The sequence below is a fragment of the Equus quagga genome, chromosome 19 (genome assembly GCF_021613505.1).
Source record: "Equus quagga isolate Etosha38 chromosome 19, UCLA_HA_Equagga_1.0, whole genome shotgun sequence".
Lineage (NCBI taxonomy): Eukaryota > Metazoa > Chordata > Mammalia > Perissodactyla > Equidae > Equus > Equus quagga.
The window spans coordinates 16,748,166-16,819,524 of record NC_060285.1 but is presented as its reverse complement, the minus strand read 5'-3'; the positions used below and the strand labels follow the sequence as shown (position 1 = coordinate 16,819,524).

Here is a 71,359-nt window from a genome sequence, read left to right as displayed (position 1 = left end):
CGCAGATGTTTCTTCCTTTCCCCCAGCTTGTGCAAAGCGCTCCTGAGCGCTCTTGGACTACATGGATCATGAATTCTAAAGTAGAGCTTTGTAAACCTGCAGCCCTCTTGGTTTTCTGCATTTCAGTTAGAATGCCTAAATAGAAAGGCCCTGTTACTGTTGATGGCCTCGTCTCTGGTCCAGGTTGACAAGACCCCCAGAGGCCAAGGCATGAGCCTGAATGCCCTGCGAACAGGCTGTGTTAGAGATGGGGGCCTCCTTTAGTTGGCTCTGGAGAGCTAGGACCGCCCCTCCCAGCCTCAGGGGTTCACATTTCCAGGAGCTCCCCAGTATCAGATGCTATAGCTCCATGCAGTAAGGGCATTATTTCTTGGAGTTTGCAGCACCAAAGTGACTTATCGACCACAAGCTTTACTTCACTGAGTCCCAGTTTTTGAGGAAAATAATTAGAGTATCTACACTATAGAGGCAATGTGAACATGAAATTGATTTTCTCCTCCACCTGTCCTGCACGCATAGTCTCCCTCATTCCAGCACATATCCGTCCAGTCGCTCAGGGATCATCCTTCACTCCTCTCTTTCTTTCACTCGTCACCCCCACCCAATGCAATATATTAGCAAATTTAGTTGGCTTCACCTTCAAAGTACATCCAGCATCTCCCTCTTCTCGTGACCTGCACCACTACCCATGATTCAAGTCACCACCAACTCACACTTGGGTTGTTGAAATAACCCCATACTGGCTTCCCTGCTTAAGCGCTTCCTGCCCTGTGGTCTGTTTTAAACACAGAAGCTAGAGTGATCCCTGAAAATATGTCAGATCATGTAACACCTCTTTCCAAAACCCTCCGATAACTTTCCAAGTCAATCGGACTAAAAGGCAAAGTTTTTACAGTGTCCCCAATGCCCCCGTGTTCCAGCCCTCCGCTGCCTCTCTGATCCCGTTCCCTCTTACTCGACCCCTGATCACTACTGTCCAGGCACACAGCCCCCTTATTGCTCCTCCGTATGCCAGGTGTGTGCCTAGCTTGGAGCCTTTGTGATTTTGTCCCTTGTGCCAGGTGAACTTTACCCCCAGGTATCCACATGGCAGTGTCTTTCACATCCTCAATTCAAATGTCACCTCTAGGTGAGTTCTTTCTTGACCGTCTTATATAAAATAAGCGCCCAACCCGAGACACTGTATCATTCTTTCCCTTCTTTACATTTATCTATAGTATTCATTTTCTCTGACATACTGTATTTCTGCTTGTTTGATTATTAGTGCCTGTCTCTTCTCATTAGACTTTAAGTTCCATGAGTAGGAACTTTATTTAGCTCACTCTGGTATCCCTCATACCTAGAACAGTGCTGGCACATAGTAGGAGCTCAATAAATGCTATGAACTTCACATTATTAAAATTCCTCTACATAGGGCCTTCTCTTTCATAAGACAACCACAAGGAAGGACAATGGAGGAGAGGAACCCAGTGAGGAATGTTCTCTTAGAACTTCAATATCGTGGTGATGGGAATGATGGCGATGATAGTGATGATGATGATGATGATGATGGGAATGATGGCGATGATAGTAATGATGATGGTGATGATGGGAATGATGGCGATAATAGTAATGATGATGATGATGAAGGCAATGATGATGGGGATGGTGATGACAAAGAGAGGGTGATTGCTAACACTGTTAGGCTGCAAGGGAGCTACAATATCACAGTAAATTGACATTTATTGATCACTTACTGTGTGCCAGGCACTATGCCAGGAGCTTAACATGTGTTACCTCCTTCCATCCTCAGTGAGCCTTTGATGTAAGCACAGAGTGGTAATGATCCGTGTAGGTGGACAACTCATACAAGGTGACACAGCTTGAGAATGGTAGGAGTCTGGCTAGAATCTAGGCAGTTGATCCTAGAGCTCCCACTCTCCACTAGCACGTGAATGTACAGACAGATAAGAAGACAATGCCTAGTGTGATGAAATCGCCTATCCAAGGCCAGTCAGCCTTCTGATAAAATCCAGACTCTTAATAAGCATCGTGAATCTCAAACTGGGAAGGACTGGGCAGGGTTGTATCTCTGACACTGATAATTCACCTCCACAACTGCTTCCTCTCACCATGCTGCTGGTGGATGTATGTTTTACCCTTTAGGTGTGTTGTAGGCAAAAAATATATATGTTTTGAGAACTCCTGCCTTAGCATGATATTGAAAAGTCCTTCATAATCTGGCCCCTGCTTCTCTCTCTAGCCTCATTTCTCCCTCGAATCTCTTCCTACCCTGTGTTTAGCCAGACTGGACATTCCTACAATTTCCCTAATTTGCCGTGTTGTCTCAGGAGCTCGGCTTCCTTGACTGTTTTCTTGGCTCCACCCCTACCTGGATAAGGTGTCCTTTCCTGGTGCTCCCCCAGCTCCCAGATGGGTCATTAGCACTCACCATGATGACTTACTGTCATCCACCCTCGAGCTTTCAGGGCAGAGACTGTGATCTGTTCCTTTTCTTATCCCTAGGGTCGGGTAGTTTGCCTGGATTGTAGGAGGCGCTCAATATATGATGGATGGATGATTGGATGGATATGACAGTACCTAACTTACAAGGCGAGGCTTCTCATTCTCTGCAGCCTGCACTGTTAGGGTACCCACTCTTTAGTGGGCGAGGGTTTGGGGAAAGTCTCAAAGTTTTGAAAGTTAGTAGAAGTGGGTATTATGTGGAAATGCAGCGTTTTAAGATAGGTTCAGAGAGGATGTTATAAATGTATGTTGCTAATTTAACCAAAAAAAATAGACAAAGTGTGTGGATATGATGGATTCCTAAGTGAATGGGATGGAGAAGTTGCTGTAAAAACTCTACTCCGCGGAGACCATTTTCATCCTGTCCCAGCCTTGCTCAAAAACCTCCCATATCTCCTTATTAGAATCAAGCCACAATGACCAAGAGTATGTGTGTGGGACGGGGGTGTGGAAACGATGCCTCCCCTCCCACCTAGGATTCTACTCAACCTACCTCTCCCTGCCCTGCAGCCACCTGCAAGCCTCTGTTCTTTGTTCAAGCTCTTCTCCCCAGCCCTCCAACCTGGAAGTCCCAGCTGCCTCCTTCCCTAGGATAAGCTAGTCCCTGGACCACTTCTCCCCCCTCCACTAGTCTCTCCCTCGTTCGTGTTCCTCGGAATGAGGAGGTGTGGTAAGGATAGGAATTGGGTTTGATCCTATGTGGAAGAGTTACTGGGTTGTGTGGCTCTGGAAAGTTATCTAACTTCTCTAGTCCTCACTTTCCTCGTTTATAGAGTAGGATGAATACTTTGCAGGACCATCGGAAGTCATGAATACAAAAAAGACCACTGTAACTGTCAGTTACACACACGTAACTGTCACTAACATCTGCCAACTAAATCAATCCAGCCCCTCTACAATTCAGAGCATATTTGTGGATTTTCAGCTATAGAAAAAACTAAAATAGTGTCTGTAAACTGTGGCTTATAGTACCAATGGCCTAGGGTTGTTGTGGTGGTGTTTTAGTGAAGTAATATCAGTAAAGCACCCAGCATGCTCTATTTTGGCAAAATGGAGATTATTATGTAGTTAGCATAAAATCTTATCCCCACCAGGCTGTGGACCTCTGGAGAGCAAAAACTTTGTCTGCCTCATTCACTGCACCATCCTTAGTGCTTATTATTGGGTGGATGATTGACACTGAGAAAGTATTTCTTTCATCTGATTCATGCATTGAACAAATTTGAGCACATGATCTAGACAAGGGGGCGACAGCAGTGAACAAAGGAGTCCAAAGGCCTGGCCCTTATGGAGCTTTTGCACCAACAGGGAGACCAGGCAATAGCACATTAGTAAAACAGTGTACTCTAGATGGTGCTAAGGGAGGGATGTAACGTGGGGAAAGGGGAACAGGGAGGCTGTGGGATTGGAGGGGGGTGCCATGTTAGATTAGGAGATCAGGGAGATTTCTCTGAGAAGGTGACATTTGAGTAAAGACCTGAAGGAAGTGAGGGAGCCAGCCCATGCAAATATCTGGAAGATTCTTCTTCCAGGTAGAGAAGGAGCGAATGCAAAGGCCCCTGAGGTGCATCTGAGGAGCAGAGAGGAGGCCAGTATAGCTGGGACGATGAGCAATTCATCCAACGATATTTATGGAGCCCTTACTATTTATTGAATAAACAAATGAATGAGCACAATGCCTGGCCCATAGTCAGCTCTCGGCACATGTTGCTGTTATTGTTGTCATTGTCATCGTCACTATTATCTCTGGGTCTCTGCCACCCCCACCACCCAGTATCCAGCCCAAGACCTGGCACCTCGTAAGAGCTCAGTGACTGCTTGGTGAACTGACTCGCACTGTCCTGTGCAGGCTGATGTTCCCTCACCATTAACACCTGGCAATCCCTTCAAATTTTGCTGCACTGGAGACTTACTGTTTCCTTACATTGGCCTTTTGCTCTGAAAATCCTTACGTCTTAAAGTGATAGGAGAACTGTATGTAAATGCAACGAAAATCACTTTGGTTGAATTCCTCAACCTTCAAAAAGATAGACAGGGGAGTCCAGCAGTTTGGATTCTGTGAATTCTGATCAGTCCTGGGCCCCCCTTAGGGGAAGGGCAAGCGCCTGGGCTCTGGGCCCAGCATCCTCATCGGCTTTGGTGTCACCTGGGATCCAGCGGCCAGAACTAGGAGCCTGCTGTTTGTAACTCAGATTAGTCTCTGAAGAGGCTTCTGCCTAGAAAAGGGTAGATGAGAGTGAGGGAGCTCAGAGTTCACCAGGAAACTTTCAAACACAACGATCATCACAGTAATTCAGGAGACGTGTCCAGGATCTGGAAGAGATTGAGTGTCACTCACGAACTAATGAACTCCTCTCTGAGCCTCGCCAACCAGGAGATTTCAAATCTCTTAGAAAGGAGACTCCTTGGTGAGGTAGAATAATCTTATCCTTTTCTCACGGTGAGGAAGTCAGTATTACTGTCTAACTTAAGTCCCTCTTGCTTCAATAATCCTAAGTCTCCTTGTTGTTTCTTCAAGTGAAAAAAATACTGTCTCTCTCTCTCTCTTGTTCTCTCTCTCTCTTTTTTTTTTTTTGGTGAGGAAGATTGTCCCTGAGCTAACAACATCTGTGCCAATCTTCCTCTACTTTATATATGGGATGCCGCCACAGTATGGCTTGATGAGCGGCATGTAGGTCCACACCTGGGATCTGAACCCATAAACCCTGGGCCGCCAAAGTGGATCGTGCGAACTTAACGACTGTATCACCAGGCAGCCCCAACCATCTCTCTCTTGATCCATTTCTCTGGTGTCCAGTGAAGGTGAAGCAGACAAGAACTCTACTCATAGAAAACTTTCAATTCAGTTGCAATGTGACTCCTGAGGCACCCAGCCCCTGCAGCTCAAGCCCTTCCATCATCTAGAAACTTCCAAGACACCTGTCCTAAAGCCTGGGCTTTTGCCATGTGACCCATGTACAAAGCAGAAGGGCCCTTCTTTTACTGTCCCAATGTTCTCTCTCATTGTTCCCAAACACACCCTCCCCCGTGGGCAGGCTGGCCTCTTTCTCTCTCCTCTCTGGTACCAGGCAAGTTCCCGTCTTCTAGAATGAATAACCTCTTTCCTCTTCTCCACCCAACCAAATGCCACCCTTCCAGGAAGAGAACACTGGCTTTAGAGTAAAAAAGACATTCTTGTTTTAGAGAAAAATAAGGCTGGGGCCCAGAGTGTTTTAGCAATTGGCCTAAAATCACACAGCTCATCCCAGATTATCAAGAGTCAGGGTTTGAAACACGTGTGTCTGATTCCAAACCCCTCTCCCTTTCCACCAGTCCTTACTGCCTCTTGGATGGATGACCTCCAAGGGATACTGATTAGCACTCAATCCTAAAATAAATATTTGATGTCGATTTGTAATACAGGGTAGCATGGAAAATCAGTTTTAAATGAGTACTATGCAGAGGCTGGTTCCAAAGTAGTTGTCAAACAGAACTGATATCAATAAATATTTGTCAGCTCACTAAATGAATATGAATGCTATGAATTTAAGGCAAGTGGATCTTCTGAGAAGTAACAGCATTTTCCATCCCGCAGAAAGGAGATTCTTTGCTCTGTAAACAGATTTGCATGAGAATTGTTTTTTAATAAAAATGACTATGACTGTGTTATTTTCACAACAGCTGTCCTTGGTTTACAGGCTTGAGCTGCCCAGGAGCTGGGATTATCTTCGCTACTGAGCCGAAGGGTCCTCTAGTGGAGCCCGATTTTGCCTTTGCCAAGCTTATGAAGGCAAGGCTTTTGTGAAGTTCAAAGCTGCTCTCCATTTCTCCAAGGAAGAAGGGTTCCTCCCCAAAAAGGGACAGGCTCTTTGAAGGTTTCTGAAACCTCTGGCATTAAAGGACAACATGCACCTCTTTCCATCTCTCATCCTGATGAGTATTTGCATGTTCTCTCTGGCAATGTCAGTTCCATCAGTTCATCCTGAAGGCGGCTACGAAGCAGGCCTGGCCTGAGCCGGAGGCTCCCTCAAGAGGAGGAAGGGAGAGTTAATTAACGTCAGGTGCTGAGCCAGGCATCTTATACTTGATTTCCCGTTGAATCATCACAACCCCATTAGGTAAATATTATTAAGTCTATTTAGGGCAGAAAAATATGACTCAGAGAGGGCCAGTGATCTGACCCGATAACACAGCCTGCAAGTGGCAAAAATGGATTGAAGCCTATATCTGCCTGAGTCCAAAGTCCACGCTCTTTCTACTCTCCCCTCACAGGCTTCCTGGACCTATAGCTAAATTCACCTCTCTCAATCTGCTCCCTACTTATCTGACTAGCTTTATCCCAGGGAGCAGTGCCCAGGGAGCTTGTAAAAAATAGATGAACCCCGGCCTCATATCAGACCTACCAATGGTAGGGCCCAGGCGTGGGAACTTCTTTAAAGCGCCCCAGTCGACAGGTGTGTCCATCCCGTATTAAGAATCACTACAATATATGGGCCCTTTATTCCAGACAAACTCCACCCCCCGTTAATGGCTTGCAGCTCCCCCTTCCTCCATTTCCCAGACCAGTTCCCTAAACGAGCAACTCCAATTGCCCTTCATCAATTCCCTACCTCATCTCTCCATTGATCAAAGTTCTGTCTGTCATCTTTACAAATCAATCGAGCAAGGAAGACTTCGATAAGTTAAATGTTTGGAAAAAATGACCAATTTAGATGCTCAGCTCAACCCCCCCACTCTATGACAAATTACAAATGAATTAAATCCTTGAATACAAAAGTTTCAAGCCTACAAACATAATTAAATAAATGAATCATATCTTGAAATTTTGGTGGAGAAATGGAATTCTAAGCATAGAAGAAAAAGTGTTTATTAAAAGGAGAAAATAGATCAGATTTAACTACATGAAAATGTACGACTGCTGTACTGAAGAATAAGGACAGCATAGAGCATATTTGCTGTAAATACGACAAGCAAAAGTTAATATATTATCATCTAAAAAGACCATATGAATAGGGTAAGTGCTCTGAAGATAGGAACCCTGTCTATCTTGTTTGCTCTTGTGTTTCCTGTGTCTATAGATGCTTGGCCTGCAATAACAGATCAGTAAATATTTGTGAATGAAGAGATTTTTTTTAAAACCTTAAAACTCCAGGAGATAAGTGAACATAAGAGATGAAAATAATTCACAAAAGAGGAAATACGGTTATTCAACATATAGGAACACATTGCTAACCTCGCTTGTAATATAAGAAATAGAAGTATTTAAAATACCAATGGGTTATTATTTTTGCCTATGAAATTAACTGAGCTTTTAAAAAACTGTACAACATAATGCCAAGGCAGGTAGGGTGAGACAGCTCTGTCATGCTGTCATGGATCCGGCCACTTTGGAGACTAGTAGAAATGAGAACCAAGTGCTGATGGTATTGAGATGGTCACCGTAATGGAAGTTATTGGTTTTGTCTGATAGGCAAGTCCCCGTCTTCTTCTGAGAGACCCCAGGATCCTCAGGCAGCACACCTACCCTCTCATCCAAGGGGAAAGCAACAGGTAAAGACTAGTCAACCCTTCATTAGGATTTTTCAAACTAGCACTGGCTGGAGGAGAAGCCCTCCTTTTTGTCTCGTGAATCAGTGAGGATGTGACTCTGGAAGCTGCCAGCAGTCATGTCTCTTGAAATATGGAGAGCGTATATCTGCAGATGGAAAAAAATAGGTTGGTTTGCAGAGAGAATCCTGTTGGCGTTAGATTCCCTGGTTCCTGTCATTCCTGAGGTCATTTTCTGTGTCCCTGCTCTTCCCACGTGTTGATGACATGAGTCAATCATCCCCCTCCCTTAAGTGTACACCAGAGTGGGCTCCTTCTGTCTGGCAAGAGCCTATTGTTAAATTTTCAGGAATTTTGTGAACTGGTTATTAAATGGGTTGGAGCTCAAAATGGGCCCTGGTAGAAGTATTTACAGTCATGGGGGAGTTTCTAGCCCGTGGAAATTTGCAAACACTCCAACTCAGGGTTTTGTTTTTTTTTTTCCCCTGGAGAGCCACTTATTAAACATTCACCAGCACACCACTTTCCTTAAGGTGCTTGAGCTGGATTTCTGTCACTAGCAATCCAGAGAACTTTGGGCAATGCAGCCAGAGACGCTAAGAGCACCCAAGCCCACCTGAAACTTCCATTATCCCTACTTTACAAATGGAGAGACATCCCTGGTGGTCCCCCAGGGAGGCAAAACCCCAAGGGGGAGCTTTATTTTTAGCTGGGCTTTAGGCTCTGCACCTCAAAGCAGAACTCTGATGCATGAAACTGTTCTGCAAGGTCACGGCTAGACAATGAAGAGGGCAGCCTTCTCCCCGACCATGAATATGGGGTCAGCCATTGGCAAGGAAAGGTGATCCAGTGCATATCCATAAGTGCCGGATGAGATGGAGCCACAGAGAGATGAATCTCAAGAGAAAGTGCATCTGCCTCTGAGCCTGGCAAGGAGCCCTGGCAGAGGCCAGGAGGGGTCCCAGGCCTGCTTGCCACATGGGAGTTCTGAGAACAAAGAGAATGTCCAGGTGTCCTCCAGAAGTTCATGCTCTGCGGCAGCGTTTCTCTCAGACTGCATTCAACACACCGGCGAGGAAAGCTATACCCGCCTCCAGACCTCTTTCTGCCTGGCGACCCTGCCCGCTGGCAAAGGTGACTCAGTGAGCCCCCGGCACTAGTTAGTCACATTCCTCCTCTTCCTCCTCCTCTTGGAAAAGAGGCAAAAAGAGGCTGTAAGGGACGAGTCTGGAGATAGAAGCCCCTCCTCCGGATGCCTTCTGAATTCTTTTGACAACAAGGAAGAGCATTAAAACTGTTCATACCTTCTACATCAGTGAGTTCATTTCTGGGAATCTTTTCTAAAGAAACAATCCAAGTAAAGGAAAAGGTTTATGCATGAACTTGTTCATCACCAAGTTATTTGGAATAGGAAAAAAACCCTGGAATCCACACAAATATCTAACAATAGGAGAATGATTAAGTAAATTACAATACATCAGTTCCACTTAATGTATCACAGTCATTGAAAATGTTTTGAAGAGATTATAATAAGATGGAAAAAATTCTTATGTTAACTAAATAAAAGTTAGGATTTAAATTTTATCTTCAGAATGACTGGCAATACAAAAAGAAAAAAGGCAAACTAAACTAGGCATTGACTGAAAACTAGAAAGATAGACCCCAAAGGTTAAATTTTCTTCTTTGGGTGGTGGGACTGTTGGTGGTTTTAGTTCTGCTTTTCTCCATATTTTCCAAATTGTGTTCAATAAATTTACATAAAAATGGATACCGTTTATTGAATATTATTCAGTATTTATCTCATGCGAAACACTTTTCACAAATTATTTTATTTAAATTTCACAGCAACCCTATGAGGTGGATACTCTTATTATCTCCAGTTTACAAATGAAGAAACTCAGGCTCAGAGAGCTTAAGTAACTTGCCCAAAGTCACACAGCTGATAGCCAAGATTGAGAGCCTGGGCTGTTTGATTTCAGAGCCAAAGTACACTATCCACTCCACCCTCCTGACTAAGAGAAGAAAATAGATAAATAATTTACATATAATTATATACATAACTGTATATGTATAAATATACAAAATAAACTTCTTTTAAGCAGTAGATCTATCCTTCAAGGCTAGTTCGAGGCTTACCTCTTTCAGGAGAACTTCCGCATCCTGTCCCTAAGCTCTGGCACTGATGTTTGCTCCCTTCATTGGCTCTTACACTGTCCTACGTTGTCGCCTATCTTTCCGAAGGTCAGCTGTAATCTCTCTGCCCCATAAGATAACATGAGTTAGAAACTCTCAAATTCGTATCCTAAGGGAGGTTGAAAAGCCTCACCCCAGATTGTCACCTGTTTACTTTCTTTTGGCTTCTTCTGACTCCACTGAACTAGTTCACTCAGGAAATGGTCTCACCTCTGTGTCCCTGACCCAGATGGAACCTCAGCCCCTTCCTGGGTTCTACAGAAAACCCACACTACAGGTGCTCTGAACGTGAACATGTTGTCCAAGATATGGGAGGGCGAGGAGAGGTTTACGCTATGGAAACTCAAACAACTTCAACGTGAATGTTAAACAGCCTTCTGAAAACTAAACAAAACAAAGTCCTTGGGCCACCAGGTCCTGGAGATGTATTATTTATTGGCTGCTGTGCTCTGTGAATATCTCCCTGGATCCTCTCTCTCCCTCCCTCCCTACCCGTTGCCTTCCTACCCCACCCTCACTCCACACTCAGCTCCAGGCTCTCCTCTCTGTGATGCACAGCTATTCAGCCACTCAAGCCCCAACCTCCAGACTCAGCTCCTGGCCCTTCCAGGTGCCCAGTGAACAAAAGGATCTTTCATTGAAACCAAATCTACTCTTCTTAAAAGGCAGTTATGTTGGTGGAGAGCAAACATTTTATCCTCCTCTATTACGTTTAAATATTTAAATTTAATTGAGAACCTGGTTTGGGCCAGATGCTGAAGCTATACAAAATTGGAAAAATACACAAGCAACAATCCCTAAGAACGTAAACATTAAGTTTCTTAAGAACTCACAGCTTATGGAACAAGTAACCCCCATACGAGCTCACTGGGGCTATAACAGAGGTGGGGGGAAAGGGTGATGGCACTCAGGGGGATGGAGCAGCCTGTGGGCTTGGGCCCCTTAAAGATTCCAGGGCCAGACACCCAGGAGTCTCGAGTTCTGTGTTCCTTTCTCTGGCATGGGTTCAGCTGGTATTTCTCGTATTTCCCTTCCTAAAGCTTCTCTTTGGCTGTGGCTGCCAAGATTCTCTCCAGTGCATAACAAAATATACAGCATTAATGATTGGTGCTAACCCCAATAACCCTAACTTGACAATAACCCCAATTTGAAATGTGCAGGACATTAGCTCTGCACCACCCTGCAGGGTACCGTGAGCATCTGCAAGACCGCTTGGTGGGTTGGGCAACAGAGGATATTGAGGGTTCTCCGAAGGAAGTCAACATGTGCTAAGATGCTCAGTACAGTCCATTTTCAACCTAAGTTTCCTGTGTCCTGGGGTTTTTTCCCCCTCTTTCAAAATCAAAAGCAAACCACCACTCTTCTTTCAGATTCTTTAAGAACAAACAGGGGTTGGGGGGAGCTGGTGATTATCACAGAGGATGTTCCTGTCTTGACATTGGTTTCAACAGTTCCTTTACAAAATACGGTGACTGTGCTTTATTTTTAGCGTTAGCTTGAATTTTGAGCATGGGACAATTGGTTGTCAAGACACCTGAACTGCTTGTCATAGAAGTACTGATATTTGTGGAACACGTGTTCCATGCTCGTCATGCTAAATATAATATAGTATCAAACTTAATCCTCCAAATGAACCTGTGAGGGAAACGATACGTCAGATTTTTCTAAAGAAAGAAAATCGAAGCTCTGAGAATTTGCCCATGATCACATGGCTGATCAGTGGAAGAACTGCAGTTTGAAGCCAGGTTCACTTGAGTCTAAACTCATGGTATCTCTCAAAAGCCATAATCTATGGAAATAAAAATCATATTGGTTTTGAGGTCTCTTCCTAGTAATTTGAGACTGGGCACCAAATATATTATCTTTTAAGGATATAATGGGGATTTGCCTTCACCCCAGCATACTATGCTGTTACTGCACAAAATTGGGATTGTCTTGCCTGACGCACATAAAAAAAGCCAATTTTGGGGGCCAGCCCCATGGCGTAGTGGTTAAGTATGGCACATTCCACTTTGGTGACCCAGGTTCTCAGGTTTGGATCCCAGGTGCTGACCTACACCACTTGTCAGCCACACTGTAGTGGTGACCCACATATAAAGTAGAGGAAGATTGGCACAGATGTTAGCTCAGGGCTAATTTTCCTCAGCAAAAAAAACAAAAACAAAAACAAAAAGCCGATCATTACAGCATCAGCTTTTGGGAAAAGAAATGTAGCTTTATTTTGTGAGATCAATCTGCAAGGAGACAGAGGGCATGTGCCCTCAGATCTGTCTTCCCAATCCAGGGGTTGGGGTACAATTTATGGGATGCAAGGTGGGGTGGTCTGAAGTGTGGAGGTAGATGGTTGGAGGTAGGAAAAGTGAGGTCATTAATGATCTGCGCAAGCATAGTCAAGCTTCATGCCTCTTCATAGGATGCATGTTCACAAAATGGTGGCGTTACCATGATCTGAAGGTGGGGCTTTTAGCTCTTTGACATCGAAAAGGTCACTTATGGAGCATTTGCACGGGTCCAATTGATGGATTGATGATTCAACGAGCCTGAACTGGACAAGGGGTCTCAGTTCCTGAAAGACAGCTCTTCATTACCCTGCTGATAAGATAGAGTCGGTTGAACCGGTCCTGGAGGACCCTTAGTTACAATATTACCATTAAGGTTAAAGTACAAACTGTAATTATTGTTGTATTCTGGGTTGAGATACTTTAGATTAGCTTTTTAATTATAAAAGAGATATATGGTCAGTGTAAATTTAAAGCGCTATGAAATACAAAGTGAAATATAAGTGTCAATAGACCACAAAAATTTGAATAGACACCTGACCAAAGGAGATCTACAGGGGGGCAAATAAGTATATTAAAAATGTACATCATTAGTCATTAAAGAAATGATCATTTAAATCAACCATAAGAAGAGCTAAAATTAAAACGTCTGATCGTGCCAGATACTGGCAAGGATGTAGAGAAACTGGCACGTTCACACAGTGCTGGTGGGACGTAAAATGGTACAGCCACTTTGGAAACCAATTTTGCAGTTTCTTAAAAAGTTAAACATGCAACTACCATGTGAGCTGGCCATTCCACTCCTTGGTATTTACACAAGAGAAACGAAAGCGCATGCAAACACAAAGACTGGTCCACGAGTGCTCCTAGCAGCTTTATTTGTAACAGCCAGAAACTGTTAACAATCCAAACGTCCATCAGCAGAGAACGATAAGCAAATTGTGATACACCCACCCAACGGAATGCTATTCAGCAATTAAAAGGAATTAATTATTGATACACAACAACGTGGATGAATCTCAAATTAATTTTGCTAAATGGAAGAATCAAGACCAAAAATAAGACATATTGTATGATTCTGTCTATGTAAATTTCTGAAAGATACAAACCTTTCGTGACAGAAAGCAGATCAGTGGTTGCCTGGGGACAGGGGACAGGAAAGGATGCTAGGGAGGGGTTAAAAAGGGATGTGAGGAAACTTTTGAGGGTGATGGAAATATTCACTATTGCGATCGTGGTGATGGTTTCATAGGTGTGTGCGTATGTCAAAACTTACGAAACTGTACATTTTAAATATGTGTGTTTATTGTATGCCAACTTATCTCAATAAAACTGTTAGACACACACACACACACAAACAAAGTCAATGGCCCCAAAATCCCCTGTTGAAACTCTCACTGATATAATTTTATGATCATCTTTCTAGACATTTGCACAACAGAGGTCATATTATACACTCTTCTACAACTTACGCTTTCCATTCGGACATTTTTTCATGCAGGAACACACAAAGCTACCTCATTCCTTTAAATGGCTTCCTTGTCATCCAGTAGGTGAATGTTTTGTGATATTTAATGTGTCCTCTTTTTGTGGACATTTAGGTGACTTCCACTTTTTGCTGGAAAATTTTTTTAATCAATACAGTTATTTCCAGAGTTATGAGCACCTGACTTAGGAGGTTCCTGCTCACGCAAACAGCCCGTTGCTGGTACTTTCTCTGGTTCTATCCTCTCTCCTTACCCCCCAGCCAGCAACCAGGCTGTTCTGGCCTACTTGCTCCACCTGGTGGGCAGTGTAGGAAACTGCCAACCTTGATTATGTTTTCCACACAAGTGAGTCTCCCTGACTTCTGTTAGCCCTTCTCAACCATCTGGCCCCTGGATGCCAGAGAGAACTTTCTAAACACAAATCTGATCTTCTCACTCTCCTCATGAAAACTCACCATCTAAAATAAACCTCAAGCCCCTTATCAGAGCATACAAAGTATTAATACTCTGGCCCTTCCCCAGCTCTCCAGTCTCAATTTTGGTAACTTCCCTCCTTTGTAGTTCAGTCCATAACCAATTGTGGTTCTCTAAACACATAGCACTGCTTCATACATCCATATCTTTGTACCTGCCAGTTGTTCTCCCTGGGGTGTCAGTCTGCCCTCTCCTATTCCATGTTGGCCTGGTAAACTCCTACTCGGCCTTCAAAACCCTACTTAAGAGTCCCCACTTCTCTGCAGTCTTATCTGTTCCCTCCCACATGGAGTTAATCACTTCTTTCTACCCATGCCTGGCATATACATCCAATACCACACCTATAACATTTGATTATAATTACCTGTCTATATGTTTGTCTCCTGCACTGAATTAGCTCCCTCACTAAACTTGGTCATTGTTGTCTCCCAGAATATTCCACGGTACCCAAAAAATAGGAAAGTGAGGCCTAATAAGCAGACACTGAAATAAAATGAACTGCAGTCCCAAGGGAATGGTGCTGACTGCTTCTTCTTTTTCTCATGCGTGTAGGGCCTGCCAAAGTTAGGGTGCTGTTGGTCAAGACACAAAGTCGAGATGCTGAGATCTCTCAAAGGGACTATCCGCTTTTTAATCTTTCTCAAATACATTGTCCAGTGATATCCACCGCTTGGTGAAGGCTGAAGACTATTTGAACTATCTTCAACCTGGCATTCCTCATTCACTGGTTGGAGAACAAACAACAGTCTGTTTGCTGAATGAATTTTCGGGTTTGGTTTGTAGCTTACACCTTGTCCCTTTGGAGACCACAAGGAAACTGTTCCTGCAAATGGAGTTTCCTGACTTTTTCTTACTTCTCCAGGAGAGAAACTGTGGGACCATCATGACCTTCCTTTGTTTCATTTGGGATCTGAAGGAAAATATCTCATCCTTTTGCTCATTCGTTCAACAAATATTTATTAAGTGCCTACACTGTTCCAGGCACTGCTGTAGACACTTAGGATACATAAGTGAACAAAACAATGGTGCCTGCCCTCATGGAGCTTCATTCTCATGGAAGGAGAAAGACAATAGTAATAAGCATGATAAGTCAGTACATTTCCTTGCATGCTAGAGGGGAGAAAAGAGAGAGCGGAGCAGGTCAGGGGGTTCTGTGTATAAAGATATGTGTATCAGAATGCGGGAGCAAACTAAATACCCCTGGACCTGTTGTGGGAGATGATTTGCTCACTGGTTAAGCCAGTTAGAATTGGATTTTGTTCCTCAAAGCTGAAAGCATCCAAACTAAACCGAGGCAGTCGTCCTGGCGTGCCTTCCTTAAGAGCAATGGTTGTCATTCACTAGTCCCATTTGTTCCCTTGGCAAGGAAACATTAACTGCAAGGAGACACCAGAGCCTCAGGTTGCCTTTGGGGATGTTCCTGACGGCCTTTGATGGCACTGTGTTCTTCCTCATTTAGCATTCAAGTGTATCCATACCAGGTGATCTCCTTCTCACTGTCAGACACGGGAGACAGAAAGCTGTACCTCCCGGTATGTCCCCAGGACAGGATTCAAGAGGGGCACACCCCACTGCTATTCACAGGCATGCTCTTTCCACAGGGATGAGGCCACCCGCACAACCTCAGGACAACCAGCACCATCTCCAGCCTGAATTGCTGCCACAGCCTCCCAAGGGGTCTCCCTGCTTCCTTCTTGCCCTACGATACCTGTTTTCTTCTGTTATCTTCACAGCAGCCAGGGGGATTCTTTCAAAACATCTTCCTGTCACTTCTCTCCAATCACTTCTCATCATTTTCTGGCCTGTGTGATCTGGCCCAGGTGACCTCCAATCTCATGTTCCACCCCCTCCCTCTTCCCCACCACACTCCAGCCACACTTGCTCCCTGGCTGTTCCTTAAGTGTGCCAGCGTGCTTCCACCTGAGGCCCTTTGCACTTGCTATTCCTGCTCCCTAGAACATTCTTTACCCAGACACCTGCAGGCTTATGCCCATGCTTCCTTCATATTCCTGCTCAACTTTAGCATTAAGGCCTTGCCTGACCAGGCTCCCTAAAATAGCACGCCCCGCCTGTCTATTTCCTTACCCAGCTTTATATTTCATCATAGCACTTGTCATACCTGAAATTCTCATGTGGATCTGTTTATTTATTTCTGTGCTGCCTGCCTTCCCCTCCTAAAATGTGAGCTCCTTGAGGACATGGACTTTGCCTGCTTTGTTCACTGCTTGGCTCCCCGGATACAAACAGTGTCTGGCACACAGTAGGTGCTCAATAAAAATTTGCTGCATGAATTAATGGTAACTTGCCTGACTCTACCTCACTCCATGGCCAAGATAGGACATTCACACAAAGACACACATCCTTTTAAAGCCTCTTCTTCCTTGCCACTCCTCTTCTGGGTCTTATAATATCTTTAGGAGATCTTGGCTGCCATCTTCTCTTTCCAGTCCACTGAAGAAAAAATATAAAGAGTCAAGTCTGATTAATAATCTGATGAGTGGTAAAGGTCTTGGTCTGTACACCGACAGAAGTGTCTCCAGGAGGCCACACTGTGATGGAACTGATAGAGAAAGATCTCGAGAGGTTCCAAGCATGAGCAACTGAGAGTGTGTTCAGGGCCAGGGAGGGGTCTCAGCTCCCACCTCTGCACTGAGCCCAGCATAAGGTCTGGAAGGTTTGGAAGCATCCAGAGGTTGCCATTTGGCATGGACCTTGACTGACCTATGGCTTATAGTGGCAGAGGTGTCCAAGCATCACTTAACCAGGGGGCCTGGACACACAAGGAATCTGACTCAGAGGGGACAAGCAGGGCTGATGCTCTGCAGTGTTTGGAAGTGGGAGGCACATGTGGCTGCTCAGGAGTAACTGGAGGATGCTTTAAAGGAAATACATTTCCATGGGGCCGGCCTGGTGGTGCAGCGGTTAAGTGCGCACGTTCCGCTTTGGCAGTCTGGGGTTCGCCAGTTCGGATCCCAGGTATGGACATGGCACCGCTTGGCAAGCTATGCTGTGGTAGGCATCCCCCATATAAAGTAGAGGAAGATGGGCACAGATGTTAGCTCAGGGCCTGTCTTCCTCAGCAAAAAGAGGAGGATTGGTGGCAGTTAGCTCAGGGCTAATCTTCCTCAAAAAAAAAAAAAAACAAAAAAACCAGAAGATACGTTTCCAGCAACACAGCTAGTCGGCACCTATGCGATCACCGTTTGAGTACAGAAAGGAAATGTGACTTCCTTTTCTACTCATAAGCTTGGGAGGGCTGGCACTTTGGGGTTATACCTCGGGGAAAAAAAAGCATGCGTTGGGAATCAGAGTTAGATATAAAAATGAACCAGGTAAGTCAATCTTCAAATTCCTGCAGAGGGTCAAAAAGTCTTTAGTGTATGTGTCCCCAAATTCTGCAACCACATTCTCATTTTTTCTTTCCTTAAATGAGCTTTTCCCTCAAACATCAGCCTGCTGGAGTTGTTTCAAAAACTATGCCCACTTTTTTTTTTCAGTTCTGTTTATTTACTAGCATTGTATCATTTTTTTCATGGCAACTAATCAGTATTTTGAGATATTATTGCCGGAAGAGTGTTTTGTGAGTCACCTGAGGAACTTTAGGTTCATGTGTGCAACGAGGTAGGCTTGCAAAGTATCCCCTGAAAATTTTCGGAACATCTCTTATTTATAAATCAGAAACTGCTCAACAGTGAGTTGCTTTTTTGTTTGTTTGTTTGTTTTAGCACTGATATGTACTATGAGTAGAATGATCTTAGGTAATCCGTTTGCTGTGGCCGAGAAAGTTCTGCCTTTGGAGAAGAGAAAGTCAGGGAAAGAAGGGGCTCGAAAGGATGGGCTGAAGGGTGACACTTGTCTGTTTGGAACGACAGCATGGGCCTTCTCCAGGAAAGTGGTTGTTGGTTGGAGGGTAGCCAAGACAAATACCATTCACTCTGACCTATGGCGTCTGGTGGATTAAGAGCATTTCATGCTCTTTCAGCATTTGGAGATGATCTCTTCCAACTGCTCGAATGTGCCTCAAACCAAATATTACCCGGTTAATAGAAAAGGAGCAAATTAGCAAAATATGCACACGTGTGTGTGTGTGCGTGTGCGCGCGTGTGTGCGTGTTTTGGGGGAGGCAGGCAGGCTCGTTCATCTAACGAACGTTCTTTGAAAGCCTACTCTGGCCAAAGCACTGCTGGGAGAGCTGGAGGTGGAAGCAGGGGTGGGAGGTGGCTACAAGGGTAGGTCAAACTCATTCCCTGCCTTCAAGACACTAAAAATCCAGAGGGGAAAATGAACACAAACAGAAGCAAACTCAAAAAGATGTTGTACATATCACTCATGGTCACTTTCTCACTTGGCGTTTTATTATGCTATTTTGTTTATCCATTTAACAAATATGTATTCAGGTCGCCTAAGGAAAATTGAAATAGGGCCCTGGGCAGAACAGAGAAGGTGTGATCACTTCCAAAGGTAAGGCTGTAGAAGATTACAATGCAGATGGCATCTAAGCTGAATCATAAATGGTGAGTAGATATTTAGGAGGTAAATTTGTGGGACCAATGGCACTGCAACAAAAGGGTAGTGTTTAAGTAAGAGCATGGCCACAAATTCAAGGATCGATGGGTGATTTGGTGCCCCTAAAGCATAAGTGGGGTTTGTGGTAGTTTTAAAACATGTCTTAAAATTCTTTGAAGCTCCTCCCACAAAAGGTGGGTCTAATTCCCCTCCCTTTGAATATGGGCCGGCCCTCATGACGGGCTTCTAACTAATAGAATGTGATGGAAGTGAGATTGTGGGACTTCCAAAGCCAGGTTAGAACAGGTGATACAGTGATACCGTATCCAGCTGGCTCGCCTCCCTCTCTCTTTCTCTCTCTCTCTTTCTCTCTCTCTCTCTCTCTCTCAGGACATATTATTGGCAACCCACATGGGAGAAGTCCAGTTACGCTGAAGTCACCAGTCTGGAGAGACCACATGGAAAGGGCACAGAGAGAGGCCCCAGGACCCCAGTTATTTGAATCTTCACAGCATCAACTGCCAGACAGGCAAGTGTGCAAACTGCCGATGACGCTCATCCTCTGCCTTCACATCTTCTAGCTGAGGTCCCAGACATAGCAGAGAGAGAAGAGCCTTCCCTTCTGAGTCCTGTTCAAATTCCTGACACCCTAGAATCTGTGAGCATAATGAAAGGTTGTTTTATGCCACTACATTTTGGGACTAATTTGTTACACAGCTGTAGTAACTACAGAAAGTTTGGCGAGAGATATGGCAGAAAGGCTTGGTTGCGGCCCAAACAATGAAGTCCTTGAAATCTATGTTAAGAAGTTTGGATTTTTACTTGGGGGTAATGGGGAACCACTGATGGTTGTTGAGTAGGGGCATGGCATGACGCCATTTCATAAAATTGTTCTCCGACATTTTTGTGAGGACAACTTTGTATTTCCTTGAAACCTGATTGTCAGTGAAGGAGGAGGAATACAAAATATGAGGCCTTGAGGAAGGTGGTATGGAAGCAGAGACACTGACCTCTCTGGAGCTCTCTCACCTCCTTGGGAAATACAGGAAAACATGGAAAACTGGAAAGAAATATGATGGGCAGGAATATCTGAGCTCCACCACTAGACACAAAGCCACTGCTTCAGGACCTAAATATAAGACCAAAAGCTGGTCTTCTCTTTTTCCCCTCATTTTCCATAGGATAAAGAAAAAGTAGATTAGTGAGTATTGTATAAAGAGAAATCAACTAAATAATGTGGAAGGTAGCTATTTGCTCTTGCTCTCGAAATCCAGCTTTTCCCCGCCAGGTACACACTGCTCTCACCTCTGTGACTTTTGTCATGCCATCCCTTTACCCAGAACACTCCCATTCTTCTTCTAGCTAACTCATCCCTCAGGACTCAGCTTTAGGGCAGCTCATTCATTCATTCATTTATCTACAAAAGGAAGCAAATAATGCACCAAATGCTGCACGAGGCACTGGAGAGACAATCGTGAAGAAAACTAATGCAGCCCTTACCTGCATAAGGTCCAGTGGAAGGAACAGATGTAACAGGATATATAAATGAGACAGCAATGGTATCATCTGAGATCCCAAGAAAGTGAGTGACAACACTCCCAGGCTCCTAAGAGAGATGTCAGACTACTTAGATATGACTTGCAAATGAAACGATTAAAACCAGTTTTGTGACTCTCGGCTCCTCATCCACTCAAAGGTAGAAAGGTTTAGATTTGAAGAGGCTAGGAGAGATACAGTACACAAATAGTTATAGGAGTCATGGAGGGGGACGAGGGCGTCTGCTGAGGAGATGTGGGCAGACTGAGAACAAAAGAGGGACAAGTCATACCCTCCAGGAACGCCATCATCCAAAGGGCTCATCAGGGGAAGAAGAACCTGCGAAGACTGAGAAGGAATGGTCAGAGAAGTAGGAGAGTCTGATGCACAGAAACAAAGCAGAGAACGTGTTTGAAGATGGAGAGCGTTCAAACTGTGATATACACCATACAGAGATCAAGCAGGTTGAGGACTGAGGATTCACCACTGAATTTGGGAACATGGAGGTTTTCCGGGAGGCTCCCCCATAATTCTCAAATTAGCCTAAATGCACCTCTTCTATGCTCCCTTAGCACCCTGGGTGCTTTTAAAATCATACTGTCTTGTAATTCTCTCTCTTTGTGTGAATCTATCCCATCAGAACCTGGCTATTTAAATTTAAATGAATTAAAATGAAATAAAATTCAACACTGTGTTCCTCAGTGGCTAGCCACATTTTAAGTTCCTCATAGTCACATGTGACTTGAGTATATTGAGATTATAGAGTGTTTCCATCGTTGCTGAAAGCTCTATCAGGCAGCGTTGCCCTAGCCTGGGTCCTTGACAATAAGGGTACCATCTCCAAAGTATAAAATCAAGCAGCCCATTCTTAGATCACTACTTCCTATCTTTCTTGTTCCTCTGGTGTCCCAGTTCCACTGAATCTGCATTCCCACAGGACCTCAAGCCTATTGACTTTGCCCACAGAGCTGAGACCTAGACTTCAGATGAGGGGCTGGCTGGCTGCCGGGGCACCCACTGAGGGACATCATGAGACTGGTCGTGGGAATGCCCAAGGGAAAAAAGGCTGAAGGCTGCCAAGGCAATGGGCCATTGCTGAGGAGCAAGGTCCTCTTTTCTCTCCAGCCTCACAGTCTCCTTCCTTCTAGTGCACACCCCCAATCCCCAATTATGAGACTTAACGAGAAGCCCCTAGCAAGGGAGACACGTAGACTGCAGAGTCTCAGCCTCAGTCTTTTTATGCGTTATGAAGCAGTGCATAGAAGTTAGCGGTGAGAGTCACTCATTTAACAACTGGCTGAGCCCCTGAGAAGCCTTCCTTGACCATTCTTCCATCCACCTCCCCCCATCACATTCAGTCCCCTTTCTGGGCATTATTTTTTCCATAGCGCTTATTGCTACCTAAAATCATGGTATATATTTGTGAATTATTATCTGTCTTCCCTCCTAAATTGTAAGCTCCCTGAGGCCTGGGCCCTTGACTATCTTGTATCTCTAGTGCCTAGGATAGTGCTTGACACATGGTAATGGCTCAATATAAGCATGTTATATATTTATTACACATTATATATGCTATATATGTTATGTTATTATATATGATATAATTATATATTATATATAATAAATGAAGGTACATACTGTAGTTTATTATATATTTATTATATATGATACATTACAAATGAATATATTATGTATGTATTTTATGTATTATATATAATAAATGAAAGTATATAATTATATAATTATATATATATATATATATATATATATATATATATAAAATGAGGGTGAAGCCAACTGCCCCAAATCTAAATAACAGGTTTGGGGCCGGCCCAGTGGCCAAGTGGTTAAATGTCCTCATGCTCTGCTTCAGGGGCCCGGGGTTCACAGGTTCAGATCCCAGGCATGAACCTACTCCACTCATCAGCCATGCTGTGGCGGCATCCCACATACAAAACAGAAGAAGAATGGCACAGATGTTAGCTCAGGGTGACTCTTCCTCACCAAAAAAGAATAAAGTAAAAAAAATAAGTAACGGCTTACTTCTCGCTCTCGCACAGTTCAAATGGGTATTCCTGGCCAGCAGGCAGCCAGGGACCCTGGTTCCTTCTGTCTCATGATTTCTGTCTTCTCGGGCCTCCACATTATCTGCACACAGTCCACAGATGGGGAGAAGGGTGTTTAAGGGCCAGTCTGGAAAGTGGCACCCATCACTCCCCCCCATTCCACGGGCCAGAACTCAGTTACATGTTCATATCTAACTGTGGTAAGGCTAATAGGTGGTAAGGCTTCAATTCAAATCCAGGTTTATTTTAATAAATCCACCGCCTTTTATGCTAATTTCAATTATGCTAGTTTCTTCCACCCCTGCTACTAACTCCCAAAGGAAATGCTTAGATCATGTGTCTTTATAAATAATTATATTGTTTGAACCACTGCTTAAACACTGGTGTTCACAAAGTTCTGAGAAATCCTAACCGATCTTTACTTTAACTGGAGTTTGTTTCAGCTTTTCCTAGCTCCAGAAAAATCCATCTAACTTTTCCACAAGAGCCTCTGAAGTTAGCTCCCATGTAGCTTCAGATCTTCTTAAAAGGGACAGAGATAAGGGAATAAATTTCCCTCTTAATTTTCACAATTAGCTCTCTGATCTCTCTGACTACCTTGTATATTTCCTGGTTTTCAAGCAAAGCAAAAGGAAGAAAAGAAAGTTTCATTTAAAGTTTGTCAGGGTTAATTTTCCTCCACATCAGTGATTTCCCTACCAACTAGCTTTCTGCCCTCCCAACCAATATTTAGAAGTTTTGCCTGTAAGGTCGTCTTATGGATCAGCATGCACAATATTGAGTACCTACTATGTGACAGGCACTGTGTGAAAGAATATAGATTAATTTAAAGATGGGTATGGAGGGTTATTGTCTGACAAGGGTTTGGGGCAAACAACAGCAAGCATCGCTTAGTGCAGGCTTCAATGCACAGGCAGAAGTGCCTCCTGTTCTCCTGGCATACACAGAGAGGTACACTTGGGTGAGGACACAGCCGAACATGCTTCAGAAATGTGCTGCAGAAGACAACCCCCCACCCCTGGTATTCCCCCCTTTTTCAGAGCAAGCATGAGAATGACCTTGCCTGGAAGAAACATGGTGGTCTTCACCACGGCCAACAGGCAGTCTGCTAGTAGGAGGCAGCTGTCGAAGAGAGCAACAGTAAACACTAGTGGCCCAGCCTGGAGAGCTGAGGCACTCATGAGAAGTTGAATTTGGGCACAACCTCCACTGCTGGTGGAAAAGACCCCCCCAAATCCCAGTGGGCTCACAGGCAACCTGAGATGAGCCTCCGGGTGCAGTCCTTGGACAATCAAACCTCTTGTCTTGATAGTTATGAATTGGATACACTCCTTAATCCCCAGGAACTAATAGTCTAAAATGAGTGACTTTCATGTAATCACATCATTACATGGTATGTGTGATACATGTTTTCAAAGCTCGCCTGACGTCTGTTTTTCTATCTAGTCATGCTTAGCAGATCTTATAGATGAAAATAATGGTAAGGGCCCTTGTTTCCTTCATGGAGATAACGCAAATGCCAAAAGGGCCAGGTGAATCATGTAAATGAATGCCATAGGCCACGTGCAAGAGACACAGGGTCTGCAGCATGCAAATTCCAACAAAACACACCTGTGGGCTGAAACCCACTCATTGCAGTGCCCTCTTCACCAAGCTTATGTTCCAGTTCTGGGCCCCTGAGGAAATCTCTCAGGACTGTCACCCTAGATCTAGGAACTGCAGTGAATTCCTCACCTCATTTAATAGGAATAATGAATCTCCCACAGTTTGCATATACCAAAGTGAGCCTTTTACTGTCATTTTTGAGAATTATAAAAGCATCACTGAAATAGTTTAAACCAATCCAGATTTTTGGCTAAGCAGTGCTGAATTTCTTCCAAGTCAGTTCAGCTAACATCTCCAGTATTTTTTCTGCAATGAATTTAACCCAAATACCATATCCATGGGCTCGCATCTAATCTATTGAGGTCCCTCGAAAATTTTTTATCCATGTCTGCTTAGATACCACTTTCTCTTGGAAGCCCTACCTGGTCCTCAGCTCCAGATCGCATGCTCCTCCTCCATGACAACGTGGATTGACTTCTATTTATCAAGATTCAATTTGCAAGAAGTTGAAAAACATGATTCTGTAAAATAGAACATACATAGGTTTAAAAAAAGGTATTCATTTTATTAACTAAAGGGGTAGCCAGTAAAATGATAAAGGCGATTTAAGGAGCATTTGAGGAACAGAGGTTTATATATCCTAGCAAGAAAGGCATTTACGAGCCAGCCCCGGTGGTCTAGTGGTTAAGATTCAGCGCTCTCCCTGGCCCGGGTTCATTTGCTGGTCGTGGAACCACACCACCTGTCTGTCAGTTGTCACACTGTGGTGGCAGCTCATATAGAGAACTAATAACTAGGATACACAACCACGTACTGAAGCTCAAACAAAACAAAACAAAGCAGGCGTTTAAAAAAATCTTAGAATAAGATTATTGGATTAGATACAAAATCGGCTAATATTTTACAGGGCAATAAACAGTAACCTTTGGGGTTATCTTTATGGAACAGAAATAATTTCATTTGTATTGGTAATGGACAAGAATCTTCCATGCTGTTATCGGTTTTCAGTAAATTTATATCTACCTTTACAAAACTGTAAAATATCTGAACCAATAGTAAATAGTAAATCCAACAATTGCACAATAATTGCTAACATTATTGAGCACCAACTATGTCAGGCACATGATTAGACACACACATTATCTCATGTGCTTAATACTAAGAAAAAGGTATTACTACTAGCCCATCTTACAGACGAAACTGGAGCTTAACTGAATTAACCTGCCCCAAATCACTCAGCTCATAAGTGACAGAGCAGGGATTAGAAACCAGATCTGCCCGTTTGGCTCTATACTTGTGCTCTTAGCATTTGTCATAGAATAGTAAAATAGCCCGTTTCTTGGCCTATCTTCTCACTGGACTGTGATTCCATTAGGGGAAAGATCACGGCTTTTTGTTCATTGATATTTTCCTTGCAACGACTGATATCCAGCACCTAAGAAGCACTCAATAAATATTTCTTTAAATTAAGTTGAATATGTAAAAGCAGAGAATCATATTCCAATTGTAATACTTTTGTTAGCCCTTTCACCCTCCTCTCATAATTAAAAGTTCATTTATAGTCCATATATTCACCTTTCTTCCCCTTGGTAACAATGTTTAGTACAATGGTGGAGGTGAGGTGTTTAACCGATATATTCTTTATTCATTTGTATTCATAAAATAAACATTTATTGAATTCATCATAGTGCCAAGCACTGTACTAGAATGGTAAGAAGGGCTCCCCTACTAAAATGCAGCTTTATGAAAAGGAATTGTGTCTCATTTAACTTTTTTTATCTCCAGCACCCGGCAAAATGTCTAGGCCATACTAGGCACTTAGTCGGTAGTTGCTAATTTAATGAATGAATAATTGTTGAATGAGGGATTATTGCAGACCCACGGCATTTTCTTGGGATAGTTCCTGAATGCCCCAACTAACAAATATCAATCTAGAATGTCATTCTCCTAATAAAGCACCATCAGATAAAACTTTTTAAAATGTAAATGATCCTTTCTTACCCTTGGTGAAATTCACTGTACTGGTTATCTGGTTATATCCCCGCTTGCTTGGAGGTCCTTTCTCTTCCCTTCCCCTGCTCTGCTCTGTCTTCCAGGACTGATCCCTGGAAACATTTCCCAGGCTCTCTGCCAACTGGCTCCAAGGTTGGCTGATATGAGGCCCTGGAGGGAGATAGGAGGATGGGAATAAGGGAGAAGAACCCACTCCTGTCCCTCCTTCTCCTCCCCTTTCTACTCCTTGTGAAAACTCTCCAGCAGTGGCTTATCTCCTCTATGGTTCTACCTCCCATTCATCAGTCCCTTGTTCCATGGTCTCAGGGCCTAAGGGCAGTCCTGACTCCCAGGTTCTGCTTTGGTCCCTTTGCTCTTTTAGCTCCAGGGATGTAGCTTCCCACTGATTCCATTATCTGAGTTGTGTCACCATCCCATAATAGGACTTTTAGCTCTTCCCACCTGCGTATAATTTCTTCTCTCTATTGAATTCCTTCTATTGAACTATATGGAATGGATTCTTGTTTCCCCGAACGGGTCCTGACTTACTGGTCTGATGAGTAGAGAATGGCCATAGTGACACTAAGTCAATACTCAATGGTCTGTAAGGCTCCTTAGCTAAGTAAATGGCTCCTGTACCAACAACTTGTTGGATTTGAATTTGTTCCTTGGCAGAATTTTAAATTATCCCACATCACAGACCTTTAAGTTGCTCAGGACCAGTTGAAATTGTAAATATTAGATCAGTAAATAACAAGAGTATAATAATAGTAGCTATAGTTTATTGATCCATACAATGTACCTGGCACTCTCCTCAACTCTTTATATATATTATCCCTCTTAATTTTCCAACAAACTGTGGGGTAAGTATTTACTCTATTCAAGGTTCTTAGCAGCCAATAACAGATACTTTGAATAGACATGCCAGAATAGTCTTGGGGAGCTCATGGAATTGAGAGGAAGGCTGAAGAACCAGGCTCAGGAAAGAACTAAAGGAAGCCATGCATAGCTAAGATCATGCCACAGGGGGATCTGCTAAGGATGCCATGCATTGGACACCATCACTGCAGGCTCCGTGAATCATCCCTGTCTGCTCGTGGTGGGCAGCATCTAACAGGATATGCTTAGGTCCCACACCTACAGCCTAGCTGTCAGGGTCTGGCAAGAGAGAATGTCTTTGCCTCTTTCACCTTCAGTAGCAAAGTATTAATGGAATTACCACATCACTCCCTACTTTGGCTTCTACAGTAAACAGTAATAATGGGACTACCATTTGGGAAGCTGCATATCAAAATGACAAATGGCCCCCACAACATCATTATCCCCATTTTACATCTGTGAAGATAAGGGCATATATATAATATATGGTAGAACTTGGCTGTGAGCCCTCTGGTCTGTCTGAACCCAAGGCACACCCTCTTTCCAGGATACCACATTTGTTCTTTATATACAGTTAGTTTGTACCTTAATTGATTTGCTCTTTGAAAACTTTGATCTACATATACTTGTAAATTAAAAAAATTTTTAACTTTTTTAAATTTTTTAATTTACAAGTATAATCACAGTAACTTTCCTTGAAATAAAGAATTTGGCTTGAGCATTAAAATTCACTTGTACACAATTATGTTCTACACAGGTTTTCAGGATTTGCTGATTATGTACATGCAGGTGTACTTGTAATATGAACAATGTCATGCCCAGGAATCTTTCTCAAGGAATCAGCCAGAAACGCCTTGTTGCTCTTTACTCCAGATTTCCTTGTAGCAGAATTTACCTCCTGTTTGCTCTGACTGCTTCATATATATACGAGAGAAGCATAAACAGCTTTATATTTTGGGAGACTTGGCAGCATTCCATTCTCCTTGCTTTCTGGAAGGCATAGCCACCCCAGTTCCTGGTCCAATCACCCTTCTAGAGTAGTGGAATGTAATTATAAATACTTCGGGCACTTAGTTGATATAGTGCTGGCATGCTTGTTGACATGTTGTTATGGAAATTAGATAATTATGCCAAAAGGTAATACTTTGCATGTGACACTACGCGTATGTGTGTGTGGAAAGAGAAGCCATGAAATGGGTTCTGGTTTCTATTCTTGACCTGCCAATTCAGTGAGTCACTGAACATCCGTTTGGTCACTCATAAACCCTCAGTGCCCTAATATAATTCCTTTCACCAGACCCTCAGGAACTCAGCTAAAAGCTACCGTACATGCATCTGAATGGTCAGGACTCTCAATTTTTCATCCTCAAAAGGTGGTAGCATTATATAAGTCCTATACCACTTCGGCAAAGAATACCTTTCCAATTTATCATTAAAGGAAGGAAACCTTTAGAGGTCACAGGTTGGGGCAAAGTACGTTTTTTAAATGAAAGTAAATTCCACGTATTTTGACTATCTAAGAATTGGCTTGAAGGGAACAACTTAAAAAGTAAAGATTAGTATTTTCCCACCCAGCATAATGTTGACATACCACAGTGAGGGGCCTTTCGCAAATCTATTCCTTTCTATAGTTTATATGAAACGTTCCACTTGTTCTCATGACTTTTAAAAATATGAATAAAAAGGAAATAGGAAGGTTATTTATTGTGTAGCGTTAATAGCCCACCACAAAGGCATATTTAGGAGGACATACGATGATAAGAGCAGTATCATTGTATGGCAGCGTGAAATTACATTAGTAACATATGCATGAATACATTCTTACTGTAAAAGAAATAAGCCATTTGTATATATATAGAATAAATCAGGGACACCTCTCTACTTGCTTCTTAAACAGTTCGGAGGATAACTTTGTAGTCCATTTCTACGCATTTCATATATACAGAATTCACATATGCACTCTCTAATGCAAATTCTCTTTCAAGCATAAATGGTATCACCACATAATCATTGCTCTAAAACTCATGTTTTCATATTGAACACTCTATCTGAAGAGTCACATTTCTTAATCTTTTCCTTTGTGTCTTCTGAGTTTTGCCTCTTATTTTAGAAGCTCTTCCCCCACCCCACTGGGTACTCCAAATGACTTTTAAAGTGAGGGCCTAAATGTTCACTCGAGCCTGAACAGGACTACGGAGGCATTTAGAAAATGACTCCCTGCTGGCCCAGAGGTGGGGTAAGGAGTGTGACTGTCTTGGCCTGGGCTCTGAGCCATCACCTCTTTGGCCTCCCATAGGTGCTCCTCTGAGCTTCAACTCTCCTTGGCCCCTCCTACTTCCCGCCCAGAATTGTCTTCACTGCTGGTCCTCACTCTGTCTTTTGCTTTCCAGGGTACAACAGTGGTTTCCAGGTAAGTGGAGAGGGCCCAAGGAGGGTGAAGGCAGGATACTAACAATGTTTTTTCTTTTAGTATGTAAGGGGTTAGGGTCTGGGGCTGTGTCCTAGGCGTGAGGGTACAGGCAATTAGAATGAGAAATAACCTCCAATTTTATACTAATTCAGTTCAGTGGAGTCAAGGGAAAAACTGGTTTTGGTGCTTTGGAAACTTGATCAAGCATGAGCATTTTGATTAACAGTCAAAACTGGTCAATGATCTAGAGCTGCCTTATCTTCCAGACCAAAAGAAAAAGAAAAAGAATGACAAAATCTGACAAGAAGGTCTGGTTAAATTTTGAACGTTCAGTGACCGATTATCTAGTTTATATTAGCCACATTATTTTCTTCCTTCTACTTTCTATTGGCTTCCCCCTCTTCCTGTTTTCAGCCCTTCCTAGCATCTTAAGATGGACAGGGGGAGAAAAAGAGATGGGACTCAATTTAATCAATTTTTCTACTTACAGTGGAGTCACATCTTATGTAAGGGATTAGATTCTAAAGAAAAAACATAGGGTCAAAATCATGTGCACTCAAAATCATCCTTGAAATTTCCTTAAGTGGGCCATAAGACCTGGGATACACTCAGGTTTTTGCTTACAGCATTGAAACAGATACATGTTCCTTCATCTGAGTACTAGCTAAAATAATTGATTTGCATTTGGGGACAGGTTAAGGGAAAATAAGTACCTTTAAACACGAGACGTATTCTGGATGGTGAGATCAGGACCAGCTACATAATTTGCAAGGCCCAGTGCAAAATGAAAGTGCAAGGTCCCTGTTCAAAAGCTAAGAATTGCAAGATGGTGGCAGCGGAACATTAAACCAAGTGTGGGGCTCTTCCAAGTGTAGGGTCTCGTGCAACTGCACAGGTTGCACACCCATGAAGCCAGCCCTGGGTACGAAGCTTGGGACAAAATGAGAAGCTCTGAAACTGAGAGCAACTCAGGAAGAGAGGGCTCCCCACTCCCAGACAAAGAATAGGGGTCAAAATCACTGCCAGGGTGTATATTATTCTGTTGTGTTCCCCACACCTTGCCCTATCTGAGTAGTATAGTTGAATTTGCATTATGCTAGATCAGCACAAGATGCAGCTACACTAAAAAAGTCAAATGGTTGAGAGCTTGCAAATCCATATTAAAAGTACATTTTTGCATTTTCTGATTTATTTCAAGGATTCATTGTAATTTAAAACTCAGATTAAAGATGTGTAAAAAGAAAGTAAGTGCTTACATTTCTTTACTGAGCAAAATTTTGATCTGCCCATAGTCATTTGCCAAAGGCAACAAATCAAATTTAGTCTCTTGCTTAATTTTACGGGGAAAACAGACTTCATTACTAGGAGTTTCCTAGGTGGTTCAAAAAAGGAAGGTTAGAAAAATTAGGTGTCACAAAACGTCATTTTCAAATAAAAAGCTATTTTATTTACTAAAGAGGTTGCCTTTTCAGACACAGTTTTCAGAAGGTCATGAACATAATTCGAGCAAGAAGGACTTTACGCTGATTGCCTGAGCTCTCTGAGCAAGAATGTGATACAAGGTTCCTTTTTTAAGTGACCTGTCTAATATTTTATAGCACCATGTTTTTTCAAAGTGCTTTTATATACAAGCCAGGCCAAGGGCAGTTGGTCAGGTAATTGACCAGAAGGTCTCCAGACAGCAAGTTATTTAATGTCGAAGTAACAGAAGATTGTGTTTCCAGGATATTTTCTGTCTCTGGCTTGAGTCTCTGATGTTACCCCCCGCAACCCCCCTTCCATCTCAAAGTTCTCACCAGAGCACAAGCTGAAACTTGACTCATCTGCTTTGACAAAAACTGCTTCCTTGTGGCTTTGAGAGTTACATATTTGGGCTTTATGTAAGTGCCATGCCTAGGGTCAGGTAGCTGGTCACCCAGGTAGGCAGGACAATTCCTGACTCATGCTCATCTGCTCCAAGTTACATAATAGCATAAAAACAATACTTAACAAGCTCCTACAATGCTCAAAAAGGAAGCAAAGCTGCCATGTGTCATTGTCACAGTGTCCAGAAGTTTGGGGATATTTTTGGTTAATCCTGCTATTGTGGAGTTTTTAGGGTGGTGATGGCAGTTGTTGTATGACGGTTATTATTTGGCAAGAATTGAAATTGGAGGCTTCTCTCATCCTGGCTGCTGATTCCAACAAATGATATAAACACGGGCATGTTCATAGGAAAGAATCTTGGTGGCAACCGCATTTTCTCTTCAATCTCTTGATCTGTACATTTTAGGAAAAAGGAGGAGAGAGTGGCATAAGGACACACAAATAAAAATTTATACAGATCACCAGCTAAGTTTGTTCAGAGTAGTTTACCAAATAGTTTCAATAACTAACACTGAGTGCTTACTGTGTATAGCTCTAAGCATTTCACATGCTTTATCCCATTTCATCCTCACAACAACCCAGTGAGATAGTTATCATCTCACAGGTAGTAAATGACAGAGCCAGAGTTTGAACTCAAGAAGAGTCTATGTTGTAACACTGAATTATTCCATCTAGGTAAGTTGCTTTCCAGCCTCCTTTAAAATGTTGCCTGTCTGGTTTTCTTCTAGAATCAATTCTGCCTCCACAATCCAGACATAATTTCAGCGCTAAATAGAAATACTTAAATCTATTCAAAATTCACTTACGTTCCTGGAGGAAACTCTCCCCCAAATAATACCACCTGACACCCGGCAGAAGATACAGTGGCTTCCCTGTGCGCGGTTGGGGGAAGGGTGTTTCTCTACACCCTGCAGCATGCCCACAGGAGCTGAACAGTAGGCCTGACCGCACAGAGCCCATCCTGGGACTGCTTATTTACATTAACTCATGTCGAAACTTCTCCCAGAGATCGGTGCTGCCAACAACCCTAGAGGAAGTAAGATGTGTTATCTTATGCACGCACACCAAGTTTACGTCTTCAGAGAGCCTGGGTGGGGGTAACTCCAGTAGCTAATCATCCCGTCCAGCCACATGCAAATCTGGATTCGTGTTTACGTGGAGGTGCAGATACAAACGTCCGTGACACGCTAGGTTGCCGACGTCCGTGGGAACATACTTGCCACGTTGTCGCTTGGGTTGTCTCTGTATGCGCGGACGGTGTGATGGTGGGCACCCAATTTAGATCGCCCCTTCTAGATGAGGGGTGTTCCGCAGTAAAACGTCCCCCCGCCGGCCGGAAGCTTGCAGCATGGTCCACGCTGGGGCGCCCCGGAAGCCTAGGGAGGTCAGTCCAGCGCTCCACGAGCCGATCCGCCGACGGCTTCGCCCCGCCCCCAGCGCCCCCGCTCCGCCCCGCCCTCCGCGCCCCACTCGGCCCCGCCCCCTAGGGCCCCTGCAGGCCCCGCCTCCAACGCCGGGTGCTCCGGGCGGCAAGGCTGCCCCAGTTCCGTAAACACTTCTCTCCCCGCCCCTAGCAGTCCCTGGACCGCACCACTCGCAGCCCGCGGGGGGGAACGCTCTCTCGCGCATCCCAAACACCTCCAATCCAAGCTCTCCTCGGCCTCTTTCATCCAAACATGAGGGAAAATGTTCTGTAGTAGGTCAAATCTGTCAGCGCTTTGCTGTCAGAGCCCGAAGTGCCCTGGATTTCCCCTGGCCCCTGTGCCGTCTTCCCCCCGCTCGCCGGTTGTGTGATGGCCACGCCGTGGCTGCCTCCCTAGAGTCTCTCCCGGCCCTTTAAATACCGCGTGGGGGGGCCGGGGAGGCGGGGGGTTGTTGGACTGGTGAGTTTTCGAGGTGTTTTCACCGTGCTCAGTGAGGGGACACTCAGAGACCCACCTACCCCATCCCGCGACCCGGGCTCGCTCAGTCGCTTTCTCCTCCGCCTGTCTCCGCGCGGGACCCGGTGCGTATCCATCCCGGGGGAGCGTGTCGCCGGCTCTGAGGTGATGGGCCTGGGCCGGCGGAGGGGGACACCTCGCCCCAGGGCAGCCCGAGAGCCTCCCGCGCCCCACCTCGGAACTCGGTCCTGGGACGCCGGCGTCGGGGGCGAGGAAGCCGCGCTTCTTGCTCCCCCCACCCCCCTTGTTTGACCTCGAACCGCCGTCCCGCGTGGGAGCGGGGCGTGTGTCAGGGTGGCCGCGGGCTTCGGCGGGGTCGCGGCCGCTTGGCGCTGTTTCCATCCCGCTGGGCCCGTGCCAGCGACCGCGCTGCGAGCGGCTTCCCACCATCCGTCCGGGCTCCAGGAGGGGGCACCCGTCTGGCCTGCGGCCCCCGGCCCGGCCGGGATGGGCGAACCGAGCCGCGGTGGGGACGGGCGGGGCCCGCGGCGTGTGTTTGGGGTTTGTTGCCGAGGTTTCCGCGGCGCTCGGCTTGGGCCCCGCGGTCCCCTCCCTTCAGGGTTTGTTTTGACAGGAAACGTGCTGCTGGAGGGGAGGGGCGCCCGGAGGACGTGGGCGAGGGGTGTGCAGAGTCCGGGTGAGTCCCCTGGACCTTAGGCTCAGTTAGAGGGAAGAGGCGGGAAGTGCCAGTCAGCCCCGGGCTCGAACCCTGGCCTCTCAGGGATGGCTTGTGCTTCCCGAAGCTGGGGACTCTGGGTGGCAGCGCTGGGGTAACGGCAATGATTCGAGGTGGCAGGTGGACGAACGTGGTTATGTTTCTGTTAATATTAGGAAAAACTTCCATTCAACGAGCGATTTCACAATGATATAAAGTTTCCTTTTTAAAATAAATGTATTTAAATGCAAACGTCTAGTCAAGATAAAGAGAAGTGATTGATAAATAGAGTATAGGTGAGGGTGGGGATGTGGAAACGCGTGCAGAGTAGTCCAACGACTGAAGTTTGGGAAATATTGTCTTGGATGGTTGTCCTGTTACTTTAACCTTGAAGAAACTAGATAAGTTGTCCTTGTCCCCAGTGGGCTCCTCAGCCCCCAAGATCCCTGTGGCCTCAGGATCTCCAGCCCCCTCAGAGACCTTGCTCCTTGCCACCTGCCAACCGTAATGAGGTTACTGCAGTGGTTCCCACTTTAGGAGACCCCCTGCCTGCCTTTTCCTCTTGCCTCCAGGGATTTCATACATCACCCTGGCAGCCGGGGGAGGTTGCCTGCCTTGAAGTGGCCCAAGGCGGAAGGTACCCAGTCATGTGTGAAAGCAGCTTCAATGCCATTTTGTGAGGGGTCGAGGGCCCCAGGGGGGGAAGCACAGGTACTAAAACAAGCCAGCCAGGGGTGGGAGGAGAAGTGTTTTCAAGTGTGAAAAGTGCCTAGAAACCCTTTCCCTGATGCTGTAATGTTATGTGTAGCGTGAACATCTGCTTTTTTAGACAATGACTGGCTTGTTGGCTTTTATCTAGCTCTTTGTTGGCTCTAATTTGATGAAGACCAGTATTCTCGAGCTGAATGGAGCAGGCACCTACCTCCCTGCTCTGTGGTTTTTGCTCTGCTGCATATGAATAACTTCTGAACGCTGCTGTTTGGGGCTGATTCTAAAGCAGCCTTTTGCAGAGGGAGATTTTCCATACCATCTGCAATTTTTTCTTCAAAGCCCAGCCTCCCTCCTCTGATTCCTTGCCCTTTGGTACACATATGTGGATGCTTGTCCTTGCACCTGACCTTGATCTCGTCTTCAAGGATGATACCACTAGACGTTTCTTGAAATTTCTTTTTTTCGTGACCTAACCTTAACTGGATGGGTTCCATTCCTCAGAGCACTGCTGGATAATCTGAATAATTCACTTCAAAATATTTTTTGACTCATACTAGTTGTAGGCAGTTAACCCTTTTGATAATATTTGGGTTGTAACAAGGGATTTTGCAGCGCTTAAAGAATGGCTCCCGGATGGAAGATTTTCAGTCAGTCTAGTGGGATGGTTGAGAATTATTGTGGACAATGGACTCTTTCAGTGATGCCCTTCGCAGTATAGCACTTGAGCAGCCCCTTGGGGGTAAGCTCAGCTTGCTACCACATGTACAAGTGTCCACGTGATGATGGGTAGATCGATTTGACAGAATGGAAGTGGAAAGGGCAAACAGCACACCACGTTTTCTCCAGCTGTTCTAGGGTGGTAGAAAGCATGGGCTTTAGGGATCCACTGCCTAGATTTGAGTTGTGCCTCTGCTGCTGCTGTAAACCCTTAGGCAAGTAATTTAACTTCTCTAAGCCTCAAGTTCTTATCTATAAAATGGCAGTAATAACAATACCTTAGCTAACAAGGTTATAATGAAGATTCAAGGAGATAAAATATTTAAAACACTTATCATGGGAGCCGGGTCATAATAAGTGCTCAATAGCTATTAACTCTTATTGTTAATATTTGCTATTTTGAGCTTTAGGATGGTGGAAAGACACAATGTAAACATTTCTTTATGCTCTGGAACTATGAATCTTTTCTGGTTGAATTATTGGTGCCTTGGAAATGTGTTGAGGTAGGCACTGGCAATAGGAGAGTGGAGCTATAGCTCTTTTCTGAAAGCAGCTTAAAATTTGGTAGGGATATAGCTATGCAGACAACAACCCTAGTACTTTAAGTGACTGTGTAATGAGAAAATGAGTGAAGTGAGTGGGGTGGAAGAGAAGGAAAACCCAAGTTGTCTTATGAATAGGAGTAGCTTGTCTTGTTCCTCAGCCATACCCGTTGAGCTCTCGCTCTATCCCAGGTAGCGTTCTAAGCTCTACGTGACTCATTGAGATAGAGTGAGTGGCGATAGCAGGGAAGGTCACTTTGAAGATGTAACATTTAATTTCAAATCTGAATGACAAAAAGGTGCCAATCACTGGCGATCAGGGAGAAGACATCTCAGGGGAGGAGCACAGCAGGTCCAAGTGCTCCAAAGCAGAAAGTTTGGCTTGTCTGAGGAACCCAAAGAAGGCCATTGTGTGTGGAGCGTGAAGGGTTGGTGAGGAGAGTGGTACAGGTGAGGAGTAGAAGCCAGTCACAGAGCGATTATCAACCACTTCTTACGAAAAGGGAAACCACTTGGAGATGAACTCTTAAGAGATGATTTGTTGCCTCTTCTGAAGCACTCTGGCCTATTTCCTGTTTTATGCTCTGGGCACTGTTCAAGAAGGACATTGGGACAAGTTTGACTGTCTGGAAGAGCTTTTGTACTAGAGGGGTATCTAAGCTATTGCAGTGGAGGGAAAAATCAAAATCTAAGAACTGCAGGAGACTGGACTATTCTGAGTTAGACTTGAAGTTTCAGTTTATTACTTCTTCTCGTTTAACTTTTTGCTTGAAAATAATTTTCAACTTACCAAAAAAAGGTTGCAAAAACAGTACGAAGAACTATTGTCTACCTTTTACTCATATTTGCCTGTTAACATTTTGTTCCATGTGCTTTATTGTTTTCTCTTTTTCTCTCATTTGAATCATTTGAAAGTTGCATATATCATGGCCCTTTATTCCCAAATATATAATCATAGTACCTTTATCAACTTCAGTAAATTTAACATTGTAATACAGACAGTAGATTCAAGTATAGTAGCAATGTTGTCAACTGACCCAATAATGTCTGTTATAGCATTTTTTTCCCTCCGTTATAGGATCCAGTCAAGAATCGTCTATTGGAATATGTTGTCAAATCTCTTTTCCTTTGGGACATATCCTCTGTCTGTCTTTGTTTTTATGACATTGACATTTTTGGAATTCATAACTTCTTTTAGTAAGAATGAAATAGTGGTTGACAATCTGTCAAGCATTTACTAGGGGCTTAAGTACTTGACGTAGACTATTTCAAAATTAATCTTCGCAACGATTCTGTAAGGTAGATACTATTATTGTCCCCAGTTTGTAAATGGTGAGTGCCCTGTCTTCAGCCAGTAAATATCAAGAGTTAAGATCAAGAACCCAGTCCACCTGGCTCCAGAGCCAGTGTTCTTACTGCTTTAGTGACATGTGCATTGTCACTGGTGGATCTTTGCAAGGTAGAATTTGCTGCAGGAAAGAAATAAGGATGTAAAGTCAGTAATCTGGACACAGGTTGAGGAATCACTAGCAAATTAAAAACTCATCTCTCCTCCATCTGTGGTGGAACACAGGACTGGCCCCTTCAGGTCCTTGTACCCATTCCTTCCTCTCTAAAATGTCAGTAGTCACGCTGCGATTCATTCATCCAACAATAAATATTTAAGTGTCTGCTGCCTCCCAGTCATTGACCTTGGAAGGAATCACATAATATTGCATTTATTATTATAAAATATGGAACAGTACAATGAAAAATGTGATTATTCTCTTTGAATAGTGACCTACTATAGTGTTGGTGACTTTGCTTGGAGTTATCTTCTGTCTTCACCTTGACTTTACCTTTCGCCAGTGAGTAAATCCTCCAGGTAGGATGAGATGTAGTGTTCCTGAAAAGTTGTTTGGTTTGCCTGTGAGTTACAATGGTGAAGGTTAGGTAGGTCTAAGTTTGTTGGTATGAGAAGCATTACCTTTCTTAAAGAAATGGCTTCTTTTCGTTATCACTGTTCTAAGAGAGAATTCAGAATAGTTTTAAAAACAGATTAAATACCCTCACTGCCCTTTGAGTCAAGTAGCTTTGTCCTCAGATGACTTATATGGAAACCTAAGACCGAAAAGGGAAGACCAAGTGTGAAGGAACTTGCAGAAGACCATTTACCAGGGTGGGCCATTTGCTTTTGGTTTTTGTATTTCAGACAAGTCCAAGAGTTCTGTCCAGGTTAACCACTGGTCTTGTTTATCTATAGAACATGCTTTTATCGTCATGGGATAAAATTTTTCTTCCTTCTAGAGTTTTTACTACCTGAAATGATGATGATGACAATAATGAAAGCAAATAATACTGATAATAGCAAACATCTGCAACCTGTATACTCAGTGGCAGTCACTGTTCCAAGCACTCTGCATATATAGACTGAATGAAATCTCACACCAGCCTATGAGTTAGGTATTCTTAATATGACCGTATGAGGAAACAGGCAATTTTTTAATATAATGGACATTTTGGCTTCAAAGAAAAGTTTCTGCTTAGATCCACAAAGCCCAATTGAAACATGGAGCCTTCTATCAGCTAAACAAGAGTTTCTAGACATTTTGAAGCTTTTAAATTTTCTCTTGCCTCCCCTGTACTGGAAACTCGATCTCCAGTGAATTGTTGGAAGAAAACATAGTTGCACGTTATTAAGCATGGCTGCCATGAGCATGTTTAATTTCTCAGAACTCCTAGTGATGCGCCATGGGACCCTGGGTTTATAGCATTTTAGCAATACCTAGGTGAAAGGCACCTTATAGCTTGCCCAACCCACTCAGAAAAACGAGGAGAAGAGAGCAGATGTGATGTGCATAAAGTCACGCAGCAAATTAATGACAGACCCAGGCCTCAAACCGTGGACTTGTAACTCCTAACCTAGATCTTTTTATTTTTTAAATCTTTGTACTTTGCTGCCTTATTAAACTCAATTAAGAAACCTACAAAGTGTGCTGTTCAGCTGGAGTAGAAAAATGAAATGGACAGTTATAGCTATTAACCTCATTCATAAATTCCAATGGATGAAAGCTTTTATTCACCTTTACTTGGAAAAACAGCCAAAGTGAAGAGAAATTAAGGGCAGAGCATACATAACACAATAGTGACAGTGGAATGACTGAAAAAAATAAAGTGGAAACAGAGTTTAAGATATTCAAATAAGGGTGTGACAGGACCAGGAAATACTGAATCTTAAGCCTAACAAGATGGGTTTAGGTGGCGGATTCTGCTCCCAGCTTGAACTTCGGCAGTGCCAGGCCTGGAAATGTGCAGTGATATCAGTTTGCAAATGTTCTGGTTGAAGCTATACCAAATGGGAGTGAATGATTCCAGTTCAGCTGACACCGAATGAAACTTGTCACATACTTGAGACTGGTAATGGACAAGACACAGCCCCTGCCTTATTAAGGAGAGTCGGAAGTAGCCATGGGAGGAAAATAACTGTACAAGGGACAGAGCTCTGTGGTGGAGATACAGGAGGTGTGCTGCAGGTGTACAGAGAAGAGTGCCATTCGCTCTGGCCAAGAGGGTAGAGGGAAGGCTTCCTGGAGAAGGTAGCATTTTCAAGAAATGCCATCAGTGAAGTAAAATGTTGGTAAAGAGAGAGAAAGCTAGAGGGAAGGGCAAGCATTCCATTTAGGATTTGGGGTTTGGTGGAAGCGAAAGGGTTAGAACAGACCCTTTTCTTCTGTTCTCTATATCCATCCCCCCACCCCCAGCAAATAGGAGTTAAAGCTCAAGTCAAATCTGGTTTGCTTGGGGTGAAGGAGGTTGTTTCACCACTGAGGATGCAAGGGTTCAGGGCTATTATATAGCCTGTGCTCGTGGTGGTTGGCCTTGGCACTCTAGGATAAGGTGAACGTCTCTGCACAGTATCTTCCTGGCAGCTCCAGTCCACTCCTTGCCCTTCAGTCTACAGGGGCAGCCTCTGAGTTAGTGGTTTTTGTTTGTGGAGGTGGTGGGCCAAGCAAGGTTGCATTTCTATGAGTGGCAGGACTGAAGAAAGTTGTTTAGGTGAAGCCAGGCACAAATGCCCGTGGGCTTTTGATCCTCAATAAGTCCCTCTCGGGCCCATCCTTGTCTCTGTCACCACCCAAGGGATAAAAAATGGCACGGTTTCTCTCAAAAAAGGCTAGATTGATTCCCCCTTAGTCCCAGCCCTGCCTCTGCTTTCTCACGCTTCCTCACCAATGCCTTGTTTTCCCTTTTCTTGTCTTCTAGCATCTGGCACACACAGTTTTTGGCAACTGGACTTGAGAGCCATGAGAGTAGGGCCCTGCCTATTTTGTTTGTAGTTGCTTTTCCCTGTGCCTGGTGCACAGTAGGCACTCAGTTTCCAGGCATACTGTGCGTGGTTGTGGTTTCACATTCTGGCAGCTTTAAAGCTCTGCGTACCTCCTTGCACAGGCTGATTAGGTTTAAAGAGACTCAGTGAACCCTTACTATCGTTACTGTCCATTCAGGATTTGAGATGCTTTTCTCCTCTGGCCCAGGTTTCCCCTCAGTGTCAGCGAATACCACACTCATATCAAGGCCAGCTCCCTCATGGGCCTGGCTGAGGCTCCTGGGCTCATGCCTGGGCATCCCGTGTGCCCAGGATCTCCTTTCTAGGGGGTGACTGGCCACAACTGTCCTTCCCAGGGAGGTAATCTGATGTCCCAGAAACAGCACTGGATGCAGAGCCAAAGGACTGGTTTTATGGCATAGTAAGTCCCCTTGTCCCTTGGAGTCCCATCCATGTCCCAACCCCATGAATCAGGATCTTTTGTGCCTGTTTGTTCATCAGGTGGTGGTGAGTACTTTGTAAATTGTGAAGTAGAAACCAAACATCAGGGCTTACTCTTCATACCATGGCAGTTGATGGAAAAATGGAGAAGAACTTGAAGACTTGCCAGCCAGAGGTTTTAATTTGCCTTCTCTTTTCCTCAAGGGGCTTACAGAGAACTAAAGAGGCTGATTTCAAAAATATTTAAAACAAAGACATCAGAACAATAATAACAGCTAACATTTGAGTGCTGTGCTAAGCACGTTAATAAGAATAATCCTCATCTTCAAGCAACCCTATGAGGTTAGTCTTCCAGCCCAGTTTTTCTAACGAGGGAGGTGGTCCAGTGACTTCCCTAAGGTCACATGGCAAAAGACAGAGGAGCTTCTAACCAGGGCAGTCTGACCCCAGAGTGCCACACTCTTACCTTCCTGTGTTTTGGTGACCCAGGACGAGAGAGTTGCGTGTGCTCTGCACATTTCTTTTGAAGCATCTGTTATTGCTGAGAGCTGCTCCATATTCTCACTGAGTGTGTCCTGAGTAAGCTCACACCTATGGCTGTGGAATCAGTCTTCTGGAAGGCAGGCTTGAAGGCCTAGTGTTAGGCTGGCCAGAGTGCTATAGGAAGGATGAGGTAATCTTCTGGGGGCCCCTCCAGCGCTGTGACACGTGCAGGCATGGCTTCTACACCGGAAGAAGCATCTGTGCTGCCAGTGGAAGTACAGAATGTTGACACAAGGTCTGTTTGTCTATGCAGGTGCTTTACCCACGCTCAAGTGACACAAAATGCCCTTCAATGGCGAAAAGCAGTGTGTGGGCGAGGACCAGCCAAGCGATTCAGACTCTTCCCGGTTTTCCGAAAGCATGGCTTCACTCAGTGACTATGAGTGCTCCAGGCAGAGCTTTACAAGCGACTCCTCCAGCAAATCCAGCTCTCCTGCTTGTAAGCCGTCAGGGAAGCAGGGGCTGGGGGATGGGGGTGGTTCTAGATGTGTGTTAGCTTTTAAAACTCATAAATGAGTGACAGCAAAGGACAGACTTCCCCCTCCTTTCTAGACGTACCAGAATAGAACTGCCAAGGCAGGAATAAATAGCCGCTAAAGTTTATTTTCATTATTGACCCTGATCTGCTTTGGCTTGACTGTAAATCAGGTCCCCCAACGCCAGCTGTCTTCTCTCTCAGGTAGGAGAAAGCCTCTCCTTGAGATCACTTCCTGGGCCCCATGCAAAGATTAATTTAAATTGGCCTGTTCTTACCATTTCTGATTTACATGGAAGGAAACTTGCCCCAATTCGAGGGTCGGGCAGGAAGTGAAATAATCTAAAGGGTTTCCTGCCGATTTCAAAAACTGTTGTGCAAATCACCCCAGAAAAGTGCCCACAAGAATTACTACACTAGGGGTGTGAGGAAGAATTAAAAGAGTGGCTGGCCACAGTGAAGGGAGACGACTTGTTTTGTGTATGGAAGCTGGAGATGTGTAAAGCAGATGTGTTTATCTTTTTTTTTTTAGCTTTTTAATTGGCATTTTGTATAGAAAATATAACACCTTTAACTGACACACCCAATGCAGAAAGAAGCAACTAATGTTTAATATGATCAAATGCCCACTTCAAAAAAGTTTCTGTTTATTTTAAATTTAGACAGTCTCTTTTTTAAAATTTGGAAAGTACATAAGTATAAGGAAAAGAAAATATTTCCTATAATATCACCCAAAGACGACAGCTGGCAGTACTTTGTCATATCTTCACTCTCACATAGACGTATGTGTGTGTATCTATGTATGGACTCTTTTCACTTAGTATTATAACTAAAACATTTACTCGTGATAATATATTTTTAAAACATTGAAACATTGTTTTTATGACTACCGACTACTTCATCAAGTGAATGCACTATAATTTATTTAACTATTGGTTTGTCATTGGACGTTTAGTTCATTTCCTTTTTTTTTTTTTTTTTTGCTGTTTCAAAAAGCACTTTCTAACATCTTGGAGTGTAAAGCCTTTCGAGGAATTCCTTTGGATATGATTGGATTATTGGACCAAAGGGTACAGACATTTTTAAGGAGACTCTTAATGACACAGAGTTGGGAAAAGAATTTACTAGAAGTGACTCAGGTTTCTGTGCTTTTTCTCACTCTTTATACTATCTTTAGGGTTGACGCCCCCAACAGGGGACCTAGGCATCCTAAAGAAGGGTTTTACTAGTTCTGTGTATTACCATTCTCCTCCCTCTCTCCTTCCTCCCCCCCCTTCTTTTTAAAATGATTTAGGTAGCAAAGTATTGCCAGTCAGTACTGTTTGAAGTAATGATTTTTAATTAACAGATGCTAAGAGTTGCAAAAATGATTTCAAAAAGACATGATTTGTTAAATATTTTTTAGAATAATCTTTAGAAATAACTAGAATAATTATTTACTACTTCCTTCTGAGAAGTAGGTCATCTGGCTTATCACATTTGTTTTATTTTAATTATCTACGTTTATCAAGTTCTTACTGTGTTCTTCTTTACTTAAATTATCTTATTTAATCACCTCAGGACAGCCGTGTGAGGAGGTAAGTTATGGCTCAGTGAAGTCAAACGATAAGTATCAATTAGCAAAACTAAGACTCAGACCTAAGCATTATGCTATATACTGCCTATACTTTTAGAAATTATAGTTTTAAAAAATTAGTCATTTCATATTGAGTCTGTTTCAGTTAATGAGAGTTATGAATTACAGCATAAAAAGTAGGCACGATTTCCTATATAGTCATGTAATAAATGCGTATATCAATAGGCACTAGAAATGAGGTGATTTAATTAAAAAAATGTAACTTATAGTAGCCTATGTTAATAAGATTATCTCAGAAACATTTGGTAATTTGTTATCAATACAGTAATCAAAGCTATTAGAGGAGTCCTTAAATTTTTGAAGTCTTTAAGTATTAAGCAGAGGACTCCACCCATTTTAGTATATATTCTTCTCACTTGTGAAACCCTGAAAATATATGTTGGAACAGCTTAAACTCTGTCTGCATCAGGAGGCTTCATTGCATTACATTTTTTCTTCCATGACATTAACTGGTTTCTGTTTTTCTTTCAGCAACAAGCCCTCCCAGGGTTGTAACATTTGACGAAGTGATGGCTGCAACAAGGAACTTATCAAACCTGACTCTTGCTCACGAAATTGCTGTAAATGAGAACTTCCAATTGAAACAAGATGCCCTCCCTGAGAATAGGTAACCTGGAGGTGTTTTTTGTGCATAAACTGTGCTGCAGCTTCTGTGTGTGTGTGTGTGTGCGTGCACGCCCGCGCCCCCCCCCCACACACACATACACACATATTCACACTGATTCTCGAAAGTTCTTGTATAATATCCACTGGAAGTAAACATTATTTAGTTCTCTAACAAGGCCTTATACTTGTTTTCAAACCATTCCTCTAGGGTACATGTTAACCATAATCTTTGCAACTCAGCTTATATGTCACTTCCTGAGGGAAGCTTTTCCTGACATTCCTGAGCCCACTAGGCTACATTAAATCCCCTGCTAAAGACTCCTGTAGCCCCCTCTACTTCCGCTTTGCTAAGATGTCTTATAATCTTATGTTCAATGTCTGTCTTTTCCACTTGACCAAAAGCACCATTAATGGATTAACTATGTCTGTATTGTTGGCTGCTCTATCCCTGTTGCCCAGCACAGTGCCTGACATATGGTTCATTCTCAAGAAATATTTGTAGATTGACTTATTAAAAACTGATATTCAGGTTGTGAAGATAAATAAATGCAGCTAAGCTGTCCAAGTGCTAAAAGTAGGTGATCCAAAAGCGTCTGGAGGGTAGGAATCACAGCTGCATGGGCACCCCATCCTGCCCCCACCCCCGAGACCTCTAGTTAGAGCTGCACCCTTATATCCTACCTCAACCTCTCTGGCTTCAGAGGCCTTCAAATCCCCTGGGACAAAGAGGAGGCAACGGCTGGAGGCCGTGACTACAGATAAATCACCCTCATCGGTAAAGTTGGCTCATGGATGACAGCATTGAATCTTCAACCTCACAGTGCCATTTCTAAGTCCAGAGGCATTCTCTCTACCAATTAAGACAATATATACTATTTGATTCCATTCAGAACTTTTTGTTAGTTTGAAAGCAGAAAAATAGTAAACATACTAATTTCGTTCTTTTAAAAGGTAGATCATAGGGCCAACCCTGTGGCTGAGCAGTTAAGTTTGTGAGCCTGCTTTGTGGCCCAGGGTTTCACTGGTTGAGATCCCAGGCTTGGACCTAGCACCGCTCATCAGGCCATGCTGAGGCAGCGTCCCACACAGCACAACCAGAGGACCTACAACTAGAATATACAACTATGGACTGGGGGGCTTTGGGGAGAAGAAGGAGGAGAAAAAAAAAGAAAAACATGGGCATCAGATGTTAGCTCAGGTGCCAATCAAAAATAAATAAATAAAAAATAAATGGTCAGTTCACTTTAAAAAAAAATGTAGATCATAGTCCTCCTGCTCCTGGGGATATTGGTCATAAGAATCATGAATATTTTTTAAGATTACTAGCCAAAGTAGGTGTATCTGTTTGGTTTTCTATAATAACTGCATTTCGCCATGATCCTTTGTCCCAGCTCTAGAACTACACCCCTAGGCCAGGCCCCCATCATCTCTGACCTGGACTCCTGCAGTCCTACTAGTTGCCCTGTCTCCATCCTTAGCTCCCCATAGACCATCCTCCACACTCACACAGTAGCCATAGTGGTCTTTCTAAAGGCTTAATCAGAGTAGATCATTTCTTTGCTTAAAACCTTTCAACGGTTTTCTGTTACACTAAGAATAAAAACCCAAACTCTTAAGTATAGCCAGCAAGGCCCCACTTCCCTGGCTGTCTCTCTGACTCCTTTGCGTCCTGCTTACTGTGCTTCAGCCACGCCGGCTTCCTTGCTGCTGATCCTGCTTGATCACCAGCTTGATCCTGTCCCGCTGGTGTACTCCAAGATAACTGGTCAGTTGATCCTGTCCCAGGGGCTTTGTCCTTCTGTCTGCTTTTTCAGTCTGCTTCCCCTAGATGCTCGCCAGCTGCTTCCTTTTCCCCGTTCTAGTCTCAACTCAAAGGTCACTGTGCTAGAGAAGCTTTCTTCAACCACCCAGCAGATCAGCACCCTCTTCATCACTGTCTACCACAGTGTCTTACTCTGTCTTCCTCATGGCTCTGAAACTGTCTTATTCGTTATTGATGGGTTTTTTTTTCATCTTTCTGTCCCCGCTAACATATAAGCTTTTTAAGAGCAGAGACTTTCTTTTCACCACGCCTAAAACAGGACCTACCACATATTGAATGTTGAACAGACATTTATTGACTGACTAGTAAAAATGCATCTTTGAACTTAAAATGAATGTGTTTTGTGAAGTATGGCAAAAGCCAATTTGGGAGTATTTGTGCTTTAAATTCAAAAGTTGCAAATACAGGCTGTGTTGAAGGCATTTTAGGATCAGACAGACTCTGGGATTTGAATCGTTGTTCTGCTGAGACCATATCTGAGCCTCACATCCTCCAAGGATAAGGTGAGGACTACAATACTCACTTCAAATGCATACTCATGGGCAGACAAGTGCCCTGCATGTAAGTACTTTGATACGATGGAAAGTATGAATTCCTCTTCCTTCACTTTCTGCCATGGCTAGAAAATATGAGTAAGGGAAACAACATGCGGAGTTGGGACACATTACCTTTGTTTAAAAGTGGAATAGCCTATTATTAGCTGTTGATTTTCAGATGACTCTCCACAGTGGCCAAATTGTTACTTTGTAAAATATGGCTGACTCATATTTTGCTACTGTCTTTGGGGAAAACGCTTGGTAAAATGTCAAGTTTCTGATACCCAGTAGGAATACTTCTAAATGGTTTGATTGATCTCATCTCCACTCCTCCCTTCCCCTCCAGAAAATTAAAGAGCTAAAAAGTGCCTTGCAGTCTTTAGAGAAACTTAAATTTAAATTCTGACGTCCCTGAAGGAACCATAGAATTGTTTTGGCTCATTCCTGGTTGGTGCATTCAAGCCAAGTGTATGAGGCTTGTAAAGTCAAGAGCAAAAGTCTGTCGCAGCGATGTTTGCCTTCCTACTTGTTCTGTGCTTGCTCAGGAGAGTCTCAGACCTTGGAAATGGCATTTATGTTGAATAAATCTAGTCAAGCAACTAGAATAAGTTTTAACATTGAAAGTTGCTGGGTTGAATATAGTATTTTCAGTTATAGAAACAATTTTAACTCACACTCCTCAGAAAGCTAATTTTTCATTTCTCATAGCATTATTGTATATTTAGCTATATGTACTTTGAAAAGAAAAATTAGAAGATATGCTTAACTATCAAATTATTAATTCATTCACCATGCATTCATTGAACACTCAGTATATGCCAGGTGCTGTGCTAGGTACAATGGTAGGTAGCTAGGAGAATTTGTGGCCTCTGCTTGGGAGAGGTGGAGAGCCCTGTGGAGGACAGAGACCCATAAGTAATTACAGTGTTGGGAAATATGTGCTTTTCTGAAAGCTATGGCAAAATAGTGTAGGAGTTCAGTAGGGATGTGTATTTTAATGTGCACCTATTTTAGGGCATTGACATACAGAGTGAAGCAAGGTGGCCACCTATTTTATTGTGAGCTCTTCCTAGGAAGGCTCCTATTTCAGCAGTTTGGTCTGGCTAACTTTAAATGGAACATCTAAGCTGACATTGGCAGGCATTCAAATTCATGTCTCCTTGGGGCCAATCTGTTCTATTTTGTGCCATGAAACTTCAGCTGTTGAGCAAAGAGCAACTTAGCTGTCTCATCCCAAAAATCTAGAACAAGTCTAAAGATCTATGCAGAAGAGTGGGAAGGTAAATTATGGTATCTCCTTAGGACAGAATTTTATGAATTTATTGAAAGCTATAGGAAAGAAGCATTTAAGAAGTCTAGAGGAGGGGCTGGCCTTGTGGCATAGTGGTTAAGTTTAGTGCACTCCCCTTCAGTGGCCCGGGTTCACAGATTTGGATCCTGGATGCAGACCTAGGCCAGTCATCAGCCATGCTGATGACCCACATGCAAAATAAAGGAAGATTGGCACAGATGTTAGCTCAGCGCTAATCTTCCTCAGCAAAAAAAAAAAAAAAAGTCTAGGGGGAACACTAGGACAGAATATTAAATGAAAAAAATATATAATATTGTACATACTGGGTACTCTTAACTATGTTAAAACAATGCATTGAATGAGGAAAATATGTCAAAAGATTAATGGGATTATGACCAATTTTTATTTTCCATTTTTCTGTGTTTTCTAAGATTTCCACAATGAATGTATGTCTTTTAAAGTCAGGAAAAATAATGCTTATTTTAAAAACCAATCCGTTTCATTCCTGTAGCTTGGCCGGTCGAGTGAAGCACATTGTCCACCAGGCCTTCTGGGATGTCTTGGAATCAGAGCTGTGTGCTGAGCCTCCCGAGTATGAACACGCCATCAAACTGTTTGAAGAAATCAGAGAGGCAAGTTGATATTGTCTGTATTAATCAGTCATTTTTTTCCCCAAAGACTCTTTTCACGTCCTTCAAAAAGTATTGGAGACTCTTTGAAAGGCTGATCAAGTGCAGTCACTGGCAGGGTTTTTGCCTGCCCCTCCTGGGGTGGGGTGGAGGCTGGGGAACAGGCCGGTGGCAGGAAGGCAGGGCAGTACCCAGCGCACGGAGGGGTGGTTCTGACGGTTAAGAGCACAGACTCTGGAGTGGGACAGACCTGGTTCGTGACATGCTCACTCTCCTTCCATCTCAGTTTCCTGAGTACTTACAGGGTAGTTGTGAGAATTAAATGAGATGATAGTTACAGTTTCGCTAACATTTACAAGACACTTGCTCTGTGCCAAGCATTAGATTACTCATTTATCCTTACCATGACACTGTGAGGTCGTCGCTCCTCTTGTTATTTTATATAAATAAACTGCCTTCCCTCACTCGCCCAGGGTCACAGAGCTTTGAAAGGTGGAGAGGGTTTGAAGTGAGGCACTCTGGCTTGAGCCTGTGCTCCTAACCACATACTGTGTGTATAACTACAGTGTCTGTTGCATAGTGAGTACTCAATACAGGTTGCCTATATAATATATAATAAATATTTTATATGTGAAATATAATATACCAATGGAGCCCATGGGGTGTTTCCATTTGCTCTTCTTTAAAGGGTTCTCTTGGAGCTGTGGTCTGCAACTTATTCTTTCTTTTCACAGTTTATCTGTAAACTTTTTAAAGTTCTTTCAGTAATATTGCTTCCCTGCCATTTGTTTTCATACTGGTAGTGTTAGTGACTTCCCATGGGAGTTGGGGGGGCCTTTAATTCAGAAGATAGAGCTTTCTTTTTAGAGTTGAGACACGGAGTGTTCCTCTGATCCACCACCCAGTCAGTGTCAGCTTCTCTGGCATCCAGGACATTAAAACATGGACAGGGAACATGGTCATCTAGACACTGAAATAAAAAATAGCAACCTTTATTCGTGTAATGGCACTGTTAATTTTTTTTCCTTTCCCTGTGTAGATTCTTCTCTCGTTTCTGACTCCTGGTGGCAACCGGCTTCGCAACCAGATCTGTGAAGTTTTGGACACAGACCTCATTAGGCAGCAGGCTGAGCACAGTGCTGTGGACATCCAAGGCCTGGCCAACTACGTCATCAGCACGATGGGAAAGCTTTGTGCTCCCGTGCGAGATGATGATATCAGAGAGTTAAAGGCTACTGGCAACGTTGTGGAGGTGCTGAGGTTAGCACTGTCGCTGCTTGCATTTCTTAGGATACCTTTGAGTTCATTCACAAGGGAAGTGTGTGAATTGAGGAACACAGAATAATAACTGGGCTCCCAAAGAAATCCTTGACCCTAGGGAAAAAACAAATCAGCAAGGAGCAAGTCAGTCATTTACTGTGTACATAGAGTTTTCAGATATAATGACCTAACAAGGTTGTTAGTTGGCATGTGCTGGGCCTGAGGGATGCAGGATGAAAAAAACCAGATACAATCCCTGACCCAGGGAGTTTACAGTCTAATGGGGAGACAGACCTTGGACAAGGAATTACAAGGGGAAGGGGAGGGGATTAATAGAGCCTTCAGCAGAGGGACCTAATCTAGTCAAGGATCTAGGAAGGCTTCTTTATTAGTGGGGGTAATACTATCTGCTGTGACACATAAACCCTGAATTCTCAGTGATTTAACCAATAAAAGTTTATTTCTCCCACATGTCACAGTCCAAGTTTTTGGTCAGGCAGGCTTCCACATGTCATTCAGAGATGCAGGCTCCTTCTCTCCTTTGCTCCAGCCACACCCGGGTCCTTGGAGTCCTTTACATTCAGTTGGTGAATGGAAAAGAGGTCATGGGGAAGGCATACCAGTGTTTAACCACCTCGGCCCAGAAGTGACACATCCCATTGGCTATAACTAGTCCCATGGTCCCATCTGGACTGAAGGAGCCTGGGAAATGTGGTTGCTGTCTGGAAACATATTTCCCAACCACAAATCCTCACTGTGGAAAGGGAGCATGGATGTTCGGTGGTCGGCTAGCCATCTCTGCCGCAGCTTCCCTGAGAAAGTGAGGCGTATGTTAAAATAGAATCTAATCTGGCTGGATAGGCAATAACTTCTTTCTGATCCCGGAGGAAAGAAGAGCCTGCAATACTTTTTGCCATTGAGGGGAACTTTTCTCCCCTTTTTTTTGAGAATATGGCCACACCGAGAATTAAGTTTTATGTAATAGTATTGGAAAGATAGAAGGAAACTGGTTTGCATACTTTATGACCTTGGGCAAGTTGATAACCTCTCAAAGTCGTACTTCTCCCCCTCTGTAAAATGGGCTACGTGTATCCTTAGATTTGTGCTCAGCTCTGCTAGATTGTGGTTCTTCACTGGCAGAATCCTTGCTCTGAGTTATCTTTTTACCCAAGTGTGATACCAAATCTGGTGTTCCTCTTCATCATATATTGACCACCTACTGGGTGTGCATTTTACATTCATTATCTCACTGACTCTTCACAACACCCCTCCAAGGTTGGTCTTGTCCTTTTCTTTCACAGACGAGGAAACTAGGCTCAGAGAGATTGAATAACTTGTGCCTGGGCACAGAGCTGGTCAGTTGCAGAGCTGCAATTGAGCACAGGGCTGCCCCACTCTAAAATGAAGTATTTTTGTCCTGTACCTCACTGCCCTGTTCTTGCTTTTCTTTTTCTTTTTTTCCCCTCATTTCCTTAGGCATAGAAACCATACACACTCTGTTCAGACTCCTTAAGATTTCAGAGACTTTCAAATGAAAACTCCTTCTTGAATCTTTTGTCTCATTGTTTATACTTCCTAGCATCTATCTGTCAGTTTATGGCTGATGTAATGGATCAGATGGAGGGATTATATTTGCTAAAGCAAATATTCTTGAGATCCATGGAAGAATACACCTGGAATGTACGTGTAATGCCTTCTCTGGAAAGTGACCTTGCCAATGGCAATTGGAATTTCAGGACTGTTTTGGGGTTATCTTTTCCAGCCTATGAAATAGGTAATAGTTAATGAATTTCAGCTTAATTTCTTGATCACCTCTCTAACTATTTTAACTCTAAAATTTTTAGACAAATATTTCATGTCTTGGACCTCATGAAAATGGACATGGTCAATTTTACAATTAGGAGTCTTAGACCTCATCTTCAACGCCAGTTGGTGGATTATGAGAGAACCAAGTTCCAAGAAATTCTCGAAGAAACTCCAAGTAAGTACAATATAATGTGTACATATATTGAAACTGGGTGAAAATATATTTTTATCTTTGACATCTTAGGTAGTGTCACTAAAGAATTTTGGCTTTTCTGTCAAATGTTTTTTTAACTTCTAAAATTGACGTCACAAACTTATAGCTGTTTCCATGTCCCAGGAACTGTGCTAAGCGCTCTTCATTTCTTATTGCATAAAAAAAATATTTATGGAGCATCTGCCGTGTCCCAGACACTGCTTAGTGCTGTGAATACTGCAGTGAACAAAACAGAATAAAGTTGTGACCCCAAAGACCTGACATTCTAGTAGGCATGACAAATAAATAAACATGTATTGTCAGATGTGTTAAGTGCTCTGAAAAAAAATAGGATAAAGGGACAGAGAGTAATGGAGCAGGAGTGGGGCGGGGGTTGTTTTTCCAGATGGGGTAGACTGGGAAGGCCTCTCTAAGAAGTAACGTTTGAGCTGAGTTTGCAAAGGAATGAGGAAGGGGCATGTGAAGACGTGAGGGAAGAACATTCCAGCCAGAGGGAGCTGCAAGTATGAAAGCCCTGAAGCAGAAACTTGCTTGTGGAGTTGGACAAACACAGGGCAGCCAGTGTGGCTGGAGTAGGGTAGGCAAGGAGAGAGTGGCCGGAGATGAGGCCGAGAAGTAGACAAAGGCAGGCCATATGGAGCCTTGTTAGGAAATGAGGGGAATTTAGATTTCATTCCAAGTGTGATAGAAGTCATTGGAGAGTTTTGAGCAGGGGAGAAAATCTCGTTTTCATTTTTAAAGAATACTCTGGCTTCTATGGGAGCAAAGAGGGAAGCAGGAGTACCAATTAGGTGGTACTCCAGTTGCTTGGGCAAGAAATGATGGTGGTTTTGGTCCAGGTGGTAGTGGTAGAAGTGGTAAGAGGTCAGGTTCTGGATATATTTTGGAAGTAAAATAATGAGAATTGCTGAATGAAGGAAAAGGGAGGAGTTGAGGATAACTAAGGTTTTCGCCTGAGGAATGGGGTGAATAGTGATACCTTTTAGTGATACGGAAGATGAGGTGAAAGAAAGTTGGGAGATGGTATGCAATCAAGAGTTCAGTTTAGATATGTGAACTTTGAGATCTTGTTTGATATCAACATGGCGATGTCAGGTAGTCAGTTAGATATAAGAGACTCAAGCTCAGGGAAATAGTGGGAACTGGGGATGTACATTTGGGACTCATCAGTGTATTTGTAGTAGATGAAGCCATGGAACTGAGTAGTAGCTAACATGTATAAAATGTTTGCCACATTCTAAGCACTTTACCTGTATTAACTGATTTAATCTTAACAACAACTTTAGGAAATTATTCCCCATGTTATGGATGAGGAAACTGAGGCACAGAGAGGTTAAATCACTTGCCTCCATAACACAACTTGTAAGTGATAGAGCTGAGACTCACCCAGGCAGTCTGGCTCCACGGTGCATGCTCTTACCTGCAGTCTTACACTGGATGAGATTCCCTAGAGAGAGAGTGTGAGTACTGAGTGGGCCTGACTGAGACTCTAGAGCTTCCAGAGCTTGAGGAGAGGAGAAGGATCTAGGAATGGAGACTGAAAGAGCAACCAGAGAGGTGAAGAAAGCCAGGAGAGGGTGATGTCCTGTAAGACAAGTGAAGAAACTGGAGAACGAAGATGTGTTCAGCTGTCATAAGTGTCATAAGAAAGATGAAGGCCAAGACTTAACCATGGGATGTGACTGCATAGGGATCCTTGATAACCTTGATGGGAGCAGTATCAGTGGACTAGTGGACATCAATACCGGCCTGGAAGGGAGGCATCAAGAAAGAGTGGGAGTCGAGGAAGGAGTACCTCATTGAATCCTCACAATTCCTCAGTGAGGTAGGTACTGTTAGACATTTCACAGGTGAGGAAACTGAAATGCCAGATGTTGCATAGCTGGCAAGAGGCTGGCTAACTGGTTCCCCCATTGGCAAGTGCTTGACACCAGCCTCTGGGCTTTAATTAACCACAGTCTAAGGCAGAGTTAGGTGATCCATCCACCTCACCCTACCCGTCATGGACTAAGCTTTTCTGTGAAAATAGTCAATATGATAGCCTTATGTAGACAGAGCCAAACAGGTGCCACTTTTAAAGGGACTCTGGCAGGCTGGAGCATGTCCAAGGACGAGGGTATGGGCCGTGGAGGGTCACGTGAGGAAGAGTTGACGAAGCCGGGCACATTCTGCTTGGTAACAAGGAGATTCAGTGGGCCATGAGCACTGCCCTCCCTGTTGATAACGATTCAGGGACTTGGTTAAGCTCTATAGAGCAGACTAGGATCCATAAGAGTAAAGTAGCAGCCAGCCAGGTTTGACCTTCCTAACAGCTGCAACTGATTTAACTTTGGAATGAGCCTCTCTCTTACTAATAGTAGGCAGTGCTAGCTAACATTTTGTTTGAGCACTTATGTGCCAAGTCCTTACTATGTGCCAAATACTTTACATTTATTAGCCCATTCAAGCCTCACATTAGCCCTATGAGGCTGGTACTGTTATCACCTACTGTTTATAAATGAAGAAATGTTGGTTAAGGTACTTACCCTAGGTGACTGCTAGTAAGTGGTAGAGCCTGGATAATGCAGATGTGTCTGCCCCAAAGCATGTGCGTTCAGCCTCTCTGCAGCACTGCCTCTCTTCAAGTGAGATAGCAGCTGTCTTTGGGGGATTTGCAGAGGGAGCTCTAGCATTGGGTGGCAGATCTGATTAGATGAATTTTAAGGATCTTTCTACAACAAAAATGCTGACTTCGGGCCTATATTGTTTCAGCTCCAAAGGGAGAGAGGGATTAAGGGAAATAGAAGCCTACAAAGAGCCTGAATTGGAAAGCTGCACTGCAGTAACTGTGTTCTTAGCGTTTTCCTGAGACGTGCTGGTTGTTTCATCTGTGTGCCTGTGTGTGTGTATATACACACATGTGCAGATGTCTCCTTGTCTTAAATCAAGATAACTTGTAATCTAGAGCAAACTCCTCAATTTACAGTTGAATTATAATTTTGTTCATCTCAAATGATTTGTTTCTCTCCTTAAAATCCAGGCTTAGTGACCTGTAATTCATTTGCACCTTTCACATTGACTTGGATATAATCAGAGATTTAAGAATAGAATAAATCCAGCTGTGCATATAGGTCATTATTGCCCAGCTCTAAACATGTGCCCGGAGATATCAAGAGTCCAGGAAGCAGAGTGTATGTCAGCAGTTAATTATACCCTCAAGTCTCTCTGCCAAAAGTCGGCCACTGTGCCTAATATCAAAATAAGAGCCTCACAGTATCACACAGAGGGACAAAAGTGTTGGATTTTTGTGTGTACATGATTTTTATAAAATAATTATTGGAAAACTAATACAGAGAAGTACTCTGGATTTCTGAATTGACTCCAAAAAAGATTTTCTTTTGCCAACAGAGAGATTTTATATAATTGCCTTATTTAAAATACACCCAAATAAGCCTTAGGCAATGATGGGTGTACTAAGCATCAACAAGGTAACCATATTAGAGCCAACAACTAAACTGCCTGTAGAAGGAGTAACAGATTACCCTTGGGGGGCGGGCCAGACCACAAGTAAATTTTAAGATACTCAGAAGGAAACGGTTTTGTTTATTTAGATAATATCTTATATTTGATAAAATGTTCTCATGAACTTCATTTCATGTGATTCTTTCAGAAATCCTTTGGGACATAAATATTTTTCAAAAATACATCAGACTGCAGTATGATTTTGTTTGCCTGGTGCACAAGGCATTCAGGAGATATTTATGGAACATTTTAAAGATGAGCAAACTGATGCTCAGCAATGACCTTCCCAAAGACAGAGCCGTACAGCTCATAGGTAGTGGGGCCAGAAGTGGAAGCCAGGTCTCCCAGAGCCAAGCCAAGATTAAATCAAGCTGCTGCTTTGGCTACTTTATTTGGATTTTTCACTTTTATATTATATCAGCTGGGTTATATTGCAAGCATCAGAAACCAACTCTGGCTGATTTAGCAAAAATGGAAGTGAATGGAAGGATGGGGGCAGTTCACAGAAAAGCTAAAACACCTGAGCCTGAGCAAAGCCAGAAACCAGGAGAGCATCCGGAATCTGGGCAGGAAGAAGCAAGGGAAGTTCTTAGCTCTGTCGTCAGGATGGTTAATGTGCACTTCAAAATGGGCCATCCTCTGATGTTGTAGTCACCGTTCATAGTCCCAGGAAAGAGTCTGATGGGCATATGACTCAGCTAGGCCCAGCTCTGCTTGGAGAGGTTGCCTGGTCAGGGGCCTCTTAATTGATATTCACAAAAGTGTGGAAAGGAGAGAAAATGATTTCCCAAAGAAAATCTGTGCCAAAAGAAGGGGAGGGGAGGTGTTGCTAGGCATAGAAGAGCAGGTGTCATGGATAAGGGAACTACATTCTCCTAACTGGAAGTTGGGGTACTTGGTCTGAATGTTTTCCAGAATATTGACAAAGGGGGACATCTAAAGCCTTGCACAACATCAGGGGGTCTCATTCGTGTTTTCTGTACCATTCTCCTAGTTGATGTGAATGGTGCCTGCTCAGAATTGTACAGGCCAAGAGCTAGCCTGGCCATCCCCCAAAACCAGGATATAGAGTCGTTGCCTCCTTAGGGGTCACTCAGATTTTTGTGCTTAGGTACCAGGTTTCATACTTAAGCACCATATTAGAATTCAGCAGAGATGGGAATTGTATTCCTTGATAAATCCGTATGGGGGGTGCCCTGATGCATTCATCTCAGAAAGTTGAAACACTGAAGTCTTTCATACTAAACTGGCAGATTTTACAGGACAGTCTCCTGACTGAACTCTTTGTAGTGCTAAAGACACAATCAATGGCTTTTATGTAACGTAAGTATTTACATGTGGGTTTAGTGTTGATAAAGCTTTCTGCAACTTCAACCTGAGTTTACTAGGTTTTTGCCTTAGATTCAGTGACCTAGTTGGTCAACTTATAACCCGTATCTATTTTTTTAAACTTTGTTGAAGTATGCTATACAAGCAATAAAATGTGCCCACTTTAAGTGTTTAATTCTGTGAGTTTTGGCAAAAGAATATGCCCATGTAACCACCACCACAAGCAAGATATAAAGCATTTCTGTCACCCCAAAAAGAATCCTCGTGCCCCTTGCAATCAACCTCCCCGCAGTGAGGTAAACACTGATATAATTTTTATCACCATAGTTTAGTTTTGCCTCTTTTAGAACTTCGTATTAAATAGAATCATACTCTGCGTTCACTTTTCTGTCTAGCTTCTTTCACTCAACATAAGGCTTTTGGGAGTCATCCATGATGTTGTATCAGTAGTTTGTGTTACCGAGAAGTACCCTCTGATGATTATACCATGCTTTGTTCATGCATTTGCCTGTTGGTGGACATTTGCATTGTTTCTGGTTTTTAGGCTACTGCGAATAAAGCTGCTATGAACCTTTATGTACCAGTCTTTGTGTGTGCACGTGTTTTCATTTCTCTTGGGTAGACACCTAGGAGTGGAATGACTGGGTCATATAGTAAGTATATGGTTAACTTTAAAGAAATTGCCAATTATTTTCCAAAGTAGTTGGGCCATTTTACACTCACCGTCAGTGTATGACAGTTCCAGTTGGTTTACATTTTCACCAACACTAGGTATTATCAGTCTTTTTAATTTTATCCTTTATTTAGGAAGGGTGTAAAAGTAGTATCTGATTGTGGTTTTATATGCATTTCTGTGATAATTAATGATGTTGAGCATCTTTTCATATACTAAACAGCCATTTATCTTCTTATTTGAAGTGTCTATTCAAATCTTTTGCCCATTTTTAAGTCAGGTTTTCTTATTGAATTGAAGAGCTCTTTATATATTCTGGAAACAAGTCCTTTGTCAGATTTATGTGTTGTGGAAATTTCTCCCCATCTGTGGCTTGCTATTTTCATTTTCTTAACACTATCCTTTGAAGAGGAGACGTTTTAAATTTTGATGAAGTCTAAATTATCAAATTTTTCTTTCATAGTTTGTGCATGTTGTGAAGTATCTACAAAATCTTTGCATATCCCAGGATCCTGAAGATTTTTTGAATGTTTCCTTCTTCTTTCGTGTGTGCGTGTGTATGTATATATACGTATACATACACACACAATCATGCTGCCTGTAAATAAAGACAGTTTTACTTTTTTTTAATTGATGTGCCTTTTATTTATTTATTTTTCTTGCCTTATTGCACTGACTAGGCCTTCCAATCAAATGTTGAATAGAAGTCATGAGAGAGGGCATCCTTGCCTTTCTAGGGGAAGAATCTTCATTGGCTATTAAGTATGATGTTAACTGCAGCATCTCATAAATGTCGCTTTTTGGCTTGAAGTTTTCCTCTATTTCTAGTTTGCTGAGAGTTTTGATCTAAATAGGTCACATGTTAAATTTGCTCATGTGCTTTTTCTGCATCTACTGAAGTAATCATGTTTTTTTTCCCTCTTTTATTGTGTTAATGTGGTGACTTACAGTGATTTTTTTTTCTCATGTTGAACTCACCTTTGCAGTCCTGAGGTGTTTAGCTCACCCCTTGCATCTGTATTCATGAAATATGTCATTGCTCTATAATTTTCTTTTTGTGTAATGCCTTTGCCTGAGTTTAGTATCAGGGCAAAACTGGCCTCACAAAATGAATTAGGAAGTGTTCCCTCCTCTGCTTTCTGAAAGAGTTGACAAAAAACACCATGTCTTTTAGTTTGATTTGCATGCAGCATGTACATTAGTAAACATTTGTCTAGATGACAGTGGGAAAGGACAGATAGCTGCAAGCAGGTAGGACCAAATGAACTTGTCAGTCTGAAGGAGACTATTTGAGCCAGTCCGTAAGCCATGGTCACCTCTGGAGGTGGTGACTTAAACTGGAACCTACCAGGTCTCTCGTGCCGGAGATAGAGGACAGGGGCTTTCTGAGCACCTGCTAAGTGACGACATCACCGGAGGGACATCTGATTAGTTCCCCAAGCCGATGGCAGACATTCCACTACCTGTCAAGGTGTGCCGTGAGCTAAGTCAAGGGAAAGAAAGAACAAATGCAGGTCGTAGATTGGATTCTCAGTGAGCTCACTAGTGAGCTGAAAATGAGAGGAAAGCACTATTTAATGACAATTTTTAAAAAGTAGAGCTGTTTTTCAGTTCAGCTGTTTAAGAGAAATAACGTCCAGATTGCAAATTCAAAGGTGGGTGCTCCAAGTAGGGAGAAATAAGGATGGGTCCCTACAGTCAAGAAAGGCTTCCCACACGAAGAGGGATCTGGCCACTAAGGACTGGCAGGGTTTGGACTTAGAGAACCAGAGGTAGCTCCAGGGGGGTTAGGCCACACCTCCCTGGCAGATCAGGAGCATGGATTGAGCATGAAGTCCGTGAAGTCGGGTAGGGCGCTCTTGGGCCTTCACTGCTCATGGGAAATTCTTAGGTAAATGCACCTGTAAAGCCATTGCCTGTACTTGGGTTTCTCCTAGTAGACTAGAAGCTTCTTGAGTGCTAGGACTGTGTTTACTCATCTAAGAATCCCCAGCACTTGGTACAGTACCTAGTGTAGGATAGGTGCTCAGTTATCATTGAATAAATGAGTGAATGGAAAGGCTCTTATTACTGTCCACATGAGAAACCAAGGGTACAAGTGCCTCATGATGTTGACCTTGCTTTTGGAACCACCTAGAGCAGTCAGGGTACGAGCTTGTGGGAGTGAAATCTCAGCAGATCCCACAGAGAAAAGTCGATCTTTCACTCTCCATTTGTGCTCTGCTTTACCAGTCATACTCAATTCTCTACGTACTAGGATCACCTGGGGTGTTTAAATACAGATGGCTGCGCGCCATCTCAGACTGATTAAATCAGAATCTCCAGGAGTTGTGCCCAAGATCATTTTTCTCTTTTTAAAGCTCCCCAGGTGGTTCTAAAATCAGCCAGGATGGAGAACCACTGTGCTATGCTCTTGCTTTTGTTTGAGATAACCAAGTAGGCTCTTCACTGTGTCAGCTGTAAATGATTAAGCTTGCAGTATAAATGCTTATTACCGCCACATTGTAATTATATCCGTGATGATTTCCACACACACTTTCTCTCTCTGTTGGATATCTTTTAAATAAAAGACTGCCAGTCTTTTACGTCTTTATAAACAGAACTAGAAAAACCAAGAAAAACATTTGCCATCTGAGGAGAAACAAAGAAACAAAGTTGTGAAATTCTGGGGGTAGTGTGTTTTTAGTGTGGCAAACAGAGCTACTCATAAATTACCCCTCTTCCAGTGGGTAGGAGGAAGAATTTCAACGTGGCTATTCTTTATTTTGCTCTCTGGGTCGTTTTAAAAAATCTGCACCTGTATTCAGTCTGCACTTTTTTTTTTTTTTAGCAATTGTCACCTTATAAATTCTACCAAATACATAATTTTATAAGAAATGCAGTATGAAAACCAATTTGTTCCTGGTGGGAAAGCTTAGAACTGGGTCTGAAGTACAATAAAGTGCACACACCAGCATGCACGTGCATTTTGAGAGAGGCATAATTTGAATCAGACACTCAGAGGGGTCCAGGACCCAAAAGTGTCTAATAATCAATGCCTTTAGTCTAAACACCTTCTCTGCACAAAACTCAAGGTTGTGTGTGAGCTGGCCGGTGTACCCATCCAGAGCCATCTGCTACCACTCTTTTTCCCCTTGTTCTTTAATGGACCAGCAATACAGATTTGTTTGTAGCATCCAGAATGTGCCACATTCTCTCACTTTTCCAGGTCTTTGTATGGGCTATTCTCCTGGCCTCGAGTGACAGCCCTTTCCTCTGTCTGCCTTTTGTCTTCAAGTGTCACTTACGGATCTTTTCCTCTTAGACCCTGTGCTGGACAACCTCTGCTCCCTCCACTCCCACTGTGCCATCTGGTATTCAGGGTATCCTGCTGTCATTGTTAGTTTACAGACCTGTCTCCCTATCTGGACTATAACCTCCTTGAGTAGGGTGGCTGTCTTTTCATTCCTCCCTAGCACCTGACATAGCATCTATGTCAAATGCACAAATGAAGGGATCCATCAACTATGGGACAAATATGTGGCCTTTTCACTTGTAGGTGCTCTTGATCAAACTACAGAATGGATAAAAGAATCTGTAAATGAAGAATTACTTTCTCTTTCTGAGACTGCTTTGTCTCCTGGGGCTGAAAATGGCTCCAAGCCAAGCCTGAGCCCTACATTGGTGCTAAATAACAGTTATTTGAAACTGTTACAGTGGGATTATCAGAAGAAAGAATTACCAGAGGTGAGTGATTTTTTTCTTCCCTCAAGTTTCCCGATATTTTAATTTTAAAGTTCTAACTGTGAATCAGCTGGTCTGTGTTGCATGTGGTTTAATGACTTTACTGAAATCAGATAAAAATGGGCATTTGGATGCAACACTGCTTGTTTTACATTTTCATGGTATTGAGCTTCCTTTTCTATTTTTATGTTTTAAATAAATATGCTAGACACTCATGACAGATGGAGCACGTCTTCAGGAACTGACAGAAAAGCTGAATCAATTGAAAGTTATTGCCTGCCTGTCACTAATTACCAACAACATGGTAGGTGCTATTACAGAAGGCCTACCTGAGCTTGCAAACAGGTTAAAAAGGATTTCAGCTGTTCTCCTTGAAGGCATGAGCAAAGAGTAAGTTCCAAGTGTTTTTATCTGCCTACCCTTGTATGTGTTTCAGAGAATGTGAATAACCTTGGGCATCTGGATGTGATATTCAGGACTGTGCTTTAGAGAAGCTTATCTTACACCTTCTTTTTCTAGAATTTCTTTTAATATCTCTGAAGGCTTACATGTCCTTTCATAGGAAGGGAGAGGTCTTTTCCATGACCAGTGCCAGGGTGAGTGTAGTATTTCCACTTAGGATGGGTGTGTGCAAAAACTTCTTTGACAGGGCTGTGGAAAAAACAAACAAAACCTAGAAATCCACTAAGCTCAGTGTTTAAAATACCCTGTCAAAGAGGCTTTTCAGATTAAGTTGTTCTGATTCCACCATTTTTCTGTAGTGAAATGTTCACCAACTTCACTGACCCAGCCTGCTGTGAAGTCTTTAGAAGAGGTGACATCACTGTCCATTAAAGATGTTAAACAAGTCCAGGAAAGGTTCTTTTTTTAAAAAATTCATTCCCAGTATCATACCTTCATTAAATACTAGAATCCCATTTAGAGCATCCTGTTGGGAATCCTGTCCAAGACAGAAGATTCCTAATCTTAGTCAATGGCCAGATTTTCCTGTGGTCTTATATGAGTTAACTCCTGCTGCTGGTCCCCCTTTCAGGTGTTTTCAGGGACTTGGACTCCTTATTCCTCTCACTGAGGGGAGATGCCCCCATCCTTCTATACTCCCACCCATTACTCAGACAGCACATGAATTCCCTGAGAAAATCCTAGAATAGTAAGAGCCAAAAGGAGCCCGAGTGGTCACAGAATGCAGAGTGCTCATTTTGAACTGAAGCTCAGAGAGAGAATAGGATTTGCCTTGGGCTGCAAAGCAAGAAAGGGAATCCAAGGCCTGGGCCCTGGCCTGACGGCCTCGAGTGCTGCTGACTCTGGTGTGAACCTACCAGGCGTGGCTACTTCACACTCAGCCCAAGACCTGTAACCAAAAGAAACCTCTGGTTTTGCTTTTGGTCTTACCTTAGTGTTTCCCCACACGAGGTAACCATTACTTTCCAGAAACCCTTTATTAATAAATAAAGTCATTAGTGATCCCCCAATGCTGCTTAAGTATTTTTATACAGCATATAGCAAAGTGGTTACTAAGAGGACAGACAGGCAGGGGTTTGAATCCCAGCTCGGCTGTGGTTGGTTATACCTTGAACAAGTTCCTGAATCACCCTGAGCCTCGTTGCCTCTTTTGCAAAAAAGGAGTAATAATTGTACCCATCTTGGAGTTGCGAGAACTCAGGATGATTCATATGAAACACTTAGTATAGGTGTCCAGGACATGGTAAATGCTTGATAAGTGTTAGCTGTTAGTAACTATTTAGTTGTTATATCATCCTCTTCACAGTTGCTCTGCCTATCTGGTTGTATTATTGTTTTGTTTAAACCGCCCCCCCCACCCCAACCTGTGTTGGGAAATGAATATAGTTAATTCTCAATTATCCTCATTGTGGATGGGATAATAACATTCAGAATATAAAAAAGCAGATGGTTCCAAGTGATCAGGAGACCCAGGTGTCATTTACATTTGGTTTGATGAAGCATCTTGAAAAGTAGCAAGAATTTTGCCTTCTTTATTGTGAATAGGAGGCCATAGTTTATGCTAAAATTTGTTTTTTTCTTTAGCCTAAGAACTCACTGATTAAAATCAAGAGAAAGCTAAGGCAGTACCTTGTGGTAGGTAAAAGTCAGGAGGTAAAAATTTTGTCGTAAATATTCTATCTTTCAGTTGTAGAACCCCAAAGGCAGGTCCAATGTGATTTATAACAAATTCCAGACAAGGCAGAAACACCAAGGACTTGTTATTGTTGTTAATGATGATAATAATGATAAACAGGTTTTCTCTTCTTCTCATTAAGCGTTTACTACATGCCTGACAGTCTGCCAAGAGCTGATATAGTCACATAGCAAGTTCAGTGGTGGAGTCAGGACTTGAACCAGGTCTGCCTGACACCACAGCTTATGCTCTAACCACTGTATTATGCTGCCTCCTCTTGTTGGGCCTTTCTCTCATTCTTTAATTCCCATTTTGAGCAGAGCTATCTTAAGGACCCTTTCTGGATAGTGAGATGCAGTTTTCAATGATCATTCCCCAATAGTGAGGACCCAACAAATGCACTTTCTAATTACCCTTTTTTCCTTACCTATTAAATAACCCACTGCTAATTACTTTCTACAATTTTCTGGACTCTATATATTTGGATTATTGATCAGTTACTTGAAAGTAGCAATGAGAATGAACTTCTTATCTTTATGGTATTGACCTTTGAATATCTTCATTTCTTGTTTTTCATTGGTGTTATAGATTTCCTGCTCAGGCATGGATAAAGGAATTGATTCTACCTCGTTTTCCAAGCTAAAAAAAAAAAAAAAAAAAAATCCATGAATGAATCCACTCAGACTAAAGGGTTTATTTTAAGAAGTAAATAGGTATTTTGTTTCCTTTTCTGATAGCCCTGCATGAAAATGGGGTTGCAGACTTATTTTCAGGGACCATATTTTTCTGTCTGTGCTGTCCTATTTAAACACTACCTACAGAATTGAGTGGTTGAGTGGTTTTAAGTATTTAAAAATATACTACATATAAGGGTTAGTGGTTGGAAGGAGTTACTGTTTTCTAAGTACATTCTAATAGAAGTAATTATTGTATTTATAGGAGAAAGTTGGTAGATATTTGAAACAAGTTGGTATATTAAAAAGAAAAACTGACAAACAAAAACTATCCCTGATGGGATTTTGTTTTTTGTTTTCTAGGACCTTTAACTTGAAGGAAGTCCTGAATTCTATTGGTGTTCAGACTTGTGTTGAAGTTAACAAGACCCTGATGGAGAGAGGTTTACCCACTTTAAATGCTGAGGTTCAAGCTAATCTTGTAGGTCAATTTTCAAGTATCGAAGAGGAGGACAATCCTGTCTGGTCTTTGATTGGTGAGTCCTCATGTTTTTATTGGTTTCTGCTTCAATTCCGATTTGCTTTAGCTTGCTGGTCTTGACCAATAAATGTCCATCAAATTTTAGTTTTAAACAGGTTACCTGCTTCTTTTGGAGAACAAATATTGAAAATATGAAGAAAGTATTAATATTTTCAAAGATTTAGGACTCATTGCTTCTTCTCTGTGTAGTGGGCGGGGGGATGCTTCAGGGCCTTCCATCTTCCTATCAAACCAATAGATTTTTACAAAGAAAATAACATAATGCTGCTGGTAATGTTAAAATCCTAGATCAATACAGTGATCCAAACCAGCTGGCAGTGTGTTCACAGAAAGTAGATGTTGGTTATGCTGTGAGCTAGCCAAAGCGAGCTGAGGCCCCTTTCTTGGTCAGGCTTCAAGAGACAAAATGTAAGAAGGCTGTGGAACTGGGAGGCAAGTGGGTGGGCTTTTTTGGTACCTGATTGCTAAAAAAGTGAACATCTTGGTGTCAACTTTTATTGGTGAGTTGGGAAATGGAGAATGTATCAGTTAGGACTTTTTCTGTTACCTGTGACAGAATCTAAACTTCTAAACTAACTCAAGCAAAAAGGAAATGTATTTTCTCATGTAACTGAAAAGACCAGAGGGCTGACTGCAGGTACAGCTTCGTCAGAGCTCACACTGTCGCCAGCCCTAGTTTCCCCACCTCCCTCCCTCAGCACTAGCTTCCTCTGAGCTGGCTTCACAAATAGTCTCTTCCTGTCATAGCAAGGTGGCTTCAGCTCTGACCTACATCTTCCCATGTTTAAGTTAGGTGCAAAACAAGGAGTCGGCTTCCCTGTCGGCTCAAATGACCCCAGAATTGAGTCTCATTGGCTCCAGTTGGCCTGACTATAGGTCATGTCCCATTCTTGAGTCAGGCATGGTGGCCAGAGGGGAAGGAACTCAGGCCCAAGATGTTGTTGAGTTCCTGGAGGCACAGTGAGTCAGCTTCACCTGTAACACCTGGTCTGAGAGTAGAGAAGAGAGAATCCCCCCAAACAAAATCAGGGTGCTGTGGCCGTAAGAAGGGGGAGAGGGTGATGTGGGGCACAAAGCAAGTGTGTACTACAGAGGGCGAGGAGTAAAACTAGAAGGCGGAAAAGAGTGTGGAATTAGAATATCCTAACATTCCACGGCTAATCTGCAAGTTTTCAAAATACAACATTGACTTCGCCAAGAATACAGATACTTGCTGTTATTTATTTGAGGCTCTCAAAATAGTTTCTCTCATCCTTATCCCTGGGTACATGGAATGCTGGACATCTAGGCCACACAGGCCACTTAATAGCTCAAGGCTGCCACCCCTCCCCCAGAAAAGAACCATGCTGGTGTGCAGCACTGCGGGCTGCTGAGAAGTGACAGCTGATAACAGGAACAAGCACAGCATAACCACAGCCGCCCGTGGCTGAGCCCTCCCTGTGTGACCTTCACTGCCGACATGCGTCTGTCCTCACAGCCTCTAGTCTCCAGCTGAACAGCTGATACCTGGGAGGTTGTGTTCCTTGGAGGAAGAGGGCAGACTGAAGTCTCTGCCACATCCTGCTAGCCCCCAACGAGAGTGCAGGCCTCATGAGGACAGGGTGCTATATCCCCGTACCATGCTGGGCCCATTGATGACACTCAATAAATATCTGTGGGAGGGGGGAATGCCATGGAGACTTGGAGTGGTTAAGGAGCTCTCACCTGAAGGCACATAACCAGCCGGCTGCAGAGTCAGGATTCTCCCCGAGCCTTTCTGACTCCAGAGCTTGTATTCTTTACTGCTCTGGTTGGCATTGCGGTCAGAGCTGGAACCCTGCTGCTTGTTGGCAGGGTGGCCAGAGCATCTCTGTGCCCTTGCTCTAGATAAGGGAAGTACTTGCAATGTCAGAAGGGAGAGGGAAGCTGGGAGCCAGGAGATGCCCCACCCAGAGGTGGCTTCTCAAGATCCGGTGAAGCAGCTTTTTTCCACCCAGCCATCCCCAGTCCAACGTTCCTGTTCTTTTGTAAATTGAAAGCATTTTTTAACCTCATTCAAAGTATTGTTGCCTAGCAACTCGGTTGACTCACTTGAGCGTGTCTCCTTTGGCTCTGGAAGCCTAGAGCACGCCTTTGGCAGGGACTCGGTGCGGCTGCTCCTAACTGGACAAGCGCTTCTGTCACTTTAGTCTTGGCCTAAAAACTGACTCGTCTACAGAGGAGACAGAACCACTTGTAAGCATAATAACAATTTTGAAAGAGTTTCATTCTTTAAATAATCTTGCAGGAAAGTGTTTGGATTGTATCTGCAGTGAAAATAGACCTGGGCTCCTGAGTCAGGCAGCCAGTCTAAGGGGAAATTTAGTACACAGTGGACTCTTACTTTTCTGCCTGCAGAGGAGTTAGAATAAATTAAGCAGTTAGAGGGATCCCTGGGACAAAAGAAGGACTAGACCAACCTTAGCTATGGAAGATATAGAAAAGTTTTCTTTCAAACCAGTACCAAACGCATACCAAAACCAGGTAAAAATTATTTATAGATTACCCACTGTGAGGATTATTTGCATGCTTATAGCCATGTACATTTTTTAAAAGTAGTTTTCAGTTACACAAGTGATAGCTACATGAATAATTTCTTCTTGCTGATAAGTTACAGACAAGGCCCCAGTCATCTTTGACTGCCTCCTCCAGCCCCGTTCCGGCCTGACTCCCATTGCTCTCAGTTTGGTGTTAATCTTTCGAGACCTTTTCATTCTATTGAAGAATGCTTTCGAGTTTGGGGAGAGATGAGGAGAGGTGGAAGGGCATTTTAGTAAGAGGAGACAGTCTGGCTAAGACGGGGACATGGGACTGGGAACTTTGAGTTCTAGGATAGATCTGCCTGGAACATGTGACTTTTGGGAAAAGTGTTTGGAGATAAGTTTCGTTGATGTCTTAGTTGTCCATATTCGATGGAGTGTGTTCTCCTTAGCAAACTTTCCTGTTTGTGAGGTTTCTGTTTCCAAAGCCAAAGAAAGTCCTCAGAGCAGCATGGGCTGTAGCAGGTCTGGTTTGTCCAGTGCTGTGGCAGCCTAGTTTGTGTATGTGTTTGCATGCTTTTGTGAAGTAGTCTGAAATGCAGATGCATTGAAGCAGCGAGGCCAGAAAGGTGGAGAAGGAGTGCCCGTTGGGGCGGCTCTTCTTCAGTGCCTCCAGGCTGTCGGCCACCTGTGGGGTGACCATATAATTTGTTTTCCAAACCAGGACACTTTTGAGAGTGCTCTTTTTAATTATGCCAGGATAACAGGTGTAAACTTCGACTGTCCTGGGAAAACCTGGATGTGGTCACTCTTGCCATGTGGTAATTTGGGCTCCTAAGTTTCCAGGTCTCTAAGCAGATTTTTCAAGAGGAACCAGAAATTTGGATTTTTACATGAAATTTTCTGATTTTAAATGGTTTCTATTTTTTAAAAAACGCTATGTGGGCCAAACTGGCAGTGCCAGTTTACAACCTGAGCTGTAGTGTACCTAACTAAAATTATGGGCATTTAGTATTGAGTTTTTGTAAAAGATTCTCTGCCATACCCCAAAAGTGCTGTACATTTTTTTATCAGTTAGCTATTACTGCATAACAAGTCACCTCAAACTTCATAGCTTAAAAAAAAACAAGCAGGGGCCGGCCCAATGGCATAGTGGTTAAGTTCACGGGCTCTGATTCAGCAGCCCAGGGTTCACAGGTTTGGATCCTGGCCACGGACCTAGCACTGCTCATCAAGCCACACTGCAGCGGCGTCCCACATAAAGTGGAGGAAGATTGGCACAGATGTTATCTCAGGGCCAGTCTTCCTCACAAATAAAAGAAAAAAAAACCCCAAGCATTTAGTATTGCTTACAAGTCCATGGGGCAACTGGGTAGTTCTTTTGGTTTTGCTGGGCTCACTCAAGCATTTGTGGTCAGCTGTGGCTTAGGTGGTTAGCTCTGCTGATCTTGGCTGGACTTTCTCAAGTGTTTGGGATTTGGTTGGTCTAGGATGGCCTCAGATAGAACAGCGGAGCTTCGCTTGATATGGCCTCTCATCAAGCCCAGGCTTGCTCACATGGCAGTGGTAGCTAGAGAGAGCAGATGCGAACCATGCCTCTTGAAACCTCAGCATGGAACTAGCACACTGACACTTCTGCCAAATTTTGTATTGGCCAAAGGATGTTATAAGGCCAACTCCAATTCAAGACTTGGGGAAACAGACTCCAGCTCTTGATAGGAAGAGCTGCAAAGCTGCCTTGTAAAGGGCATGGATACAGGGAGGGTAAAGAATTGGGAATATTATTGCAATCCACCTACTGTAATTAGTATTCTCATTTAAAAAAAAATATGTGCTTTAATAATGGGACTGATAAAGATATCTTATTTTTCCCCAGATAAGCGAATCCAACTGTACATGAAAAGTCTACTCTGTCTTACAAGCCCTCAAAAATGCATGCCTCCCATGCCAGGAGGCCTTGCTGTCATTCAGCAGGAGCTAGAAGTGCTAGGCTCTCAATATGCAAACATTGTGAATCTCAACAAACAAGTGTATGGACCATTTTATGCAAATATACTTCGAAAGCTGCTCTTCAGTGAGGAAGCCATGGGGAAAGCGGACACTTCGTCTTCTACTAAATAAAGAGCAACTGACATTGGATAAGAGATGGAAATTCAGCACTTCGGTACCTAGTCTGTTTCCATCGATGGCATTACAGATGCAGCACATCCTCAGTCCTTTCCATGGTGCAGTGTTAGCCTGAATCTGTGTGATCCAGTAATATTAGCATTGCAGAAGACACGCACAGCATCTAGACCCTTTTCATGCATCATTTCCAAGTTCAAAAGAGACTTTTTAATGAACAGAAAGCAATTTGTAATTAATTATATTACCTATATAATACTTTTAAATGTCTTCGTAAGCATTTATATCTGACTTAGTCACTCAACCCTTAAGGAGTTGTATTTCCTCACTTGTCACGATCAAATCTAATGATTTTTCATTTTGGTACAACTTCTCAAAGGATTGCAAGTTGTGAGAATAACCAAGGGGATTGATTTTCTGGGTAAGTGATGTGACGTGAGCATAACTGTATTTGAAATGTACAATTAAATTTTCTTAGTGTGTAATAGAAACTTACATAGTAAGTCTTAAGCTTCCACAAACGTACCAAATCACATTTTATAATGCCAATTGTCAGTATTTGTTTAGAATTTAAATTTATTACATACATTTTAAAGCCACATAAAAATTTTAGATAAAATCTCCCTTATTCGTCTAGTGAAAATAGAAACAAATCCTTTCTAAAATTTTATTTTAAAGGTTGGTTTCTCCTTGTAACTTACCCTGCTCTCTGAGAAAAACAGTTTTTGCACAAATCTCTTAGTGAATGTCCTTGCATTTCTCAGGCCATTGGTAAGGTTTATATAAGATTTTAATATTTTTACGTAAGGCAGGAGTGGTTTGAATTGGTTTACTTGTAAGAAGAAGGGAAGTTAATAAAGCGAGATCCCCATTCTTAGTGAAGCTCACATCTGATAAAGAAGTAGTCAGAATTTGGACTTTTTAACCATATAACCACATAGCTTGCTAGCAAATGCCTTCTGTGCTGACTAAATTCTTACCCCACTATGACCAAGAAGCTCTTCTAAGTATCATCATTTGACGTTCTTGAGCATTCACTGGAACTTTGCTTTGCCAGGCTGGCCCTAGTCATCATGGGGATTCTAGAGGAGTCTGTCCTGGCCTGACAGACTTCTTTTGCAGTGTTAAGGGAAGCACTACACTTGGGTGGACCCAGTCTAGAAAGAGCTTGATTTGCATAAAACACATTTTTGGTTGTTTCATTTTCTAAGGACTCATTGAACCTTAGTAGTTTGGTGGGGAAGAGTGGGCCGGAAGTCAAAAGGGGTCTTCCTTTCTTCCTCAACTCCTTTTCCTCACCACGACCTCCACCATTATGGTGCTACATAATTATTTGAGAAAGTTCTAGGAAATGATTGTGTGAATAAATTATCCCCAATCTTTACATTTTGGAGGGTTCTGCCAAAATTTGAGGAAATTTTGAAAGTCAGTTTTGTTCTCACAATGACCAATAAATAAATCAGCCATTCTAGCCGTTTAAGCAGCTGTGTTTAAGTGGAGTTTTACTGAAGAGCACATCATTGGTCTTACCCATTTTTTTTCCCTTTCTATATTTCCATTCTGCGTATGTTATTCCTATGCTTAGAAACCATAAGGTGCTAAAGATTTTTGTTTTCTTTTCTCTTAAGTTGAAGCAGTTTTCAACTGTGTTCACTTTGGAGCATGGGCGGCGGGGGGGGGGTCTGACACATAAAAGTAATACACAGTGTGGGGTTTTTTTTTTTTTTTGTCTTTCTGAGGTGAACTCTATATTTACCAAGAAAACCAGGTGGTGTACTTTTTTATTATTCGATTGGGATCCAGCTGGTATTCTTATATACTTGATTATACTGCAGTTGCCAGCAGGAAAACAATGTGCAAACATTTTTTTAAATGCATTAAAATGAAGGGCATTCTGTTTCCTTTTTTTTTTTAAGCTGCAAAATAAATCTCAATGTCTCAAGTCTGGATTTAGGCAACTACATTTATTAGGATTTTAAAATCGTATCCTTTAGCATGTTGTATATTTGGTTTTTACTTAAATGTTTACTTCTACTTTTGAGGTTTTCTTAACATGGTCTTGTTTTGTGATGTCAACTTTATTAAACACCATACACACATTTTCATTCTTCTGCTAAAACATGTATTGTGTGCACTAAATTTTAAAACATTAAAAATTATTTCAAGACAACCAGTGTCTCTGTGTCTTCTTTAAAAAAAATTTTTTTTGAGATAACATTGGTTTATAACGTTATAAAAATTTCAGGTGTACATCATTAGATTTTGATTTCTGTGTAGATTATATCATATTCACAGAGATTAGATTAGTGGTTACCAGAGGGGAAGGGGGGAGGGCGGAAGGGGGGATGGGGCACACATGTACAGTGTTGGATGATAATTTGTCTTTGGATGATGAACGTGATGTAGTCTTTGTCTCTAATCCACCTATGGTTAGCTCAGGGATGGAATATTGAACAGTCTATTGTGGTTGTTCTGGAATGGTTCTTCTGGTGGTTGTCAAAGCCTTACAGACATCAGGTCATGTTCATGCATTCGGTCAGTCAACAAACCTCTAGTGAGCATCTACCATGTGCCTGGAAGTATCCTAGGTGCTGTGACATGTAGATGACTAGACAGACGCTGTTGTCAAGAAGTTTATAATCTAGTGAGAAGGACAAACTTGTGAACAAGTGTAATAAAATGTAATAACGGCATAAAACAAGTAC

The 71,359-nt window shown here is 42.9% G+C and overlaps 1 protein-coding gene and 3 long non-coding RNA genes across 6 annotated transcripts; 1 reads left to right on the top strand and 3 right to left on the bottom strand.

Annotated features, from left to right (window-relative positions):
* Positions 1-6,380: 6,380 nt before the first annotated feature.
* On the bottom strand, positions 6,381-10,455 carry LOC124230447 (uncharacterized). The gene is made up of 3 exons (XR_006886181.1): positions 10,168-10,455; positions 8,009-9,371; positions 6,381-6,510 (listed from the first exon to the last, which is right to left on the bottom strand). It is a non-coding gene; the product is annotated as an uncharacterized LOC124230447 (long non-coding RNA).
* Positions 10,456-22,520: 12,065 nt separating this feature from the next.
* On the bottom strand, positions 22,521-26,329 carry LOC124230586 (uncharacterized). Its single transcript, XR_006886219.1, has 4 exons — positions 26,179-26,329; positions 24,600-24,698; positions 23,631-23,694; positions 22,521-22,654 (listed from the first exon to the last, which is right to left on the bottom strand). It is a non-coding gene; the product is annotated as an uncharacterized LOC124230586 (long non-coding RNA).
* Positions 26,330-30,879: 4,550 nt separating this feature from the next.
* LOC124230343 (uncharacterized) lies at positions 30,880-33,013 on the bottom strand. The gene is made up of 2 exons (XR_006886142.1): positions 32,388-33,013; positions 30,880-31,717 (listed from the first exon to the last, which is right to left on the bottom strand). It is a non-coding gene; the product is annotated as an uncharacterized LOC124230343 (long non-coding RNA).
* Positions 33,014-33,183: 170 nt separating this feature from the next.
* TCP11L2 (t-complex 11 like 2) lies at positions 33,184-70,815 on the top strand. Of its 3 annotated transcripts, none has more exons than XM_046646308.1 (10): positions 33,184-33,329; positions 41,433-41,618; positions 43,762-43,897; positions 48,057-48,177; positions 49,214-49,434; positions 51,279-51,415; positions 60,496-60,683; positions 60,889-61,070; positions 63,855-64,027; positions 68,407-70,815. In XM_046646308.1, the coding sequence occupies exons 2-10, from the start codon at positions 41,462-41,464 to the stop codon at positions 68,649-68,651; spliced, it is 1,560 nt and encodes a 519-aa protein (XP_046502264.1). In that variant the 5' UTR covers positions 33,184-33,329; positions 41,433-41,461; the 3' UTR covers positions 68,652-70,815. The 3 variants fall into 3 exon arrangements, with proteins under 3 accessions (XP_046502264.1, XP_046502266.1, XP_046502265.1); XM_046646309.1 differs by lacking the exon at positions 33,184-33,329 and adding an exon at positions 40,859-40,978; XM_046646310.1 differs by lacking the exon at positions 41,433-41,618 and having other exon boundaries at positions 33,201-33,329.
* Positions 70,816-71,359: the final 544 nt, after the last annotated feature.

Bases quoted from the DNA above. Each gene is read 5' to 3' on its own strand.
- TCP11L2 (XM_046646308.1), top strand. From the start codon at position 41,462: ATGCCCTTCAATGGCGAAAAGCAGTGTGTGGGCGAGGACCAGCCAAGC. The intron at 43,898-48,056 runs GTAACCTGGAGG...TCATTCCTGTAG, and splicing joins GATGCCCTCCCTGAGAATAG to CTTGGCCGGTCGAGTGAAGC. The intron at 64,028-68,406 runs GTGAGTCCTCAT...ATTTTTCCCCAG, and splicing joins TCCTGTCTGGTCTTTGATTG to ATAAGCGAATCCAACTGTAC.